The 72,089-nt window shown below is 42.0% G+C and overlaps 1 protein-coding gene across 1 annotated transcript; it reads left to right on the top strand.

The window, feature by feature from the left end:
- The first annotated feature begins 67,224 nt into the window (after positions 1 to 67,224).
- On the top strand, positions 67,225 to 68,619 carry LOC128596899 (nicotinamide/nicotinic acid mononucleotide adenylyltransferase 1-like). Its single transcript, XM_053606735.1, has one exon. The coding sequence runs from the start codon at positions 67,443 to 67,445 to the stop codon at positions 68,283 to 68,285; it is 843 nt and encodes a 280-aa protein (XP_053462710.1). The 5' UTR covers positions 67,225 to 67,442; the 3' UTR covers positions 68,286 to 68,619.
- The last annotated feature ends 3,470 nt before the right edge of the window (positions 68,620 to 72,089 follow it).

Genomic DNA, 72,089 nt, shown 5'->3' with positions numbered 1-72,089 from the left:
GCTTTTTTATTGTTTCTTTGATCTCAGTGCTTGAAATTGGTCTGTTCAGGAGGTCTATTTCTTCCTGGCTAAGTCTAGGTAGAGGGTGTGATTCCAAATATTGATCCATTTCCTTCACATTGTCAAATTTCTGGGCATAGAGTTTCTGGTAGTATTCAGAGATGATCTCTTGTATCTCTGTGGGATCAGTTGTTATTTCCCCTTTATCGTTTCTGATTGAGGTTATTAGAGATTTTACTTTTCTATTTCTCGTTAGTCTGGCCAATGGTTTATCTATTTTATTTATTTTTTCATAAAACCAACTCCTTGTTTCATTAATTTTCTGAATGATCCTTTTGTTTTCAATTTCATTGATCTCTGATTTGATTTTGGATATTTCTTTTCTTCTACTGGGTTTAGGCTTAGATTGTTCTTCTTTTTCCAATTCCATAAGATCTCTTGTGAGATTGTTGATGTGCTCTCTTTCTGTTTTTTGAATGTAGGCATCTAAAGCGATGAATTTTCCTCTCAAAACTGCTTTTGCAGTATCCCACAGGTTTTGGTAGCTTGTGTCTTCATTGTTGTTATGCTCAAGGAAGTTAATGATTTCCTGTTTTATTTCTTCCTTCACCCATCTGTTATTCAACAGAAGATTGTTTAATTTCCATGCCTTTGGGTGGGGTTGAGCATTTTTGTTAGAGTTGAGTTCCATCTTTAGTGCCTTATGGTCTGAAAAGATACAAGGTAAAATTTCAATTCTTTTGATTCTGTTGATATTTGTTTTGTGTCCCAGGATATGATCAATTTTGGAGAATGTTCCATGGGGTGATGAGAAGAATGTATATTCTTTATCTTTGGGGTGGAGTGTTCTATATACGTCTATCAAGCATAGTTGGTCTAGGGTCTCATTTAAATCTCTTACATCTTTGTTTAATTTCTGTTTAGAGGATCTGTCCAGCTCTGTAAGAGGTGTGTTAAAGTCCCCTGTTATGATGGTATTATCAGATATCATATTGCTCAGACTGAGTAAGGTCTGCTTCAAGAATCTGGGAGCATTTAAATTGGGTGCATAAATATTTAGAATGGAAATGTCTTCTTGTTGTAGTTTTCCCTTGACCAATATAAAGTGACCATCTTTGTCTTTTTTGACTTTAGTTGCTTTAAATCCACATGTATCTGAAAATAAGATTGCAACTCCTCTTTTCTTCTGAATTCCATTTGCCTGAAAAATTGTCTTCCAACCCTTGACTCGGAGCTTTAATTTGTCTTTTGAAGCCAGGTGTGTTTCTTGCAGACAGCAAATGGATGGCTTGTGTTTTTTAATCCAGTCAGCCAATCTATGTCTCTTCAGTGGGGAATTCAAGCCATTAACATTTATTGAGATAATGGATAAGTGTGGTAGTATTCTATTCGTCTTATTTGGTGAGAGTCCATTGCTTAGTTTTATCTTTTGCATCAGTGTGGAGGTTAGGTTCTGTCCTTTGATTTCTGAGTTCTTACTTTGCTGCTGATCCATTGTGGTGGTCAGTGTGCAGAACAGGTTGAAGTATTTCCTGTAGAGCTGGTCTTGTTGTGGCGAATTTCCTCAATGTTTGTATATCCGTAAATGATTTGATTTCTCCGTCAATTTTGAAGCTTAGCTTAGCAGGGTACAGAATTCTGGGCTGAAAATTGTTCTGTTTAAGTAGATTAAAGGTAGATGACCATCGTCTTCTTGCTTGGAAAGTTTCATTAGAGAAGTCTGTGGTAACTCTGATGGATTTGCCCCTGTAGGTCAACTGGTGCTTACTCCTGGCAGCTTGCAGAATCTTTTCTTTTGTCTTGACTTTGGACAGGTTCATCACAATGTGTCTTGGAGAAGCTCGGTTAGAGTTGAGGCGACCCGGGGTCCGATATCCCTCTGAAAGCAGTGTGTCAGAATTTTTGGTGATGTTTGGGAAATTTTCTTTTATAATATTCTCTAGTATGGCTTCCATTCCTCTGGGGCATTCTTCTTCCCCTTCTGGAATTCCTATAACTCGAATGTTGGAACGCTTCATAAAGTCCCATAATTCTGACAGTGAACGTTCTGCTTTCTCTCTCTTCTTTTCTGCCTCTTTTACTGTCTGAGTTATCTCAAGAACTTTGTCTTCTACCTCTGAAATTCTTTCTTCTGCATGGTCTAACCTGTTGCTGATACTTTCCATTGCATCTTTAAGTTCCCTAATTGACTGTTTCAGTTCCTTCAGGTCTGCTATATCCTTTTTATATTCTTCATATCGTTCATCTCTTATTTGATTCTGTTTTTGGATTTCCTTTTGGTTATTTTCCACTTTATTAGCAATTTCCTTCATTGTTTCCATCATTTCTTTCATTGTTTTCAACATGTGTATTCTAAATTCCCTTTCTGTCATTCCTAACATTTCTATACTGGTGGAATCATCTGCAGTAGCTACCTCATGGTCCCTTGGTGGGGTTGTTCTAGACTGGTTCTTCATGTTGCCTGGAGTTTTCTGCTGATTCTTCCTCATGAGTGATTTCTTTTATCTGTTTGCTTGCCCTAATTTTCCTTTCACTTCCTCTTGCTCTTTAAGTTCTTGTGCCTGTGGACTAAAGGTTACAGGACCAGAAGGGTGAGAAGGTTGAAGAGCAAAAAAAAAGGGGATGAAAGAAAGGAGGACCGAGTGATAAGAAAAAAAGAAAGATAGAGAAAGGAGAGGGGGTGGGTATAAGGAATATTGACAAAAAGAAGAGAGGCACAGAAAGAGGGAGACAGGGCAATATAGGTGTACAGTAGGGTACTTTGACACAACCTTAAAAAACCCCCACCTTCTGGGGGTGCCCAGTTGCGTGGTTCCCTTGAGGTCAGCAGCTCTTTGCTAACCTGATCAGACACAGTACCCCACCTCCACCAAGTAGAGAGGAAAGACAAAAATGCTATAAATCAAACCAAAAGAAGCAAACAGAAAACTTTACAGGGATAAAATTGGGTGAAAAACCAAATTATATCGGTAGAAACACTAGCAAAAATGAAGTTGAAGTTATTAAAAAAAGCAGCAATGGGAAATTATAATTAAACTAGGAAAATTGAGAAAGAAAAAGGGATCTGTGTGGAAAAGATTGAAATTAAAAAAAACAAAAGAATATCAGCAACGTCAAAATAAACAAACAAAAAAAACAACCAAGCAAAAAAAAGAAAGAAAAAAATACACAACCAAAAACAAAGCAGTTTGTATATGTTATTGAATATTGTCTGGGCAACACGTGGTCTTCTGGGGTATGAGATGTTAGTCACAGTTCAGATACGACTGGAGGCTGCTGATTACTCAAACCCCAGCAGGAAGACACCCTGAATCTCTCTTCAGCCTACTTAAAAGGCACTTCGAACTTGTAAACTTGTTGAGCAGAAGCTTTCCCAGCTTTCTTGCTGGAATTGCTGCTGAAGTGGCTATCCACTTACTCAGTGTGCCAAAACCGGTGTCACTCTGCCCCTGAGGGTTAGGGCTGCAAGGCGTCTCAGACCCCACCCTTAGGCTACTTGGTTGCTGGGTTACCAGCTCCCACCCGTTTCTAGCTCTGCGACCCTGAGGGCGGAGCTTGCCGGGGCAGATCGCTGGCAATGGATCCGTGTGACCCACCGCCAAACACTATTAGCTCCGTCTGGCTCAGCGGCTCAGACTGGGGCCCTAGACACCGGCCAAAGTTCTCGCACTCCCGCTCAGGCCTTCCCCAAGGCAGTTCAACTCAGTGCCAAGTCCAAGGACATCAAAACAGTTCACAGGTAAGGCCTTTCTGGTTTGCAGTCTCGCTGCTACTGAACTTACAGTTGTGGGCGGGTTTAGACGGATTGAACACACGCGACCACTTGCCGGTTTTCCACGGATTTAGTCCTCCTCTTGGGGTCCAGAAGTCTCTCGCTGACTCCCTGTATCCTCATAGGAGTGATGATAGGCAGTTCTCACCAGCCAGAGACGCCTGGAGTCCTATCTCCCCAGACTCACGGTGCCCAGATGCAAGGAAGCTGTTACTCGGCTGCCATCTTGCTCCGCCTTTGGGGTCTCTAGTATTTTACAGCTGAAAATAATGTCAGCTGGAAATAGAATCTCTTTATCATATTGAGAAACAACTAGTCTTCTCAAATTTCAAAATGTCAATTTGGAATGCATTTGAATTTTATTGAATGCCTTTTTTGCACCTATGGAAATGATCGTATGCTTTTGTCATATACACTCATGAACCAATGCTGTGTCAATCAAGGACAGACCACATGCATGACAATAGTCTCATATGATTATAATACTGTAGTTTTACTGTACTTTTTCTATGTTTAGACATGTTTAGATACACAAATACTTATTATTGTGTTACAGTTGCCTACGGTATTTGGTATAGTAACATGCTGTACTTCTTTGTCACCTAGGAGCAATTGGCTGTACCATACAGCCCAGGCGTGTAGTAGGCTAGACCACCTAGGTGGGGAGCAGGCTAGACCACTCAGGTATGTCTAAGTGCATTCTGTGGTATTTGCACAACCATGAAATCACTTGATGACGCATTCTCAGAAGGCGTTTCTTCCCGTTGAGCAATGCATGACTATGTAAGACTATAAGTTGTGATAAGACATACTCACAGCTTTCTTAGTGTTGGACTAGCCCTATACTTATGGACTAAACTTTGTTGTTTTTTTTTTTTTTTGAGATTATTTTTTAATGTACGAGTCCCATTCATAATATTATAATTTGTCCTCCTGTCTCTGCTCTTTCAGTCTAAACAGCAGCAGAATTATTTTTCTAAAACATGAATCAGATCATGTCACTCCTCTGCTTAAATACCTGCAACGATTTGCCATTGTGATGGGAATAAAAGAAAACTTCTGCTCCTGACCTGCAAGACCTGCTATTGTCTGATTCCCACCTGGCTCTCTTTCCATGATCTCCTTTGTTCTCTTGATGCAGCAGCCAGCCTTACTCTGTCGCAGAACAGTGTTCTTCTTTCAGATCTTTTCTAGGCTACCTTGTTTTTGTTCATGACCCAGCCCAAATGCCACCTTCTTACCTTCTTAGAGAGGTTCTTCCTGAGCTTTCTAGATAGGCAGCTGTGCAATCCCTCTATGTAACACTATCCTATTTTATTTCCTTAGAACTTTCAAGTACCTGAACTCATCTGATTACATTTCTTCAGGTGCTGGGTGTCCGTCTCCTCCCACTAGAATGTGTGTGCCTTGAGGGCATGGGTTTTTGGTCCATGCTGCTCACTGCTCCTAAGAACTGCTGCCTCGTGAATTATGGGCGCTTCATAAATGTATTCACAGGTGAGATTGGTCTAGTCCATCCTTAACTTTTTATTTTGGTCCTCTGCCTAGTTTTCCAGTAACTTCAAAGCTTTAATGGGATATCTTGTCATCCTTTTCTGTGCCTGAAATCAGCTTCCTGGTGCAGAACCCTCAGAGTGGAATGGGGCCTTATGGATTATTCAGTCCTCTGACTTACTCAGTGCAAGAAGCCTCCTGTCCCATCCTGCAAGATGACCATCCAGCCTTTGAAGAATTTTCTAGAAGCTAGTATGTGTGTGGACTCAGTCTACTTCTGGTGTTAGCCCTAAGATGTTATTTTTACTTTTCTGGAGTGGAGGGGTGGGAATGAATGCAATAGGAGGCCTGATGACCTTTTGAGCCCAGGAGTGGGAAGACAAGAGGTGAGGAGACATGGGGTCTCCCATCAAGTATGGGAGGCAGGTGTCTGACTTGAGTGGTCTCTTATCCACCATAAATGTCTCTGAGCCATGGAGCAGAGCCCTGGTCGTTGGTACCTGATCTTCCCCAGACCTGAATGGCCCTGACAAATTCCCTATTGTGTGCTCTTAGTTTAGTCTGGAGATTCTTGCTCTAATATGCAGATATATATGTCTATTTTGCCTTATTCTTTTCTTTCTTTCTTACATTTATTACTTCTTTCTTCTTTTCTCTCAAAAGTATTTTGAAATTTATCCACAGCCCTTTAGGGTCCTGGAGGGCCATAGAAGGAAGTGAATAGCAACCATGGAAATCATTGAGGTGACTCCCCACCTCTGCGAAGGACTTTCCCAGTTAGCGTTGTAATTCTCCTTGATGTCCCTGTTTCTGCTTTTCCTCTGGGTTGTGACACCCTCGGTGGGAATGGTGGCCTATTAGTCTTTGGATGCTCAAGCCCATTTTAGAGTCTGTCATAGAACAGAGACTGGATTCGTAGTGGCTAGAGGGATCCACATTGTTGACATCATGGGTGTGTGTGGCACCTCATAAAAAAACACGGGCTCCTGAGTCTGTTGAACTGTGATTTGAACATTGAAGCCATTACCCACTGTTGTGGGATCTTGGGTGTGTTGCTATAATATTTTCTGGCTTTAGTTTCTTTTTTTGTTTTTCATGGAAAATGAATGTCATAAAACCTGTATACCTCACAGCCTTGGAGGAAGGATTAACAAAAGTAGCCTGTAAAGGGCCTGCACTTAGTAGGTGCCCTGTGACTGGCAGCCATTAATATTAATCTTTCATATTCTCCCCAATCTCCAGGCAGGGCTCAGTTTATTTATCCTGGCTAATTATCATCAGCAAGGAGGCCTTCCAACCTCCTTGTCAGGTGTAATTACCCAAGTGACGTCATCCACTGGGGAGCGGGGCTGCCATCTGCTCTGAGGCCTCCTGGGCTGGGGGTCCCCTCCTGCTGCTGGAGCCCAGGAGCAGATGTGGGAGGCTGAGCAGGCAAGACTTCTAAGGCAGCTGTTAGCAGATGCATTTCTGGAATCTCTGCTAATGGTTCAAATTAGAACACTAGAGCCGCTGTGTATTTCCTTGGGTGTGCCAGGGCTTTATATTTGTGTGCAGCAAGCCCCATCTTTTGATTCTTCTTCCCCTTTTTGCCAACTTATTTTTTTTAACAGCTAGAATTTTCTGGCAATGTGGTGATACAGAAAAGAGGATTCTTTGTGAACTTGCATAGAATGAAGACACTTGGGGCAGGTGATAGGGAGGATCGTTTGGGGTTGGCCCCAGCAAAATGGTCTTTGGATTGAACATCCTCTGTCTCCTGGAGATGCATGGTGTAGGAAGAGGAAGTCAGGGATTGGGAGCCAGCATTCTTGTTCACATGTCTGGGACTGTGGGCAAGTCACTTCCTATTCCTGGGGCTCAGTGTTGTCATGTATGTGATAAGGAATTGACCTACATGATTTCCAAGGTCTTTCTGTTTTAAAGACCCATGATTCTTTATCTATTTCTGGGTTTCTCCCACATGATCCCAACAATGGGATAGTTCCTGTGATCCTATGCCCCCGTCAACCCCTAGGCTGGCCCCTGGTCATGGAATCTTCCATGAAATGTTATCGCATAAGTTTACTTTCATTTTCTCTAGGGAACTTTCTGGGATAGAGGTAGTATTTTCAAACATAAAAGATAGAATTTCCAACGCTGGAGCTTTGTACAGCATACAGAGAGTGGGAGGAGACTCTGTATGTGTGAGAGTGAGCCAGAGCTGGAGGGGCGTGGTGAGAAGCGAGAAGCCTGGCCAGCCATCCCCTAGAACTCCCCGTGCCCACTGCGCTCAGGCTTATGTGTGTCCACGTGTGGCCTAAGGGAAGCTGTGTTGTGACAACAGAGGCTGTCACTTATTGAGTGCCTGTTGCATACCACGCATTGCCCAGGCTAGTTTCTAGTCCTCCTAGGAGCCCTGCCAGGTGGGAAGTACAGTACTTATCACTTACAGCTTTGCATCTTCTCACACAACCTGGGGCCTCCTGTTGTGCCACAATCTACAATGCTGTGAGTCCCCGTGCAGGAGGAATTTACTTGGCTGGTGACAGAGGCTGGCTGACTGCTCAGAGTCTTCAGAAGTCATAACTCTTGAAATGTTAACAGCTTAGTTCTTGGGTGAAAAATGGCCTCTGGAAAAAAACTAACAACTGGCATTGAGGGTGGAGGTGAGAAGAAAATAATGAGGGTTAAGAACTTGGGCCAGAAAATAGAAGTTGAGGATAAAAATTGGAGAGTTGAATTTAGCAGTAGCTCAGATTCCTAATGTGTCTCAGAGAGTGTACCATATTTTTGATACAGAAATAAAACAAAATGATTCATGAAAATTGCTTTGGGGAATGTTCCAGCCCGTGCAAATGATAGTCTTGGACTACAATGTGCAAAGCATTCAGGGTGGGTTATATGGAGTGTGGGTCACAAAGAATAATGGGACCCAAAGCCTTGTTCTCAAGGAGTTCACAGTTCATAGCAGAGACGGAGATGACTAAATGGTCAAGTATTCTAGAAATTTCTGCAAGATGTAATGCCTATGAATGGGGTGCTTAAAGGGTTATTGGAATTTACAGAAGGATGCATTTCTAATGCAGGTCTTTTAAGACGGCCTCTTGGAGGAGAGAGTTACTAAACTGGATTTTATAAGGTTGGAAGGATTTAGATGACAGGAGGGCATTTTGGGCAAAGGGACTAGCATGAGAAAGGGCCTGCTTGACATTTATTTATTTATTTTTCTTTCAGTGCTACGGAAGGGCATGGAACGCTCGACTTGTCAGATGGTGGAGGTGGATTCAATTGGAAACATGGTAAATAGACCATTTTGGCAGGAGTGTAGGATTCATGTAAGTACAGGGTGCTCCGTACTTACTAGACATAGGGAAAATGAGAAATTGTAGCAAAAAAATGTATCTTTAGTTACCAAATACTCCCTACAAAATTTTACAAAGAGGTGGCCAACTCATAGAGAACATTTTGTAAATATTTTGTAAAATTTAGTAATGAATATTTTGTAAATGAAGTTATATTTAGCTACAATTTCCCATCTTCCCCATGTATGGCAACTTTATGAGTGACTTTTGGGACAGTCTATATTATGAAAGGAAAGCCTGGAAGAGTAGGGCCTCCCCTGACCTATGGGAAGGCCTTGAGTGCCAGCCTAAAATGTTTGGATGGGCTGCCTTATGCTGCAAGAACAAACAAGTCTAAAATCTTACAGGCTGAAATCAACAAAGCTCAATTTTTACTCATGCCACAAGCCATCCCACGTCAGCAGGAACCTGCTCCCTGTCTGCTCTGGGCTCATGCTGACGGAGTTTCTGCCTTCTGAAACCTACTTTGCTCCCTATCTGCTCTGGGCCCCCTGTCTGCTCCGGGCTCATGCTGACGGAGATCCTGCCTTCTGAAACCTACTTTGCTCCCTATCTGCTCTGGGCCCCCTGTCTGCTCTCGGCTCATGCTGACGGAGTTTCTGCCTTCTGAAACCTACTTTGCTCCCTATCTGCTCTGGGCTCCCTGTCTGCTCTGGGCTCATGCTGACGGAGTTTCTGCCTTCTGAAACCTACTTTGCTCCCTATCTGCTCTGGGCCCCCTGTCTGCTCTCGGCTCATGCTGACGGAGTTTCTGCCTTCTGAAACCTACTTTGCTCCCTATCTGCTCTGGGCCCCCTGTCTGCTCTGGGCTCATGCTGACGGAGTTTCTGCCTTCTGAAACCTACTTTGCTCCCTATCTGCTCTGGGCCCCCTGTCTGCTCTCGGCTCATGCTGATGGAGTTTCTGCCTTCTGAAACCTACTTTGCTCCCTATCTGCTCTGGGCTCCCTGTCTGCTCTGGGCTCATGCTGACGGAGTTTCTGCCTTCTGAAACCTACTTTGCTCCCTATCTGCTCTGGGCTCCCTGTCTGCTCCGGGCTCATGCTGACGGAGTTTCTGCCTTCTGAAACCTACTTTGCTCCCTATCTGCTCTGGGCCCCCTGTCTGCTCTCGGCTCATGCTGACGGAGTTTCTGCCTTCTGAAACCTACTTTGCTCCCTATCTGCTGTGGGCTCCCTGTCTGCTCTGGGCTCATGCTGACGGAGTTTCTGCCTTCTGAAACCTACTTTGCTCCCTATCTGCTCTGGGCCCCCTGTCTGCTCCGGGCTCATGCTGACGGAGTTCCTGCCTTCTGAAACCTACTTTGCTGTGATTAGAAGCAGGAGACTTGGAAATCTGCACATCAGTACTTCAAGGCTTCCCCTCAAGAGTGACTCGTCACTTCCACTCACATTTTATTGGCCAAGGTTAGTCGTATGGTGATAGGAAGGGGAGGAAAAGACGGGACTGCAGTGTTGGTGAAGAGAACTATTGATGGCTGTGGTTAGGGTGGACATGGGTAGGCTTGTAAGCTTTTGTGCAGGATGGTGACACGACCCTCTGAGCTTCCTGCTTCTCTTGTGAATTATGCTCATACCTGGTGGAAGTGGCCTGCTCCAGGCTGGCCTCCCTGGAAGTGAGTCTTATTCTTCTTTGTTCTTCATTGGTCCGCAGATTGGAGGCTGAAGCAGAATTCATTTTACAGACGAATGAATTTATTTTCTGAAGGATCGCTTGGAGAGGGGCCAGATTGGAGACTGGGGAAGTGGATTATAATGTTTTTCCCAGTTAACTTCAAAGAAAGAAAGATCATTCTCCTCAGAGTAGTTTTGTCCCTCGTATTGGAAAACATTTTGTCATACATAGCATCCACGACCATCCGTGTTAACAACTAGAAATAAAGCAGAATACTTGTTTTCTGGAAGCAGAAGAGAGCTGTTTGCATCTCTTGTCATGCTGTCCCCTACGGGGCCTAAGCCCAGTGTCTCTGTTGAATGAACCATCTGGGGACGGCTCCGGTCCAGTCTGGTGTGTCTGGGGTTCTTGCCTCTTTCCTGTTCCTGGTCTAATGGGCACATGACTCTGGTAGTTTCTGGCTCTAGAGGACTGATGTGGTCAGCTTTGGCAGTGACCACTCCTAAATAGATCAAAGTGTCTTTCAAAAGTGGCATTGCTACTGGCAGCCCCTGATTGATTGGATGGTGACTGGGTTGGGGCCTCTGATGCAATTATCTGCTTTTCATGCCTCCCCACCCAGGGCAGGCAGAAGCTGCCATACAGGGCTAGAGAGACGCAGGGGTAGAAATCTTCGCTGTGCATGTGGAGGGTAATTTGGTTTCTGTCATGTCAAAAGCCTCACGTGGGCTGCCCGTGTGCCAGTCTGTCCCCTGGCAGCTCAAATAGCACCTAGGGGTTCTGTTTGGCCATAGAGAAGCTTTGTTGCAGGCAAATGTGGGGGCAATGTAACCTGGTCCAGGCGGGGGGAGGGGGGAGGAGATGAATAAGAGGGGAGATGGCAGGGAAGAGACAGAGGGCAAGTAAGCTTGGGGGGACCTGGCTCACTCCAGAAGGGGTGTGTTAACAACTGCTGGACCTGGGATCCCTAGACCAAGTCTGCTAGAAAAAAAACAAAAACCCAAACACGTTAAACTTGTATAGAGGAAAAGATAATATTGTTTTGTGGACTCAGGAATGGTAGAAGCCACAGACTCCAGGAGCAGGGGACTCCCAGCTCCAGTGTTACCTCTGCCTCTTATTAGCTGTACTGTTTTAAAGAGTCGTTTCACACCCCTGGCATTTGTTTTCTTCATCTGTAAGAAAAGAGGGTTGGAATGGATGAGCTCTAAAGTGCTTTTGGGGCTGGTAGTCTATGAATCTGGAAAATATAGGGCCTATTTTTAAATTTGCATAAGTTATATATGTACATACAAACTTATGTATATACACATGCACATATATACGTACATTTCTAGAATCAGTTTATTGGTTAGAAGTTAACCAACAAATTTGGGTTAAGACTCAATTTTGGTGGCATGTAAAGTAGGAATAAAAATAGTACCTGTTTCATAGAGTTGCTGGGAAATTTAAATTAGGTAACACATAGAAAGTGCTTACTAGTACACATTCTATACAGCATGCTCAATTGTGGTAGCTGTTATGGTTATTGCTGTTCCCGTTTTGTCACTGTCCACCTGTGTATACCAACTTGACCTTGTGATTAGTAGGATGCGCTGAATTATTACTGACTATCAACAGTGTGCCCAGTATCCTGGTGGCTCTGCGGAAGGCAATATACAAGTTGCCTTATTCTTGTTGAGCAGATGAGATGAAGAATCCAAAACATTTTATAGCACTAAGAGGCAGTATTTACTCCCTGAGCAGGATCGGGAACATAGACATTCAGAGAAGTGTTGGGGAATTTGCAGAAGGCTTCTCAGAAGGAGTGAGGCTTGAAGGATCAGCAGATGTTAGTAGAGAGGGTGGAGTAGACTTCTGGGCAAAGGGAATGGCAATGAGGTGAGCAGGGTCAACACAGCAGGTGAAATGAAGCCCTTCCCACCTAGATAGGTTGATATGCATCATCTATCACCAGGAATGAAAGAAGATACTATGAAAGAAGATACTGTTCTTCCTTCATTCCTGGTGATAGATGATGCATGTCACTGAAGCTGGCTAATGACTAGCTTGCTCCTAACCTTGCCAGCACTGGGGGCTGTGCATGTGAACATACATGTGTCTGTGTTTTTGTATGTTGCTGTTTCACAACTTGTCAAACATAAAGATGACTCCCTTCCCTGAGCCAAGTCTCTTAAAAATTCTTTAAATGGCAATAAGATAGACTTTTCAAGAAGCCAATAAATTGTTAGAAGGTTCTCACTGCTCCTGTGTTCCTTTTCCAACCCAGCATTGAGCAATAGGCAGATAGATATCTGTGCTTCCTGTTAAAGGTGGAATTTTCTCAAGTGTCTGAACAGTGTGGGGCTTTTGAAGGCAGACTCAGACAGCTTTGCTCACAGTGCACAGTCAGGCTTTGTGGACGTAGTCAGTACAGCTGGTGGTGATGGGGACTGGGAGGGTTGGAAGGAGGGCAAAGAACCCTCTTAATATCTTCTCTGGGGCAGATGTCAAGGACCTATCAGGACATTGTTATAATTCTCCTGCCTCAATTGGGATGCTGATAGAAGCATAAAGATCAAGCCAGCTTGATTTCTAAATACAGAGGCTCAGAAGAAATTCTGTCTTTGTTACATTTTCTTCCTTGTCAGAAGTTTCTCTGCAGGGAATGGGGCACTTAAGGCTGGTTTAATTTACTTAAGGATAGTAGACAGGGATGACCATCTTCAGTCCCATCTGCTTTTTATGAGAAAGGGACAAAATATTTTTTGGTAATGTCTGAGGTTCTGAGGATTTTCTTCAAGGTTCTGCCACTTTTGAGTGCCAGCCAGTCAGAGTAGGAGGCAAGCGTGTACAGTGCCAGGTGTCAGGCTGTGCCAGGGCTGTGTGCTAGGTGTTGAGTGTGGGAGCATCTCAGGAGGGTCTTGACTGTGGCCTTGGAGCCTGAGTGGAGCATGTAGCGAGGCTGGGGATGGGCTGGGGGTGGAGGTGTCTCTGGCAGGTGATTGACTCAACAATGGTTTCAGTAGTACAACCCGTACTGTGCAGTTTTAAAGTTCTCTTAATAATTATCAGACATTAAATACACTAATATGTTTGTTTATTCAATTTGCAGTGAATATTTTTTCTGGACATAGTATGTGCTTGGCCCGTAATATGTGCTTAGGCGTTGGATCTAAGTGTGAACAAGGCTGGCCTGGTTCCTGTCTCTAATGGACACTACATTTTATTTTATTTTATTTTTATTTTTTGAGACAGCATCTCACTCTGTCACCCTGGCTAGAGTGATGTGGCATCATAGCTCACAGCAACCTCAAACTCCTCGGCTCAAGCAATCCTTTTGCCTCAGCCTCCCGAGGAGCTGGGACTATAGGTGTGAGCCACTGCACCTGGCTAGTTTTTCTATTTTTAGTAGAAATGGTGTCTCTGTCTTGTTTAGGCTGGTCTTGAACTCCTGAGCTCATGTATTCCACCTTCCTTGGGCTCCCAGAGTGCTAGGATTACAGGTGTGAGCCACTGCACCTCAAGATGACGTTTTTTTTTTTTTTTGTAGAGACAGAGTCTCACTGTACCGCCCTCGGGTAGAGTGCCGTGGCATCACACGGCTCACAGCAACCTCTAACTCTTGGGCTCACGCGATTCTCTTGCCTCAGCCTCCCGAGCAGCTGGGACTACAGGCGCCCGCCACAATGCCCGGCTATTTTTTTGTTGCAGTTTGGCCGGGGCTGGGCCTGAACCCGCCACCCTCGGCACATGGGGCCAGCGCCCCACTCACCGAGCCACAGGCGCCGCCCTCAAGATGATGTTTTAATGGCAAGGGCAGATAACAAATGAGTAAATGGAAAAATAAAATACTTAAGGAGTGTTATAATTGCCACAAAGTGAATAAGTAGAGTGCAGTGACATGGAGGAAGGAGAATACTACTTCCTGCCTTTCCCTCACAAGTACTTATAGCTCCTTTTCCCCTCACCCTTACGTGATCGATGCACTTTGTACAACCATGAGAAATTAGAAATGGTCAGATGCGAACTCTTCATGTTCCTGACATTAAATCTGAAAACACAAATACATTTCTTCCCCTTGTTAAAAATGGAGGATGCATTCCTTTTTCCATGAAAAGCCAATCTTTCCTTTATCCTCTGGGTCTCAGTCCTTTCATTCTGTCAAAGATTGCACCTCTTGGATGGCGTGTTTTCTCTCTGGCATTGTCATCCCTGTACTGCACAGGGACACTCTGATATCTCCGAATCCAAGAACCCTCTGTTGGTTTCACTTCTCTATTCAGGTGCTGTTACATTTCCGTGCCCCATTTCGTACCCAACCTTCATGATCACATCTCACACACCTTCCCCACTTCCTTCTCTTCCACTCAGTTCAGTCCTCACCACTTCTCTAAATTAGCTTCTGCCAAGGTTGTATTTGCTTCTGACCCCATTAAACTTGACCATGCAGGGCACCAAAGTCATTTTTGCATCCCTCCCCCCACCCCCTCACCTTGGATGTGGTGCTACCACTTTCCCCTCCTTCTCTGTCCTTACTTATTCGCTGCACATCTATTTGATGGCTCTGCCTGGCCTTTAAAAGCCCGTGTGTCTTAGGTCTTGCCCGAGACCTAATTCCATGAATTTAAAAATATGTCTTTATGCTGATGACCCCAAATAGATCTCCTCAGCTCAGAACTGTATTTAAAAGTGTAGAATTGCAGGGATGCAAGGCTGGTTTAACATACGCAAGTCTATAAACGTTATCCACCATATTAACAGAGGCAAAAATAAAGATCACATGATCCTCTCAGTAGATGCAGAAAAAGCATTTGATAAAATCCAGCATCCTTTTCTAATTAGAACACTGAAGAGTATAGGCATAGGTGGCACATTTCTAAAACTGATCGAAGCTATCTGTGACAAACCCACAGCCAATATTTTCTGAATGGAGTCAAACTCAAAGCTTTTCCTCTTAGAACTGGAACCAGACAAGGTTGTCCTCTGTCACCTTTACTATTCAACATAGTGCTGGAAGTTCTAGCCAATACAATTAGGCAAGACAAGGAAATCAAGGGAATCCAAATGGGAGCAGAGGAGGTCAAACTCTCCCTCTTTGCTGACGACATGATCTTATACTTAGAGAACCCCAAAGACTCAACCACAAGACTCCTAGAAGTCATCAAAAAATACAGTAATGTTTCAGGATATAAAATCAATGTCCACAAGTCAGTAGCCTTTGTGTACACCAATAACAGTCGAGATGAGAAGCTAATTAAGGACAAACTCCCTTCACCATAGTTTCAAAGAAAATGAAATACCTAGGAGTATACCTAACGAAGGAGGTGAAGGACCTCTATAAAGAAAACTATGAAATCCTCAGAAAGGAAATAGCAGAGGATATTAACAAATGGAAGAACATACCATGCTCATGGATGGGAAGAATCAACATTGTTAAAATGTCTATACTTCCCAAAGCAATCTACCTATTCAATGCCATTCCTATCAAAATACCAACATCGAACTTTCAAGATTTGGAAAAAATGATTCTGCGTTTTGTATGGAACCGGAAAAAACCCCGTATAGCGAAGGCAGTTCTCTGTAACAAAAATAAAGCTGGGGGCATCAGCATACCAGATTTTAGTCTGTACTACAAAGCCATAGTGCTCAAGACAGCCTGGTACTGGCACAAAAACAGAGACATAGACACTTGGAATCGAATTGAAAACCAAGAAATGAAACTAACATTTTACAACCACCTAATCTTTGATAAACGAAACAAGAACATACCTTGGGGGAAAGACTCCCTATTCAATAAATGGTGTTGGGAGAACTGGATGTCTACATGTAAAAGACTGAAACTGAACTGGACCCACACCTTTCCCCACTCACAAAAATTGATTCAAGATGGATAAAGGTCTTAAATTTAAGGCATGAAACAATAAAAATCCTCCAAGAAAGCATAGGAAAAACACTGGAAGATATTGGCCTGGGGAAAGACTTCATGAAGAAGACTGCCGTGGCAATTGCAACAACAACAAAAATAAACAAATGGGACTTCATTAAACTGAAAAGCTTCTGTACAGCTAAGGAGACAATAACCAAAGCAAAGAGACAACCTACACAATGGGAAAGGATATTTGCATATTTTCAATCAGACAAAAGCTTGATAACCAGGATCTATAGAGAACTCAAATTAATCCACATGAAAAAAGCCAACAATCCCTTATATCAATGGGCAAGAGACATGAATAGAACTTTCTCTAAAGACGACAGACGAATGGCTAACAAACACATGAAAAAATGTTCATCATCTCTATATATTAGAGAAATGCAAATCAAAACAACCCTGAGATATCATCTAACCCCGGTGAGAATGGCCCACATCACAAAATCTCAAAACTGCAGATGCTGGCGTGGATGTGGAGAGAAGGGAACACTTTTACACTGCTGGTGGGACTGCAAACTAGTACAACCTTTCTGGAAGGAAGTCTGGAGAATCCTCAAAGCACTCAAGCTAGACCTGCCATTTGATCCTGCAATCCCATTACTGGGCATCTACCCAGAAGGAAAGAAATCCTTTTATCATAAGGACACTTGTACTAGACTGTTTATTGCAGCTCAATTACAATCACCAAAATGTGGAAACAGCCTAAATGCCCACCAACCCAGGAATGGATTAACAAGCTGTGGTATATGTATACCATGGAATACTATTCAGCCATTAAAAAAAAATGGAGACTTTACATCCTTTGTATTAACCTGGATGGACGTGGCAGACATTATTCTTAGTAAAGCATCACAAGAATGGAGAAGCATGAATCCTATGTACTCAATTTTGATATGAGGACAATTAATGACAATTATGGTTATGGGGAGGGAAACAGAGGGAAGGAGGGAGGTGGGTGGGGCCTTGGTGTGTGTTACACTTTATGGGGGCAAGACATGATTGCAAGAGGGACTTTACCTAACAATTACAATCAGTGTAACCTGGCTTATTGTACCCTCAATGAATCCCCAACAATAAAAAAAAAAAAAGAAAAAAAAAAGTGTAGAATTGCTTGTTACTTACCTTCTTGACAGACTCATAGGCTTCTCAGACTTAACATGTCCAATGGGACACTTGGCTTCTCTATCACCTACCTATGGATACAGGCGTTTCCATCTTCTTTAGGACTATAATCTCCACAGTTATGTAATCCCAAACCTTGAAGTTATCCTAGGTTCTTATTATTTTTCTATACAAAGTATGTCTCAAAACTGCCTGCCTCTTTCCATTTGCACTGAGACCTATCAGTCTGGAGGACCATCATTTCTCCACTTAACTCTTACAATAGCCTCTTAATGCAGCTCCAAATTTCCAGTGTTGTTACTGTTCAACCATTAAAACGTATCTTAACACCTATTCCCAAATATTCTAAATATCACTCTATTTCCAATTTATGTATTACTTATGTACTATGGTTATTTTTTTAACTTTTAACATTTTAATCCCAGAAATAAGATACTATCCAGGTGTCCTCTGGATAGGACTGTTTAAACTTTTTAAACAGGGGACCAGTTCACTGTCCCTCAGACTGTTGGAGGGCCGGACTATAGTTTAAAAAAAAAAAAAACTATGAAAAAATTCCTATGCACATTGAACATACCTTATTTTGAAGTAAAAAAAACAAAATGGGAACAAATACAATCACACCACTTATGTGGCCCGTGGGCTACAGTTTGAGGACCCCTTATTTAGGCAGTATCTATATAAATTTATTTACGTGTTTTTAATTTTCTTTGCTTGCTCTCTTTCTTTTTTGTATTTCAGATTATCATTCTGTATCTTGCCTCCTTTTTTGAAAAGTATATCCTTTAGAGTAGTTTCTTGGTACTGAGCTCCTTCAATATTTACCTGTTAATGTTATACTGTTTTAAAATATCATTTTGGTAGGTACATAATTTAAAAAATTCAATATATTTCATCAGTACAAGTGCAGTTTTGTTACATGGATATATTGTATGGCAGTGAGGTATGGACTGGGTACACAATTTATTGTGGGTTACTTTCTCTCAACAAATTTAAGTTGTAACTCCATTGTTTTCCAGTTTCTGTTTTTGCTGTGAAAAAGTCAGCTGTCATTCTAATAGCCAATCTTTTGTAAGTAATTTGTCATTATTATCAGGCAGCTTTAAAATCTTGTGTTTGTCTTTTGTGTTACATAGCTTACTACTATACGAGGCATGGGTTGATTTTTATTTATCATATCTAGGATTTCTTTCTTTCGTTTTTTTTTTTTTTTTTAAGTGATGGGGTTACACTTTATTGCCCAAGCTAGAGTGCACTGGTGTGCAGGCTTGAACTCCTGAGCTCAAGCAATGCTCTTACGTTGGCCTTCTGAGTAACTAAGACTACGTGATGCAACACTCTACATGGCTAGTTTAAAAAAAGTTTTCTTGTAGAAATGGAGTCGTGCTGTGTAGCTCAGGCTGGTCTCAAACTCCTGGCCTGAAGTAATCTTCCTATCCTAGTCTCCCAAAGTGCTGGGATTATAGGCATGAACTACTGTACCTGGGCAGTCTGGGATGCTTTAATTTCTGGACTCAGGAATCCATACTTTTTATTAGCTCTATAAAATTTGTGGAATCAATATTTCTTAGTTACTGCTTCTCCATTCTTTTTGTTTTCTCCTCCTGGGATTCTAATTTTATATAGGTTGGACTATCTCATTCTATTTGCAATTGCTCTTTTTTGTATTTTCTTCTTTTTCATTTTGCTTTGCTACAGTCTGACAAATCTTTGGATATAACTTTCACCTCAGTAATTCTCTCCTAAATTGAATCTGAAACATCTGTTTAATCAGTCCATCAAGTTTTTCATTTTTATATTTTTCGTTAATTGTTCAATTACCCCCCAAATTGTTTCTTCTCTAATAGCTTTTGATTGAATGCTTATCTTTGCAATTGCATCTTTTATTTCTTTAAACACTTTATACACAGGTGTTAAAAAATCTATTTTTAAAAATAAATCATAGTTGTATACATTAATGCAATCATGGGGTATAATGTGCTGGTTTTATATACAATTTGAAATATTTTTATCAAACTGGTTAACATAGCCTTCATGGTATTTTCTTAGTTATTGTGTTAAGACATTTATTTTCTACACTTAGTAAATTTCACATGTACCCTTGTAAGATGCACTGTAGGTGTGGTACCACCAATTGCCCTCCCTCCAACCATCCTCCCCACTCTCCTCCCTCCCTTAGACTATAATAAAAAATATTCTTTATGTAACTGTCTCACTCATATCCTTAGGGTCCAAATCTATTGTTTTATGTTTCAGCTGATTTTCACTAATAGTGACTTCTCTTATATTTACTACTTTTTATTGTGGTAAAAATTTCTGTTACATAGAGTAAAATTTACTATTTAAACCATTTTTAAGTGTATAATTCAGTGGCATTAAATATATTCACTTTGTTGTGCAAACATTACTACTATCCACTTTCAGAACTTTTTCTTCATCCCAAGCTGGAACTCTGTACTCATTAAAAAACAACTCCCCATTTCTCCCCACTCCCAGCCTCTAGTAATCACCATTCCATTTCTGCAGTTATAAATTTGACTTTTTTTAATTTTAATTTTTTTTTATTAATATTGAATCATAGCTGTGTACATTAATGCGATCATGGGGCACCACACACTGGTTTTATAAATAGTTTGACACGTTTTCATCATGCTGGTTAACATTGCCTTCCTGGCATTTTCTTAGTTATTGTATTAAGACAATTATATTCTACATTTACTAACTTTCACATGTACCCTTGTAAGATGCACTGCAGGTGTAATCCCACCAATCACCCTCCCTCAGCCCATCCTCCCCCCTCCCTCCCCTCCCTCTCCACCTTCCCCATATTATTAGGTTATAACTGAGTTATAGCTTTCATATGAAAGGCATAAATTAGTTTCATAGTAGGGCTGAGTACATTGGATACTTTTTCTTCCATTCTTGAGATACTTTACTAAGAAGAATATGTTCCAGCTCCATCCATGTAAACATGAAAGAGGTAAAGTCTCCATCTTTCTTTAAGGCTGTATAATATTCCATGGTGTACATATATCACAATTTATTAATCCATTCGTGGATCGATGGGCACTTGGGCTTTTTCCATGACTTAGCAATTATGAATTGGGCTGCAATAAACATTGTGGTGCAAATATCTTTGTTATTGGTCTTCTGGGTATATACCTAGTAGAGGAATTATAGGATTGAATGGCACATCTATTTTTAGATCTCTACGTGTTCTCCAAACATCTTTCGAAAAGGAATGTATTAATTTGCATTCCCACCAGCAGTGTAGAATTGTTCCCTTCTCTCCACATCCATGCCAACCTCTCTGGTCTTGGGATTTTGTGATATGGGCTAATCTTATTGGAGTTAGATGGAATCTCAAGGTAGTTTTGATTTGCATTTCTCTGATGATTAAAGATGATGAGCATTTTTTCATATGTCTGTAGGCCGTGCGCCTGTCTTCTTCAGAGAAGTTTCTCTTCAAATCCCTTGCCCAGCCTGTAATGGGATCACTTGTTGTTTTCTTGCTTATACATTTGAGTTCTCTGTGGATTCTGGTTATTAAACCTTGTCAGAGACATAACCTGCAAATATCCTCTCCCACTCTGAGGGCTGTCTGCTTGCTTTACTGGCTGTGTTCTTGGCTGTGCAGAAGCTTTTTAGTTTAATCAGTTCCCAGTAGTGTATTTTCGAAGCTGCTTCAATTGCCCAGGGGGTCCTCCTCAAAAAATACTCGCCCAGACTGATTTCTTCAAGGGTTTTCCCTGCACTCTCTTCTAGTATTTTTATAGTTTCATGTCTTAAGTTTAAATCTTTTATCCAGTGAGAGTCTATCTTAGTAAATGGAGAAAGGTGTGGGTCCAGTTTCAGTCTTCTACAGGTTGCCAGCCAGTTTACCCAGCACCATTTGTTAAATAGGGAATCTTTTCCCCACTGGATGTTTTTAATTGGCTTGTCAAAGATAATGGTAAGTAGCTGGGTTCATCTCTTGGTTCTCTATTCTGTTCCAGACATCTACTTCTCTGTTTTTGTGACAGTACCATGCTGTTTTGATCACTATTGATTTATAGTATAGTCTGAGTTCTGGTAGCATAATTCCTCCTGCTTTGTTTTTATTTCTGAGTAATGTCTTGGCTATTTGGGTTTTTTTCTGATTCCATATAAAACTAAGTATTATTTTCTCAAGATCTTTAAAGTATGACAGTGGAGCTTTAATAGGGATTACTTTAAAATTGTATATTGCTTTGGGTAGTATGGACATTTTAACAATGTTGATTCTTCCCAGCCATGAGCATGGTATGTTTTTCCATTTGTTAATGTTCTCAGCTATTTCTTTTCTTAGAGTGTCATAGTTCTCTTTATAGAGATCTTTTACGTCCTTTGTTAGATAAACTCCCAAATACTTCATCTTCTTTGGCACTACTGTGAATGGAATAGAGTCCTTAACTGTTTTTCCAACTTGACTGTTGTTGGTATATATAAAGGCTACTGACTTATGAGTGTTGATTTTGTAACCTGAGATGCTGCTGTATTCCTTGATCACTTCTAAGAGTTTTGTAGTAGAATCCCTGGTGTTTTCCAGATATACAGTCATATCATCTGCGAAGAGTGAAACTTTGATCTCTTCTGACCCTATATGGATACCCTTGATTGCCTTTTCTTCCCTAATAGTGATGGCTGAAACTTCCATTACAATGTTAAAGAGCAGTGGAGACAATGGGCAGCCTTGTCTGGTTCCTGATCCAAGTGTAAATGATTCCAATTTAACTCCATTCAATACTATGTTGGCTGTGGGTTTGCTGTAGATGGCCTCTATCAGTTTAAGAAATGTCTCTTCCATACCAATTTACTTAAGTGTTCTGATCATGAAGGGATGCTGGATATTATCAAAAGCTTTTTCTGCATCAATTGAGAGAATCATATGGTCTTTGTTTTTTAATTTGTTTATGTGCTGAATTATACTTATAGATTTATGTATATTGAACCAGCCTTGAGACCCTGGGATAAAACCGACTTGGTCATGATGTGTGATTTGTTTGATGTGTTGCTGGATTCTGTTTGATAGGATCTTGTTGAATATTTTTGCATCTATATTCATTAGTGATATTGATCTATAATTTTCTTTTCTTGTTGGGTCTTTTCCTGGTTTGTGGATCAGGGTGATGTTTGCTTCATAGAACGTGTTGGGTAGACTTCCTTCTTTTTCTACATTTTGGAACAGGTTGAGTAACATAGATACTAGTTCCTCTTTCAAGGTTTGGTAGAATTCTGACGTGAAGTCATCTGGTCCCGGGCTTTTCCTTTTAGGGAGATTTTGTATGGTTGATGCTATTTCAGAACTTGATATTGGCCTGTACAATGTTTCCACTTGATTCTGGCTAAGTCTTGGAAGGTGATGTGCTTCCAAGTATTGGTCAATTTCCTTCAGATTTTCATATTTCTGAGAATAAAGTTTCTTGTAATATTCATTAAGGATTTTTTGAATTTCTGAGAAGTCTGTTGTTCTTTTGTCTTTGTCGTTTCTGATTGATGAGATTAGAGATTTTACTCTTTTTTTTCCTGGTTAGGTTAGCCAAAGGTTTATCTATTTTATTGACCTTTTCAAAAAACCAACATTTTGATTTATTGATCTGTTGTATAATTCTTTTGTTTTCAATTTCGTTTAATTCTGCTCTAATTTTGGTTATTTCTTTTCTTCTACTTGGTTTGAGGTTGAAATGTTCTTCCTTTTCCAGTTGCTTGAGATGTCCCATTAAGTTGTTGACCTCCCCTCTTTCTGTTCTCTTGAGGAAGGCTTGCAGTGCTCTAATTTCCCTCTTAGGATTGCCTTTGCAGTATCCCCGAGGTTCTGATAGTTCATGTCTTCATTGTTGTTTTGTTCCAAAAATTTGGCAATTTCCTTCTTGATCTTATCTCTGACCCAGCTATCATTCAGAATAAGGTTATTTAACTTCCATGTTTTTGTATGAGTATGCAGGTTCTGTTGCTACTTAGTTCAACTTTTATTCCATCGTGGTCCGAGAGGATGCAAGGAATAATTTCTGTTCCTTTAAATTTACTGAGGTTAGACTTGTGACCTAAGATGTGATCAATTTTGGAGTATGTTCCGTGGGCTGATGAGAAGTATGTGTATTCAGTTTTGTTGGGATGAAATGTTCTGTAGATGTCTGCTGAATCCAAATGTTGGATGGTTAGGTTTACATCTAAAATTTCTTTTCTCAACTTCTTATTGGAGGATCTATCCAACACTGCCAGAGGAGTGTTGAAATCTCCGACTATCATGGAGCTGGAGGAAATTAAGTTGCTCATGTCTGTTAGAGTTTCTCTTATAAATTGAGGTGTATTCTGGTTGGGTGCATAAATATTCATAATTAAAATCTCATTATTTTGAGTATTATCCTTAACAAATATGAAGCAGATAGCCATATCCTTCCTTACTTTTGTTGGTTTAAAGCCTATTGTGTCTTCAAGTAGAATTGCAATGCCTGCTTTTTTCTGGCTACCATTTGCCTGAAATATGGACAACCATCCTTTCACCCTGAGTCTATATTTATCTTTTAAGGTAAGATGTGACTCTTGTATGTGGCAAATATCTGGCCTGAGTTTTTGTATCCAGTCAGCTAACCTGTGCCTCTTTAGAGGACAGTTTAAGCCATTCACATTAATGGAGAATATTGATAAGTCTGGTAAAATTTTGGGTATTGAGTTTTTTGAAAGTCCAGTGGACATTTTTAATCCTTTCGCCACTGTGGAAGTTGGAGTTTGATCAAAAGTTTCTGAGTGAGTTTATTTTTGTGGTAGAGGATTGGGCTGGTCATTATGGAGGATAGGTCTGAGAATATCCTGAAGAGCTAGTTTGGTTATGGCAAATTTCTCCAACATATGAATGTCATTAAAGTAGTTAATTTCTCCATCATAAATGAAACTCAGTCTAGCTGGATATAGGATTTGGGGTTGAAACTTATTTTGTTTTAGGAGATTAAAAGTCGATGACCATCCTCTTCTGGGTTGAAAAGTTTCAGCAGAGTGGTCTGCAGTCATTCTAATATTCTTCCCTTTGTAGGTAATGAATTTCTTATATCTGGCTGCTTTCAGAATTTTCTCTTTCATATTAACACTAGTGAAGTTAATTATGATATGCCTGGGGGATGTCTTATTCGGACTGAGTCATGCTGGGGTTCTGAAAATGTCTGCTATCTGAATTTAAGAATCTCTTGGCATGTCTGGAAAATTCTCTTTCATAATTTCATGGGGAAGGGCCTCTGTGCCTTGTGAGGCCACTTCATCACTTTCAGGAATTTCAATGAGATGGATATTAGCTTTCTTTAAATTATCCCAGAGTTCTTTGAGAGAATGATCCATTTCTGCTGTCCATTTCTCTTCCTCTTTGAGAGTTTGGGAGCATTCAAAAGCTTTCTTTCAGTGTCAGAAATCCTTTCTTCTGCTTGCTCCACTCTGTTACTGAGGGATTCTACTGTATTTTTCAGATCTTTGAGGGCTGCAAATTCTTGCTTCAATTCATCAAAATCTTTGGTAGTTTTGTTTTTATTTATTTATTTATTTATTTATTTATTTATTTATTTATTTTTGCCAGGGCTAGGTTTGAACCCGCCACCTCTGGCATATGGGACCGGCGCCCTACTCCTTGAGCCATAGGCGCCACCCAAGGTGGTTTTGTTTTTAAATTCATAAAATTCTTGAGACAACTTTTGAATTTCTCCTCGAATTTCTAATTCTGACTTTTCAATTGCTCCTCGAATTTCTACTTCTAAATTTTCCTCCATTCTATTAATCTTGTTTGCAATCCAATTCTGAATTTGATTTCTGACATCTCGGCCAGCTATTTATGAATGGGATCTTCAGTTACATCTGCCATATCTTTCCTTGGGGGAAGGGGGTTGATCTATTCTGGTTATTTGTTCTACCAGAGTTTTTTTTGTTGATTCTACCCCATGATTATTTTACACCGTTTGATTTTTTTCCCTGGAACTTTGTTGATGACCCGTACAATACTATGGCCTGAGAAACTGGGGACCTATTTGGTGTGGTGGGGGTAAGTGGTTCTGTCTTGTTTTCAGCTGGTCTCTGTTCAACCCTAGTGAAACAGTTACTCTGGGTTGAAGTCTCAGCTGTGGAGAAATAACAGCAATTAAGTCACCCCACTCCCCACAAGCAACAATTGGAAAAGGAAAATCAAACCTTCCTACAACCACACACCCAGGGCACCATTTAAATAGTCCTCAGGCGATTGGCTCAGTTCAAAAGGTCCAAATCAATTGTCTCAGTCATCACCTGTCTCAGGTGGGATAGTTTCAAAGGTCTCTGGGAACTGGATCACAGGGGTCTGGTGACAACTCAAATATGACTTGCTCTGGTGCTCTGTGAAGTCTGGAGGACCCACCCAGCAAATAGAGTAGTCTGGGAAGGTTGATGCCTTCTTCCCCACCGTGCACCTTTGTCACACCCAGTAACTGATAGCACCTCAGGGCTGTGACTCAGTGCCTCCTATGAGCAGATACTACATGGCTTTGCACCTGCTTGAATCACAAGGACATCTGTATCTGCTCAGCCAGGCCACGCTTCTCTGCCTCCATCCAGCAGGGGATGGTGAGGCCTGACACACTCAGGTGCTTGATGGAGGCTGGGGGGTGTTCACTCAGTTCCAGCCCCACTCCTGATTGATGTTACTGACAGAACAGAACAACTTTGTGGGAATTTGTTTGTATCCCTGCTAAATTCCTCTGCAGAAGAAAAGCTGTTCTGAGTTCCCAGAACCTGTGCCTCAGGCCCTGTCTTTGCTCCTGTAGGTTTGTATTCGTAGTACAGTCAACTCTAGCCTCTTGCCTTCCTTTGTCTATAGGCTGATGACCCCTGAGGGCCGGGTGAGTCTTAGGCTCAGTAGAGCAGTCCTCTGGGTCAGCCCTGCCCTGGGAATTTCCGGCTCTGTGCATGTGTTTTCTAGTCCCTGCACTCCACCCAGGTTGGTACCGCCATAGGCAGACCCTTTACTCACAAGGCCTGTGTTTCAGTCCCAGATCTGTTCCACGGTGGCTGCCTTCTAATAAGATGCCCAGCCTTCTCTGGTTGCCTAGGGAGACAGGGGTTGTGATTTTGCAATATCCAGGGGTGGGTCGTATTATTGCCAAAAATGGCTGCTGCTCTGTGCCTCAGGGCACTGCCACTCCGCTGTGGTTCCCTCTCAGCCGACTGTCGTCTCTTCACTCCCATGCCGCAGAATCAGCACTGACCAGCTGTTGTCCAGGCCCTGTCCACACCCCTCGAGAAATCACCCAGGAATCTGGACTCCTGGAGGACAGGCCTCCAAACCTCAGAGTGAGAGTGGAGGGGAGTGCTGGGAGCTCAGAATTGCCAGTCGAAACACCAAACTCATTCAGACCAAATGAGCAAATAAACAGATAAAAAGGCTACCAGACACACAAGTCCACAGATGCACAAACAATTAGAAACACATAGACATACAGACAACAACAACAACAATAACAAAAACATCTACAATAAAAATAATTACAATCATAAAATAATTGAGAAAAAAATGGGTAAAAAACATACAAACAAAACGAACAAACAAACAAAAAACCCTCTAGAAATCTGATGTTAGCAGTCTCAGAAACCTTAGGAAGGGAAGAAGAGGAAGACAGATGGGAGAAAAAAAAGTGGTGTTCATAAAAAAGTTAAAAAAGAAGAAAGAAAAAATTAAAAATAGAGAAAACAAAAATAAAAAATATAAAAAAATAATAAAAATTGATGATAGTTCCTCTAAGAAAATGATGAGAAAAAAAGGCACCAATCACGAAAATATTATTCTTGTATATATGTAGAAATATACATCTATATATATGACGTAGGGATCAACTTTTATAGGAATATATTTATAATGCAATATACTTCCTGGACGCTAGGTGGCGATGTGAGTGGTTCCTAGGCTTATACCTGATTCACAGTTTATATTGTTACTACAGTAACCACCCTACCTGGCCGATTGCCATTTTGGAGTTTCTGTAAAAGTTTTTTTACCTAATTGTTGCACAACCTCAGCTGCTCTGTTCCAGACAGCACTCCTATCCGACCTCCCAACTCAGTGCAGGAGTCTGTGCTTCACAAATCTTTCCACTCTGCTCCTGCATTCTCCTGCAAACTGGCAACTGCAATTGGCTGTGGGGGAGGGTGCTGGCAGCCGCAGGGTCTCGCTGGTGCCGGCTACCATGGCTGCTGCCAGCTCCCGAGGCTGTTGCGGGTCCTGCGGGTGCTGCTGGGTCTCACTGCCGTCGGGGCTGCAGCACGCAGAAACCTTATATTCAGTTTTTGTGGCTCTGGAGTTTTGAGTCCAGCCACCCACCAGTTCGCCGCACAGCCTGAACTGCCAGCCCACACCAATATTTCCCACCAGGAATGGTCCGGTCTGTTTAATCACTCCTGTTGTTCTGGGGGAAGGTGCCCACCATTTTGGACAATTCAAAATGTCTGTTTCCCGGGTGGGATCTCTTCCTTTCAATTTTCCATTGGGTTGCTTAGTACCTTGTGATTCTGAGTGGCTCCCCTTTCGGGTGCCAAACTCTGCTCAGGGATGAATTTTTGTCAGTTGGGTTTTGCCAGGAATTGCAAACTGCTGTCCTCCACGAGGGAAGGGCCTGCCGGCCAGCACGGCCAAGCAGGAAAAATCTCTACAACAGAATCCAGGGTTTTAAATTACACCTCATACACAGCAATCCACCAATTCGCTGCACGTCTTCAGCTGTTTGTCCACACCAATAATCCACGTGGGGAAAAGGTCCAGACCCCCCTTCCTCTCACCTGATGACTTGGGAGAGGTGGGTTACACGTCTGTCCCGTCCGCCATCATGCTACCGAGAACCTATACATTTGACTATTATAGGTAACTTGTATAAGTGGAATCATACAATATTGGTCCTGTTAGGTCTGGCTTATTCACTTAACATATTTTCAAGGTGCACATATTTTATAGTATGTGTCAGAATTTCATTCCTTCTTAAAGCTAATAATATTAGATCGTATGTATATTCTGCACTTTGTTCATCCATTCACCCAATGATAGATATTTGAGTTGTTTCTATGTTTTGGCTATTGTGAACAATGCTGCTGCAGAGACAGGTATACAAATATCTCTTTGAGTCTCTGCTTTCAATTCTTTTGGGTGCGAGGTCTGACAATTAAGATGTGAGTAAGGCTAAGGAGCCCAGGGGAAGTGACTGTAGGATTCAGAGTTAACCGTGGAGGGGTGACAGCCTCTACTGACTAAGGGGGAGGGAAATGAAGTAGGCTTGGTTTGTGCTGGCTCGGCAGTGAGAATGCCCAGGCCAGCAGCTTCAAAGCTAATTAAGTGAAAAATGATGCGATTGATTTGTTTGCTTCTAGCCAAATGGAACTTGGTCAGCATGGAAAACCAATGAGTTTAAATATTTTTCACCTTAAGCCTGCAAGATGGTTACAGCATCTTCCTCCAAACATGCATTCTGATGTTGAAATGTGATATTATTTAAGTATTTAAAAAGGCATAGCTGCAACTGAGCAAATGAGATCGCATCATTCATAATAGAGGATGGTGGTAGAAGCAGAGGGGGAGATGGGGATGTTGAAAAGGTGATAGGAAACAAAACAGCAGGCTCTGTTTAGATAGATTGTTCTGCTTGTGCCCACAGGGACAGACTGGCAAGGGCAAGACAAGAGGCTGGGGATCTGAGAACCAGGGGCCATAGCAGTTGTTCAGGCAAGAACTGAGAAGGGACGGGATAAAGGGAAGGAAGAAACAATTCTGAGGAGTCGACAGAACCCAGGATTCTATTTCATCCTTGGGAAATCTGCAGCACAAAATTTGATGTCAGCTGTTTCATTATGAGGTTCAGATCATGAACTCAAGCAGTTTATTGAGTTCAAACAGTTGACTGCCAAATCCTGCTTTTCAACAACAGTGTTTTGAATGGCAACAATCTGCTAAGCCCCATGTATGTTTGGTTGTGGGTTTGCAAAGATAAAGAATACATAGACCTACCTCTGAGGGTCCTCAGAGTCACCTGGTCTAGAGGGGACATGTACATGCATGACACCGTGGTGCGGAAGCATCGTGGCCGTGCTGCGAATGTGTAGTATGCTGCAGGGACAGAGAGGACAGTCCAGGTCTAACCCTCCCAGTAGAGTAAGGGAATGATTTCACGGTCTGGAAGGATGAGTAGCAGTTTTCTAAATGACAGATCATGGGCAAGAAGGAGTATTAGATGAAGAAAAATGTATGAGTAAGGCCTGGGGGTGTGGCAGCATATAACATGTTCATAGACACGTGGTGTTATGGTAAAAATTGTGGACTGGATTTAGTTTGCGTTCAAGTTCTGGGTCTTCTGATTCTACGAACTTGGGCAAGTTATTTAACTGCCTGTGCCTCAGTTTCTTCATCTGTTAAATAAGGTAATTAGCAATACTTATAGGGCTAATATGAAGATTCTTGTTAGTGCCTGTAAATTATTTCAAATAGTGCCCAGCACTTGGTAAATTCTCAGTAAATGCTAGCAGCTATCATTTAACCAATGTTTGAGGGTTAAAGGCAGAGGGATGGGGGAGAATGGAAGGTGTAGCTACTTTCTTTTCTGTTTTATTTTTATTGTTAAATCATAGCTGTGTACATTAGTGCAGTCAAGGGGTACAATGTGCTGGTTTCATATACAATCTGAAATAGTCTCAGCAAACTGTTCAACGTAGCTACTTTCTATTACTGCTTTTCCCTTAGAATATTCATGTGTGTCAAACAATAGAGAAGAGAGGGCTCCTGGGACCAGGCAATACTTTGGTAAAAATTAGACATTAATTATCTAGGACTTGGAGGAGAAATTTGAACTCTATAACAAATGGTGAAACCTGGGCTCTAATCTTGGGCATTTTAGTTCATCCTCTGGAGAAAATCAAGTGATTACTCACAAACTGCCACATTTCAACAGCTGGATCCAAATGACATATTCCCCCTGTGGAGTCATTCCTCACTCTCACTGATTTTAAGGTCAACCCTTGTCTTTTTTTTTTTTTTTTTTTTTGTAGAGACAGAGTCTCACTGTACCGCCCTGGGGTAGAGTGCCGTGGCGTCACACGGCTCACAGCAACCTCTTAACTCTTGGGCTTACGCGATTCTCTTGCCTCAGCCTCCAGAGCAGCTGGGACTACAGGCGCCTGCCACAACGCCCGGCTATTTTTTGGTTGCAGTTTGGCCGGGGCTGGGTTTGAACCCGCCACCCTCGGCATATGGGGCTGGCGCCCTACTCACTGAGCCACAGGCGCCGCCCAACCCTTGTCTTATAAATTGGAAGAAGTAGGCTGGGTGCAGTAGTTCATACCTGTAATCCTATCACTTTGGGAGGTGGAGGCAGGAGGATTGCTTGAGGCCAGGAGTTCAAGAACAGCTTAAGCAATATGGTGAGAACCATCTCTTAAAAAATACGAGAAAAATCAGCCGGGCAATAGTGGTATTACTACTTGTGTAGTCTCAGCTGCTCAGGAGGCTGAGGCAGGAGGATTGCTTGAGCCCAGGAGTTTGAGGTGGCAGTGAGTTATGATGAGGCCACTGTATTCTAGGTCAGGCAGCAGAGACCTAAGTCAAAGGAAAAAAAAAGTAAGAAATAATTAAACATGAGCCCCGCCCTCCCCAAATGGCCTCTCCCTGGGCAGAGAGCAGTGTATTGGGTTTCATTTAGGCTTCCTTTCAATCTGCATAAAATAATGAGGTCCTCTTCACCCCCTAAATTATTATTTACCATTGTACTGGGGAAATGCTGGTCTAGTCAAGACCCCAAAGCCTATAGTAATTGAAAAGACTGAAGAGTGCTGTCATTATTTACCCATTGAACTTGTACAGTCGTCTCTCTTTTGGGCATCCTGTTAATCAAGTTTCTTTTTGGGAGGATGAAAGGATAACTATTTTGGAATTCCCTTTTGTCCTTATACTAACAGGCATCAATAACTAGTGAGAGCTTCTTTTTTTCCTCCCGTCACTCCTACTTTCCTATTCTAGACCCAACAGTGTTGGCCAGTTTCACTAGAGTTACATAGGTGCCGAGGGGCATTTACCATATTCTTTCTCTACTGGGTCTCTGGGGACTGGAAACACAGCACTGAATCAAAGAAGCATAAAACGTATTAAACATGTATTCTTCTGTGCTCTCAGCTTGGCACTGTGAGGTCTAAAAGTAGTTATCAATTTACTGAGTGTGTGTATGTATGTGTGTGCACACATGCTGGCCTGTAAGCACTTTATGTACACGTCCTCATTTAACCTCCTCTTGTCTATGGAGGAGGAATTGTTATGCCCAATTTATTGATGAGAAAGCTGAAGCACCAAGATTGTGAAGAATGTATTCAAAGTCATTTAGCTAGGAAGATGCAATATTGGGAATTGACCACAACAAGTCTTTCTGACTCCAAAAATCTTTCTCCCTTAACCTCTCTGATCCTCTGTTTCCTTGATGCTAAAGAAACACAAGATTTGGTCCTTGCCATAGGAGAGACATTGTGCTGGTTTTTATTGACTCTTATAGGGGCAGTATGCAGGGATTAAAATGGGCCAGATCCTCTAGCCTCCAGAGCTGTGTGAAAATAAGTTTCTGTACATGGTATTTTGTTATGGCAGCCTGAACAGACTAATACAGAATTTTTGGTACTAGCAATGGGGTTGAATTAGGCTGTCTAGATCTTTGGGGCAGGACCACCCATCAGAGCCACAGGGGTGGGGCTGCTGCCTAGTAATGTGGGGATGATTCTGTCTCAAAAAAAAAAAAAAATCCAGCTGAGGAGGATTATTCTTAAGCCTCAAGATCTAATGGAAGCTTCCCTGCTAGGTGTTGGATTTGTTTGGGACTGGAAGGGACCAGTTAGGCAAGATAATATACGAAGGCATACATGCTTGCTCTTAAACATGGTTAAAATTCAAATAGAATAGAAATGTGAAGGGAGAGACGTAGGTCTCTTGCTCACACCTTTACCATTAAGAAGCTGTACATCCTTCTAGACGGTCACTGCAGGTGCCATGTTTGCCTTTGGAATGCCGATCTCCCTATATCATTACAGTATCTCCTAGAATGTCAGCTGAGAATATTTCTCGAAGCTTCTGGTGCCAGGCTATTTGTCTCCTCTCTGAATAGCTGCCCATCTCTCCTTAGGAAGATGGTGTTCAAAGGACAGGAGGATCTCCTTACTTTTTTTTTTTTCTGGCATGAGAACGATTATTGGGGCTTCCTTGCAAAAACAGTTGACACTAGATTTTGGAACTCTCAGGATAGCCTAGGCCCTGGGGCTCACCCCTATTCCTCATTGTCTTCCTCTTCCTCAGTCTGGTATGCACAGAACAGGCCTCAGATTTGTATGAGATTCTGGCTGTGTAGATAGGGTCAGAGAATAGGCTGACTAAAAAGCAAATGCAGAAGAATGAAACAAGGACTGACAGGCCTGCTGCTCAGGGCAGGTGATGGAGAAAGACAGATGGACTCGTGGGAGCATTTGCATAGACTGTTATAGCTTTCTCCTGATTTAATTGTCACAAAATGGCCAGAGGTAGGAAGTAAGTAGTTAAACATGCTATGGACAATGAAGCTGATGTCTTTGGAGAGGTGAAGGGACTTTGCAGGCATCGTTCACCTGACTTAGCGCTCATGCCTTGAGCATCTTGGTTGTTTACCGCTTAACCAGCAAGTGAGAATGCTTAGGAGGTGGGGAAGACTGTGTGCAGCAAGAGAAATGTTGCTTCTCTTGCTGAGATGAGGAGAAAATTGCCAGACTAGCAACTGTTAACTGTGACAGACAAGGAGTGTGATATCAAAAGAAGAACAGAGGAAGTTGCTGCATTATTCTAAGGAGGAAGAAATAGGGAAAATAAATGCTTATGGCCTCTGACATGAATCTAGTAATGTACAGGATAGAGAGGGTAAATTTAAAAGTCAATATTTTATTTTATTTATTTTAGAATGCTGTAGCGTCATAGTTCACAGCAACTGCAAACTCTTGGGCTGACATGATTTTCTTGCCTCGCCTCCCGAGTAGCTGGGACTACAAGCACCCAATACAACACCTGGCTATTTTTATAGACAGGGTCTAACTCTAGCTCAGGGCTGGTCTTGAACTCAAACTCAGGCGATCTGCTTGCCTTGGCCTCCCAGAGTGCTAAGATTATAGGCATGAGCCACTGCACCCAGCCAAAAAGTCAATATTTTAATATAAGGTAATCATGTAGAAAGATTTCTGAGAAATCTTTCAGCACAAAGAACCTGGATAAGGAAGCAAAAGTGTGGGATGGAGGCAGGAGGATACCCTGGAGAGTTAAGTAACCACACAGAGGGGTCCAAATGAGCTCAGATATTTAAAGAGCGTGTATGAGGGATGGAAAGATGGCCAGATAACCAGGGAAACATGAGAGGCACAGATGTACTGAAATAGTATTAGAATGGGTAAATCCCACGATGAGCTACAGCTTGTAAAAATTGTAATGAACAGCAACAAAAAAATATTTTTAAGGTCACTTTTGAAATTAGAAGCTGAAATGAGAGCTGAATAATAGGCTCACTACTTGGGGCAGATGGGATAATGCTAACAGATGACAGAGAGGGTGGTGTTATTTTGCCTCTGTATTCTTTATCAGATAGAATGACCTTAAAACTGGAAAGAGTTCCTTGGTGTGTGCCACACTTTTGGGGGGCAAGACACAATTCTAAGAGGAACTTTACCTAACAAATGCAATCAGTGTAACCTGGTTTCTTGTACCCTCAATGAATCCCCAACAATAAAAAAACCCCCCAAACTGGAAAAGAGTGGGAAAACATGACTAAGAGAAATAGAAATCTAAGGTAGGCAAGGTCACAGTGTTAGGGTCTCAAGTGAGTTCAAACTCAAGTGACTTACTCCCAAGGGAGCTGGTGCTCAAAAATGTTGTCCTGAGCTCCGAGGAATGATGGAGGAGCTGGGCTGCAGTGCTGTGAGCTTCCCAATCTTCCCTAAAGGACAAAGGTCAGGTTCCTGAGACTTGACATTGGCCCATCATGATGACATTGTGCCCATCAGAGCACATCATTGAGTAGATGTCAGACGAGCAGAGGAAATGGTGCCCCTTTGGAACAGGCATTAGTTTGTTAAAAGAAGGTCAGACAAGCTGTGTAACCACACTACCTCTTTTTGTGAGGGGGAGCTGCATTGGTAGATAAGATCAATGACATAGGCCAAGAAGTTGATGCTGCCCCTCAGAATGACCCTATGCATGAGAAGAACTGGGAAAATGGTACTTGTGGGATGAAGTGAGTTGAGCACTCATTTTCAAAGTATCTTGGCTTGAGAGCTGCTCAGAGACCCCATGAATAAACCTATCTTCTCAGGGTGCATTCTGAACAAATTGAGATGGAAGACTAAAGAGTATGCATAAAAGAGCCAAAATATCACCTTTTATTACTGACAAAGGCCAAATTGGAGGACACAGCTTAGTGTGAGAACCAATTAACCCCCCTGAACTGTACAGACTTATCCATTCAGCCCTAAGGCAGCCTGGATGAAGGCAGGTTCCCCCTGGAGAGGAGCAGAACTGGTGTTCTCTGTAGGAAACTTCCTCCTAGCAGAGGAAGGAGTAGCTGAGATGAGAATACCCAGTTTATTCCTCCCAAAGCCAGCCATCTGATTAAGCTACTACTTTTCTTCTGGGCAGGAACAATGAGGGATGGGAGATGCCAGGAGTGACACAACTGCACATGGAAGGAAAGAAGTGTTCCCCCCAGTAGAGGTCATCCTTTGGAACTGCACCAACCACACCTTATTGTTACTCCATTTACTTGGTGTCTCCATCATCAACTTCCTCTCTCAGTCACTTCCAGGCACATGAGATTTTCCCTAACTATGAAATGAAAAAAAATTTTAAATTTAGTATATTAAAAAAATTTCAGGATATTGGGGGGTACACATGGGTTGTTTACATACTTAGTTATTTTTCATAAATTGAGTCAAGAAATGGAAAACTTACAAAAAAATATTTATCTTTGAACTGATTTATTTTTATTCTTGGTAAGTTCTGGTTGTTCTTAATTCTTAACTGCCTCAAGAGTATTCATTGCACTCATTAAGTCAATAGTATTCATTGCTTCTGGAAGGAGACAAACACAGCTCAGACAAGTAACTACTTAGTTTTGTTTCAAAATAGTATTTCATTTTGAGATAGAGTCTAAGCCCACATCAATGATGATAATCTGAAAAATGATTTGCAAATACTAACAAGGTATTTTGGCATCCAGAGGAACAAATTCAGCTTATTTTTATTCATTTTGTAAATTGGGTAACTTGAACTAGAATTTTTTTCTTAACTTTGCCTGTCAGGGCTCCTAAACTGGCTGGGTTAGCTAGATTGGTGCATTTGCCAAGACCAAGGTTTCTGTCTTGTCTACACATTGTTCTCTAGTCTCATGCTTATCAGTGGGTGGTGGTGGGGGGAAGCTAACAGAACAAACCCTTTGCTCCAGTGCCATAACCAGTTAATCGTGCACACTTCATGTACCAGTCCCAGTTTGGAATTCAGGCTCTGTTTGTACTACCTTGGGGATCTACTTAACCTTGATGAGTCTTTGTTTCCTCAATTATAAAATGGTGATGAAAGCCTCACTTGTGTAAATGCGCCCCCATGGCTCCTTTAACTGGTACCAGCCTGCCCACATCAGCACCCGTGGCCACCCGTGGCCACCAAATATTCTCATGTGGAGAGTCCCCTGGGCCATTTACCCTTTTGGCTGGATATCTGTCTGTTCCTGGCTCAGTGGGATTTTATGACCTTACCTTAGCCTGTCACCTTGGTTCTGGCCAGACACCCTCATAGGATATCTATAGGCCCAGAGCCCAGCCAGCGGCCTGGGTCACTGTGAGATAGGCTTGCTGAATGCCCTGGCCTCTGCCTTTCTGGGAGAGCAGTCAGATGGTTCACAGGATTGTTACAAAAGGGTAAAGAGATTTTATAAAGTGCCTAGCACTGTGCTTGATGTATGTGGTAATTCATGAATGTTCATTCCTATCCCTTCATAGTATATTCCAAGGGGCTGTCTTAGGGAGGAGAAAAGTGATGGCTCTTCTAATTTAAAATTCAGTGTTTTAAGAGGAATGCAGAGCAGAGGGAGATCTTGCAGGAAAAATGCCAAAGAATCAGGGTGCTTTTCTCTTTATCTTAGCTGAAATTTATCTCATAATAGCTACTTGGCCCACTGACTGCTTAGTCACTTAATCTATAGTCACCTCCATTAGTCACTGCTGTGGCTAATTCATATCACAATTATGATTCCTTTTGTTTATTTTTAAACCCAATCTTACTGCCATTATTAAAACCAAGCTGGAATCCAGCAAGGCAAAGTGAGCAGAACCTGCAGGAGACATGAAATCTTAAGGTCAGAGGGACCCATCGGTGGAGGATTTTGAAAGTAAAGATAGTGCACTATTGGGCAGGAGATCAATTAGAAGTCAAAAGAAGATAGGCTAAGGCTCTGTACTACAGAATTTACCAGGGAAAATCCCTTGGTTTAACATAGAGGTATCTAACGGAACAGCCCCCAGCCAAACTACTTAGGCCAATGTAGTTCTTAGGACAGGCTCACATTGGTGGTTGGGAAAATTGATGCTGAAGGATGTCATAGGGCAGTGTTAATGCTGATGCCTCTCTGGCAGGGCTGGCTTTATGGGAGTGAGAGCTGTGTATTATGTAGGGCCCTATTCTCACAAGGAGCCAGGCACTTGGCTTAATGCTATGCTATTATTATCTTGAAATTTCAACTGATTTTATTTTTGAACCTGTGTTTTTTAAGCAAGTCTGGTAGTACAATAGAACATGCATATGAGCAGAGGAGATGTGATAGGTGCCACATGTGTCAGGGGAAGCCCAGGCCCCTCAGCACAGCAGGCAGTGGGCTGGTGCCTCTCCAGCAGGTTGGCTCAGCCACCCTGCAGCTATGTGTGGAGCTGTCCAGGGTACTTCAGGGCCCAAAATGTTGGCCGGTCGGGACCTGGACCCAGATTGGTGATGATGAGAGTAGCAGCAATAGCAGTGGCAAGGCGGTGGGAAAGAAGAGGAACTCCATGGGGGGCGGGGGCAACAGCGAGGTCTATGGGGGGGACACTGGTTTACCTTGGTCTGTTCCTGTGGCATCTGTACAGATGGTGATTCTCCAGCCTGAGCATAGAACAGGGTCTGCAGGTGCACATGTTCTATCAGCAAATTATTACGAAATAAAAGTATGCACGTGGACATTGCAATAAGGCTTACAAGAGAGTTATTGTAATTCTCCAAAAGGTTGAAAATTTCTGTGTTTGAAAGCTGCTGCAATATTGCAAAGTCTAAGAAATAGAAATGAAATTTAAAGATCATCGTATTCATATGATACTCTGAATGTATCAATTATTAATGAGGAAGACAATTTAAAATTATTTTTTCCTTTTCATTGAAACTACAGCTGTATAATGCACACACAGATGTTTTCAACGATATGCAAATCATGATGCCACTTTTGATTTCTTGTGCATCCTCTAAAACATACAGGAAATTTCAGAGGAAATGTTAAAGTGTCATTATATGAATTATATGAAGAGTTAAATCTTTTTAGAAACATTATTTTGTAAGAATCATCAGCTCTAAATGTACTAAAATTTCTATTTTGAAATAACTTATCAGAAAATTTCCCCAATGTTGTCAACCTTAACAGTTCCAGTAACAGTTGCATCAGCATAAATCCTTCTCAGAATTAAAAATTACCAACAATTAGTTGAGATCTTGCACTTACCAAGAAGGAGAATGTTGCTTTCAATTATATCAATTGAAAATGAAGTTGCTATGGATTTCGATAATTAATGAGTATATTTCCAGAAAAGTTAGCCAGAAAAATCTTATGGTCATTCAAGATATCACATTAATGAAGTATTACTTATTATGCTATGTAAAATTATACCAACATATTTTTGCAATTTGTAAATTTAAGTTATTAAATATGTGTCACTATAGCCTATATATATAGAATGTACACATGTTTTGTTTACATCCTTTGTTTATACATGTAAAGGTGCCCTTCACCCAGACAGCATGTACTTTACCCAACTGGTGTGAATTGACTTAGGAGAATGGTTCCTGGTTCCCTCTAGGTTGCCCATAAAGATCATCTTTTTTTTAGGGCTGAGTAGTACTCCCTAGTATGCATCTACCCCATTTTATTAATCCATTCACGTATTGGTGGCCACCTGGGTTGTTTTCATGTCTTTGCAATTGTGAATTGTGCTGCTATAAACATTTGAGTGCAGGTGTCCTTTTAATAAAATGACCTTTTTTCCCTTTGGGTATATACACATTATTCCTACTATTGCTGGATCAAATGGTAGGTCTACTTTAAGTTCTTTGAGGTATCTCCATGCAATTTTCCATAAACATTGTACTAGTTTGCAATCCCACCAACAGTGGATAAGAATTCCTTTCTCTCAGCATCCACATTAGCATCTGTTATTTTGGGACTTTTTAATATGAGCCATTCTCATTCGAGTTAGATCATATCTCCCTGTGGTTTTGACTTGCTTTTCCCTAATGATTAGAAATGTTGAACATTTTTTCATGAGTTTGTTGCTCATTAGTATATCATTATTAGAAAAGTTTCTGTTCATGTCTTTTGCCCACTTTTTAATGGCGTTATGCGATTGTTTCTTGCTGATTTGTTTGAGTTCTTTGTGAAGTTTGGTTATATGTATTTTATGAGATGTATAGCATTGAATATTTTCTCCCATTCTGTGGGTTGTCTATTTTATCTTTTGATTGTGTACTTGGCTGTGCAGAAGCTTTTTAATTTGATCAGGTGCCATTTATTTATTTTTGTTGTTGCTGGTGATTGCTTTTTGGGTCTTCTTCATGAATTCTTTGTGTAGGCCAGTATTTGTAAGAGTTTTTTGAACACTTCTAGGATTTTTATAGTTTCTTGCTTTAGGTTTAAGTCTTATTCATGAGTTAATTTTTGTGAGTGGTATCACCCTATTGTTAAAAGAATAAGCTTTATGTTTTTGAACCTTTAACTGCATGACCCCCTTAATTTTTGAATAAGGGGGCCTGACACTTTTATTTTGCACTGGCCCCACTAATATAGAGCTAGCCCTGCTCTTAGGGCTATTTCTCAGCTGGTCTTAGGATTCACTGTAGAAAAATCATCTTTCTTCTTGTCTGCTTTGGTAAAAGCTTTGAGTAGATTCTAATAAAAGAAAAAGCTCTGGGGATTTATTTATCTCTAATAAAAGGGAAAGCCCTAGAAAGCAGACAGCCTCCTTTTCTAGGAGTTGAGCACCAGGAGCCACAGAGTCAAGAATCGACTCTTCATTGTTGAATCCTCAGACCTAGCACGGGGCCTGGCACACACTAAGCCAGCATTAGCTGGATGGAGGCATTGTGAATGCCAGCATGAGCACGGAGGAGGCTGAGTTTCAAAAAGTCTGTGTAAAGTGTTTGAACATTTTGTATATAGAGCCAATCAAATGCTGAGGATGACAACCAAGATATGTTGACTTGATTACATACAGGATTTTCAAATTGTTTGTTTCTTTTTTTTTTTTTAGAGACAGAGTCTCACTTTGTCGCCTTTGATAGAGTGCCGTGGCATCACAGCTCGCAGCAACCTCTACCTCTGGGGCTTAGGCGAATCTCTTGCCTCAGCCTCCCAAGTAGCTGGGACCACAGGCACCCACCACAATGCCTGGCTATTTTTTTGTTGCGGTTTGGCCAGGGCCAGGTTTGAACCTACCACCCTAGGTATATGGGGCTGGTACCCTACTCACTGAGCCACAGGTGCTGCCCTTCAAATTTGTTTCTTAAAACGTACATTCTGGTGTGTCAATAGGGTTCTCATAAAATCAGGGTACAATGGAAGAGGAGATTTGGGAAATGCCAGATTCAACCAATATAGACGGGTTTTGCTTTTAAGGACAATGTCATCAGCCTTGTTAACATTCTGATGTGCACTGTGCCCCTCCAAGAAAGGGTGTGTTGTGCAGTTTTTCCCCAGGTTGATGATCATGAGATCTTTATCTGGGGGATGCTATTCCTCAGACATAGCCCAAGGAATATTCATCTGCTACTTTCCTTTCTAGTTTCTTCTAAGCGAAGTCTCTAACAAATGATTAAAAAGTGATGCCCAAATCCTTTAGGACAAACACTCAGACCCATGCTGATGGCAAGACCAGCTTTTGCTTATTGAGCCTGGCAACATGATGCAGGAGAATGAGTGTGGATCTGGGTTCTGGGAACTAGATTCCCCTCCTCTCCTTCTTAGCTGTATGATATTGGGTAAGTCACCTAGGCTCTCTGAGTCAATATTCTCAGCTATGACATGGCAATAATAAAATATGTACTATTATTATTATTATTATTGAAGGGGTTATTAGAAGCTTAAATAAGAAAATGTACATGACATAGCCCAGGACAAGGCCTGGCATGTAATAGCTGTTCTGCATCTCAAATTTTTGCTGTCAACCTATTTTAACTTGTAGGTGATTTGCAAATACTTCTTATGTAGCAGAACCACTAATAGACATACAAATAGTGAATTGCTATTAGGCACAACATTATACAGCAGATCTCTAGAACGTAACTCATTTTGCGTAACTGAAACTTCTATGAGCTTGACTTCTAAATCCAGTTGTCTACTTGACAATCCCCTTTTGATATCTTAAAGAAAGTGATTGTCAACCTTCCTTAATGCCGCGGCCCTTTAATGCAGTTGCTGTGGGTCGTGACCCACAGGTTGAGAACCGCTGTCTTTAGGCATCTCAAAGCAAATGTTTTGATTGCTTGCTCCCAAAGCTGATTCTCCCTCCAATCTTTCCCATTGCATAAAATAGCTCCCTCATCCACCGAGTAGCTCAAGTCCAGTCCAGGAGCTGTCCTTGGTTCCTCTCTTTCCTTTCTCTGCACTCACACCTACCAAATTCTGTCAGTTCTACCTGAAATCCATGCTCTTCTCACCACCTCCACCATTGCCTCCCACTTCAAGCCATCATTATTTCCAACCGGATGCAGCAGGTGATTTCAGTGCCCACTTGTATCCCTCGGGCATTTCTCTGTTTCAACTCCCCCCTGCCAATACTGACCTCTGGGTGTCTGAGGGCTGCCCTCCTCTAATCTGGAAAGGCCACTCTGCCCACCTGCTACAGGCTGGAAGTGCTGGGAATTAAAACTACCTTCCGACAGCAACCTCAGCCATGACTTTTGGGAATTGGTCTATGTCCACCCCAGCTGCCTTGCCTTTCAGGTGGAACTAGTCTGAGGTGTGTTTTGAACCGTTTCTCTAAGTTTGTCTGTAGGATTAAGCTCTGATCATTCCTCATGGTAGCTGGTTCATAATGCACCCTTTGTTGCTTGTCTTTTCTTTCCTATATCACTTCCCCACCCTTCTGTGAAGGTATTCCCTGCATCTTTTTTTTTTTTTTCCCGAGACAGAGTCTTGCTCTGTCACCCAGGCTGGATTGCTGTGGCTGCACCATAGCTCACTGCAACCTCAAACTTCTGGGCTCAAGTGATCCAGCCACTTTAGCCTCCTGAGTAGCTGGGACTAGAGGTGCACACCTCCATGCCCAGCTAATTTTCCTAATTCTTGTACAGACAGGGGTCTCACTCTTGTGCAGGCTGGTCTCGAACTCCTGGCCTCAAATGATCCTCTTATCTTGTCCTCCCAAAGTGCTAGGATTACAGGTGTGAGCCACCAGTTATGGTCTCTGCATTTTTTTTTTTTTGTCCCTGCATTTCTTAAATATACTAATTGCACTTGAATTCTTATTTCAGAGTTTGCTTCTGGGGGAACCTAAATCAAGACTCTGGTTTACTGAAATAGCTTATTAGGCCTCTATAAATCTTTCTTTGCACATTAGCCAGACTGAAATTCTAAAAATGTAAAATGGATCACATCTCCTCTGCTTATAAGCCTCTGCTTGGTTCTTACTCTACTTAAATTAATATCCCAAATCCCTAATATAGCTCAACATGGCACAGACTCTGGCCTCATTTCGTACCATTCTTTCTCTCCTTCACCTTATTGCAGACACACTAAGCTGTGGTATGTATCTTGAACTTCCTAACTCACTCCAATTAAGGCTATCCGTCCTTGTTCCTTTTGCCTGGTACACTCTGACTCTAGAGTCATTTGAAGGACCAAATTATCTTTTTTTTTTTTTTTTGAGACAGAATCTCACTTTGTCACCTTTGGTAGAATACTATGGCCTCATAGCTCACAGCAACCTCCAACTCTTGGGCTTCACCAATCCTCTTGCCTCAGCCTCCCAAATAGCTGAGACTACAGGTGCCCACCACAGTACCCAGCTATTTTTTTAGAGACAAGGTCTCACTCTTGCTCAGGGTGGGCAAGCAAACTCCTGAGCTCAAACAATCCACCTACCTAGGTCTCCCAAAGTGCTAGGATTATAGGCATGAGCCACCTCGCCTGGCCCCAGATTGTCTTTTTTAATTGCAAAATATTTTAAAATTCCAAATTCAAATAGCACCTCCTCAGAGAAGTCACTGTAAAGTAGCTGAAACCTCCCTCTGCTAAAAAGTTTGGAATTACTTTGGTATCTGTATATTTACTGTTTGCCCTCCCCTTTTATAGGACCCCTGCTATCAGAACAGGAACTTTGTGCGTCTTGCCCTCATTTTGTCCCCAGTACCTAAAACAAGTCTCTATCAAACAGGGGCTAGATATATATTTCTTGAATGAATGAGTACATAGTATGACATTTCATTTATCTTTACTTGCGTCAAATGATGGTCTATTAGTAATTATCATTTGTATTATTATAATTACTCTAGTTAAAACTTGTTTAATAATTAAAAATAAAATTACATGATCATTAAGAATGAAGTGATTCATTTGCGCAATAATTATTGTGTCAGAGATGTGCCAGGTACCGTTCCAGGCACTGAGGATATAAAATGATAAAGGCAATCTCTGCTCTCTCATTGGTAAACTTGTGATATAATTAAGAATAGAAAGGTGAAAGAGCAGAGATCATTTTGTGTCTTATAACAACATCAACGATAGTTCTCAAAGGGTGCTTTTCAGCTTTACCAGGCACATTTACTTCCCTGTGGTAGTTTATCCTCACGACAGTGCTGTAGGAACCCCCATTCTTCAGGTGGGGAAATTAAAGCTTAAAGAGGTGAAGAGTTTTGTCAAAATTCATGCAGCTTACAAGAGACAGCAGTGGAAGTGGAATGAGATTTGCAGAGTGCAGAAGCCCATGTTCTTTTCACTGCTTCCTGCTGTGTCTCCCGCCCCCTGCACGGCCTTGGCACAGAACAGATGCCCACCACATGCCTGTTGATGAGAGGAAGGATGGATGCTCACACCGTCAGGAGCATTTTCCACGTGGGAGCCCTTTAAGTGACTTGGCCAAGAGACCTTGTCAGCTGCTACTGCTGCTCCTGAAAGTCCAGAATTACATGTCACTGTGGGAGGCAGTGGGCTTTTTGTAAAGCATATTTACTTTTGGGAATAAATATTTGATGCAGGTGCACACCTGCTAAATAGATGTTATGTTTTAGTATATTGAACCCACTAAAGAAATACATCGGTTAAATAAATAATATGTTTAATCTGCTAATGTGCATTGGTGCCTAGTGTAGTAAGCCTATCTTTAGCTAACTTCTATTAAGAGAATCAACTGGTTTAAGGCCTAGTAATATTCTATGGCAAATGGAGGACAGGGACTAATAGATTTCTTCTAGTTATAAATAATAGATTGACCTTTGTATTAGTTTGTCACCCATTGCATAGACAAAGCCTTGCCACATGTTTGCGAATCAAGTAAAATGAACGTTAAGGCTGGATGAAGTCCCTTCAAGTTGAAGGGAAGGATGGGCAAGTGGATTTGCCTCTTTTGAGGGGTATAGCGCCACAATGGAAAGTCAGTGTGCCATCCTCAAAGGCACTTGGACCGGCGGTTTGCATGCTTCTCTCATGTGTTACTTCTGCAAAACACACCCTAAAGAAAGGAAATCCCAGGACTGATTTTGGTGTCAAAGGGTAATGTCTTGCTTTCAGTAAATGTTAGAATGTACTTTCTAAGAAATACAGAATCCAAGTTCTGTTGAATTCAGAGGCCTGAATCTAGTTCTTTCTACTCACGGGAGTCCAGAGAGGTGAAGGGATTGTCCTCAAGTCGCACAGGCCTTGAATTGGTGTCTGTCCATTTTCTGTCTAGCTCTTCTTTCCCATCCCCCTCTTCTTTGCTCTGCAGCCCTGGTCTCTGCTGTCAGCTGCCTTCATGCAGCATGTGTCTCTGGGGGGAGTCAGGGGAAGCTCCCCCTCTGTGTTTAGGACATTCCATCCCTGCTCAACCAGGTGCTGAGCTCTTCTTGTTTTTCCCCCATAAACCTTAGTTTCTCAAAAGGGACCCTTTTGTCAATACTTGGGGATGTGGTGACTGATTACCTCCAAAAGTTGCAAATGAGAGAAAAAAGAATGGCTTCTGAAAGGTTAATTGGTGGAACCAGCACACTGAGCCACCATGCACACCCTGTTCCCCAGCAGGGAATGAAACCCGGATCCCTCTTCTGCTTTCTCTCCAGCCCTACTGTAAACCTTTCCATTTGCTGTCCCTGTTTGGGACATGGTCCTTCCTTTTCCTGAGATACTCCCACCTCCTCACCCCTGCTTTGCTTTGGATTTCCTGACCTAGGATGCTATCTACATACCTCTCTGCAGGAGGCGCTGTGGTGCTCTGCCCAGATGCCCTGTTTAGGATCAGTGCACTCCTTCCCAGCTGCCGGGAATGTTAACAACTGCTAAGATTCTTTCTGAGATTTGCTCTGGGGTCACAAGGAAGAGCCTCCCCAAGATCCTGTTCCTTCCCAGGGGATGGCCTGCAAGCAATGATTGGCTGATTTGAGGATACAAAGGCTCGGTCTCTCTGCCCAGTTTGGGTCTCTGAACTCCTGATAGTACTGGCAGGGACCTTGGTTGCAGCTTCATTGTGGAAAAGCGTCTCTCTGCTCTGTCCTACCTTCCTCAATTTCTTACTGGTGTGTCTCCTGGAGAACTTCCGAGTCAGTTTTCTGTGTTCAACTCTCCATCTCAGTTTTTTCCCAGAAAACCAAGTTAAGGTGATTGGCACCAGGAGTGGTCCTGGAAAGAAGATTCTGAAATGGAATCTTGGAGATGTCACTTACCAGTCATCCAGCAATGACAGCCTCAACCTGATGGTGTGGGTGCCTGTGTGGTGGTGCCATTGCTAGGATGCCAGTGGAAGGGCACGCGCTGGCTTGTGCAGTATCTTGGGTCCTGGCAAAGTTTGAGGGAAATGGCAACTAAGGACTAAGGAAATGGGTGGTAGTCACTGAATGCCATTGTTTCACTGAGAGGAGATTATGATAGGATCAGAGTGGGATTGATCGTCAATTCTAGGCAGAATGTGAAAACCAGAGGGCCTCCTTGAGAGAATTTGAGGAAACCCTAATCTCTTGTGTGAGGCCAGAAGGAAGGGAGAATCAGGCCCAGGACTACCTTGTAGGAAGAGCTGCTTCAGAGAAAGGTGGATTCTGGTCCTGGCAGGTGTTCTGTGTCAAAGTCAGGGTCCTAACAGGGAAGGAGTGTGACCCTGAGACTTGTGACAGGGATATCTGAATAGATGCAGTTGAGAACCATGAACTTACAGATTTTGCTGAAGCCACTGAGCTGGCAGATATGATTACTGCCCCTTGTTAACAGATCTGAAGATCATGTGGAGGTCTCCACTGGGGTGGGCATTACAAGGTGATGCTTGTTTTCTCAGAGTCTACCTCTGTCTGCCCTCCTAGCAATCAGGTCGATCCCAAGGGCCATATCACAGCACAACTTGGTGGGAGAAGCTGGGCCTACTGAGGAGAAGAGGGACTTTATGCTCAGGGAGCCATACGAGCTGGCTAGCACGTACTCCTCGGAACTGGGAGAGTGTAGTTGGGACAAAGGGGACAGGACATAAAGTTGGACAAAGGAGCATTTATTTAGCCATGGGAGCACACTAAAGGCCTATCTCAACTTTGGAGCTCCCTGTGGACCAACTGAGGCCTCAGATGCAAGTGCGTTGCCCAACCTGTCCTCTTGCTCCCTTGTAGGACCTTCCACACTCTGCAGGCAGCTTTCTAATCAACTCCCTTATGAAACTCCTCCCCAGAGTCTGTTCCACATACTGTCCTGTGTGTGCGTTATGAACTCAATCATCTTCCCGCAAAATCTACCTGTTGAGGCCCTAACACTCAATGTGACCATATTTTTAGACAGGGCTTTACAGAGCAAAATAAGGCTAAATGAGGCCATAAAGGTGAGGCCCTAATCCAACAGAACTTGTGTCCTTGTAAGAAAAGAAATCCCAGAGTGCTTCCTTTCTCCCCATCCACACAGAGAAAAGCCAGAGACCAGCCCTGCTGGGGCCTCGATGCTGGGTTTCTGGGTTTCTAGCCTTCCAAACTGTGAGAAAATAGGTTTCTATTTTTTGTCACCCACTTGGGGATATTTCACTATGGCAGCCCCAGCAGACAAATACAGGCTCCTCCTCTGTTCTGCACTTGGCCTATTGTGACCCTCTCCTGGCCCTGGTGCCCAGCAGCATGCCTTGCACCCTGGCACATAGTAGTTGCTCAGTTAGTAATTGTTGAATGAATGGGGAATGTACGTGGCTTAGAGAGACAGAGTTATGACCTGATGGAAATGATTACTGCATCTGAAGAAAGAAGGGGGCTGGTCAGGCCCAGAGTAACAATAAAAGGCAAATTCTAGAACAGTGCCCATTCAAGTCACATTTAGGAGAGAGATGCCAATTGTGATTATTTTGATCCCATTATCAAGGCCAGGCCTAAAGTGGAAATGTGAGGAAGAGTTGTAACCAATAAACATTTAGCATTCCCAATCATTTGGATACGACCTCACTATGGAGGCAACTGCCCCGGAGGCGGCCTTAGCCTGCTGCCACTGCGTGTTTGATCTGTCCAACACTCTCCTTTATCCTGCTTCCAGGCTCACCAGACAACACCAGCTGTGCTGTAGTTTCTTACACAGCCAATTGACAGGTGATGGAGACTGAGGTATTCAAGTCTACAGAACAGTTATAAGTTCCTCTTATAAGTGAATTAATTTACATTCTGATTTTGGACATCAGTATTGTTTAATGTGAGCCTGAGCCCCAGAGATGGATCTGTTCTTCCTGTGCTGACAAGCCAAGCTTCTGACCCTATGACACCCAGTGCCAGACGCTGGACTGCAGTGAACTCATTCACGTAACAATGCTTTCCCCCCTTCCTCCCCATGCTGACTACAGGGATCCTGTCAGTGTTTTCGGGGGAACATCCTGAAGTCACTGTGTACTGAGAACCTATTCTCTATTTTGGGATTTCTGAGAACAGCAGGGCCAGGACCAGGTGGTCACTTCCTTTTTACCTCTAGTATTACTTGGTGCTGGGCTTGTAGTCATTGTCCAATGAAGAATAGATGAACTGAATGTCCCTGTGTGACATGGGGACCCTGGAACAGCAAAGCTCCTCCCTCAGGGTGGTGGATGAGGAGCTCTCTGAGGCCATGGGCTGCAGTGAGTCCTCTGTAGGATTTTGCATGGAGTCTGGGACCTCTACTGCTCTCAGGGACCCTCGGAGGGCTCTTCACGTCTATAGGTGAGTCACAAGTTGAGATACAGCAGTCAGAGCCAAATTTATTTCTTGATATTTGGAACAAAGCTATTTATATCCTTTAAAAAAATCCTTTACATTTGTTACGTATATAGGATTTACCCCATTTTACTCTAGGAGAAACTGAAGTTTCAGATTAACATCCATCAGGATTGTCATCAAAAAGTCCTTGGTAGCAAGTAATTATTTTCTACTGAGTACATAGAGAACACTACACTGTCATTCCTGTGCCACCAGATGGATGGCATTATGTCACACAGCAGCAGCAGACTAGACATATTGACCCAATCAATGTATACATGTTATATTTTATGGATTTTAAGATGTACATTTTCCCACATTTATCATATCTAAAATTGGGATACATTTTATTGTTAATATCATGTCATAACTTAAATGGGAAATAATTTTTTTCTCAGTATTACCTAAAATTGTGATATCTTATAATGGATGGCATCTTAGATTAGATTAAATATGAAAGTAAAATATTATATAGTATTCTAGGTTGAGGGGAAGCAAAGAACAGAAATGCTTTTTTTCTAATTTTATCCCTTATATATGAAATATTTTCTCTTATGGGGAGGAAGACCATTGTCTGAAGGAAGGAACACCTCCCAAAATAAAATTACGAGGAAGACCAACCCTGCTCAGGACACAGGGTGCAGGCCCTCTTGCTGCCCCCCAGTGGCCAGGGAATGCCAGCACTGTGCCTGGCCAGTGTTGCTGTGTGAGTGTCACCTTGGGCCTTTCCCTCCCTTCTCTCAATTGGAAGGTGTTACCTCTCTCGTCTCCTAGTCCCTCAGCACGGGGCAATCTCAGCGATAATTTCATGAGAATCCTCCATACCAGTGAATCCTAATGACCTCATGCTTTGTCCTTTTTCTTTCCTTCTCCTGTATCCTGTGCATTTTGATGGCGGCTTACTGGAGTCACGATGTCTTAGTCCAAAGGAGAAACTTTTGTGGTGGAAAGTAGCGGCATTAGAGACAAGGGGTAGAAGTCCTATTTAATGTCTATAACTTCCCTCCAATCACACCACTTGGTAGAATGGGTTAATTTTTATACTCTTTTCAATAGACAGAACACATTGGAGATATAATCTTGTTAAAGCCCTGTGAAGTAGCCAATGCAGATTTTAGTACCATTTTTCAGAAGAAGAAGAAGCAGGTGTCCAGTGAGAGGGAGCAAATTAGTCAGAATACCCAGCAGAGGAAGTAGGACCAGAATCCTGGTATTGTTAGTCTGGAGCCATTGTTCTTTCTAGGAACCATTCCTTCCCTTGCCTATGCTTTGAAGATGTGCTTCAAAGAAGGCCAAGTTATTCAGGCCTGGCAGGCAATGTCAGAGGTGTTGATCTCTACCCCAGGAAGGCTGGGAAGACATTAAAATATTTTAAGCAGAATAATAAGATGAAGAGGTTATTGGGTTTTTTGTTTGCTAAGGAGCACTCTGGGTGCAGGAGAGAGAATGGGTTGTGGGAAGGTAGGTGTGAGAATATTTGGAGGCTATTGCAGTAGTTCAGGCAAGAATTGGTGGAGCTATCCAGGTGGATGGGAGTGAAGTCAGGGGATTCTGGGATGACAGTGGCTGAGCACCTGTCCTTTCTGCCTTTCTGCCCTAGCTGCAATCCCACTACCAGCTGAAGGCTTGAGCTCTGTAAGATCCTGGGAGTGGTCTTCAGCCTTCTGGGCAACATAGGAGCCTGGAGATAGGGGAAATTCCCTGGGCAAAATTAGTTATCACTAATAACTAACTAGGGCACTTGAATTCTGGAGATGTACTGCCCATAGAAAGTCAATGCCAGCTCCATATGGTCCTAAGAACACCCAAAAAGTTGAGGCAGAACTGCAGCATGGCCCAGGTTCCCCCACCCCAAGGGCAGTGATATTTGTTGCTGAGGATGGACAGCAGAGGACTTCCTCTAGAGGTCTCATCAGAGGAGAGTCAACTTGGCACTTAGGCTGACTCCTAGCGTCAGAGGCTGCTTTGCTTTTCAATCCTCCCAACTTCACTGCCATTCTTGACACCTTAGCCTGGGGCTCAAGAAAGAACAGAACCAAGAGCTCATGGAGAAATTCAATGCACCTAGGGGGTCTTAATGTTCACACAGGGCAATGACAAGAACACGCAGAGAGGTGGCTCCTTTGAATGTCACTGCTAGAGAAGATGAACATTAGTCTTTCTTTTAAAATAATATAAATACGTAGGGAGCATTACACAGCATTAAAAATAAAAAGGATCACCTGGAAGCAGAAAGCAAAACAAACAACAGCCAGGGTTTTTATTTATTTATTTACTTTTATTGTTAAATCATAGCTGTGTACATTAGTGCAATCAAGGGGTACAACGTGCTGGTTTCATATACAATCTGAAATATTCTCATCAAACTGTTCAATGTAGCCTTCATGGCATTTTCTTAGTTATTGTATGTAGAGATTTGTATTCTGCATTTAGTAAGTTTCACCTGTACCCATTCTAAGATGCACAGTAGGTGTGGGCCCACCCATTATCCTCCCTCCACCCTAACCACCCTCCTCCCTTCCCCTCCCTTGGCCCTTTCCCCATATTCTTGTGCTATAGTTGGGTTATAGCCTTCATATGAAAGCTATAAATTAGCTTCACAGTAGGGCTGAGTACATTGGATACTTTTTCTTCCATTCTTGAGATACTTTGCTAAGAAGAATATGTTCCAGCTCCATCCATGTAAACATGAAAGAGGTAAAGTCTCCATCTTTCTTTATGGCTGCATAATATTCCATGGTGTACATGTACCACAATTTGCTAGTCCATTCGTGGGTCAATGGGCACTTGGGCTTCTTCCATGATTTAGCAATTATGAATTGGGCTGCAATAAACATTCTGGTACAGATGTCTTTGTTATATTGTGATTTTTAGTCTTCTGGGTATATACCTAGTAGAGGAATTATAGGATCGAATGGCATGTCTATTTTTAGATCTCTAAGTATTCTCCAAACATCCTTCCAAAAGGAATATATTAGTGTGCATTCCCACCAGAAGTGTAGAAGTGTGCCCTTTTCTCCACATCCACGCCAACATCTCTGGTTTTGGGATTTTGTTATGTGGGCTACTCTTACTGGGGTTAGGTGATATCTCAAAGTAGTTTTGATTTGTATTTCTCTGATGATTAAGGGTGATGAGCTTTTTTTCATGTGTTTGTAGATTGTGCATCTGTCTTCTTTAGAGAAGTTTCTCTTCAAGTCCTTTGCCCACCCTGAGATGGGATCACTTGTTCTTTTCTTGCTAATATGTTTGAGTTCTCTGTGGATTCTGGTTATTAAACCTTTATCGGAGGTATAACCTGTAAATATTTTCTCCCATTCTGAGGACTGTCTGCTTGCTTTACTTACTATGTTCTTGGCTGTGCAGAAGCTTTTTAGTTTGATTAGGTCCCTATAATGTATTTTTATACTGCTTCAATTGCCTGGGGAGTCCTCCTTATAAAATATTCACCCAGGCCCATTCCTTCAAGAGTTTTCCCTGAACTTCCTTCTAGTATTTTTATAGTTTCATGTCTTGAGTTTAAATCTTTTATCCAGTGAGAGTCTATCTTAGTTATTGGTGAAAGGTGTGGGTCCAGTTTCAGTCATTTACAGATTGCCAGGCAGTTCACCCAGCACCATTTGGTAAATAGGGAATCTTTTCCCTACTGAATGTTTTTAATTGGTTTGTCAAAGATCAAATAATGATAAGTAGCTGGATTCATCTCTTGGTTCTCTATTCTGTTCCAGACATCTACTTGTCTGTTTTTGTGCCCATACCATGCTGTTTTGATCACTATCGTTTTACAGTACAGTCTCAGGTCTAGTAGCATGATTCCTCCTGCTGTGTTTTTATTGCTGAGTAATGTTTTGGCTATTTGAGTTTTTTTCTGATTCCATATAAAACAAAGTATTATTTTTTCAAGATCTTTAAAATATGACAATGCAGCTTTAATAGGAATTGCATTAACATTATATATTGCTTTGGGTAGTATAGACATTTTAACAATGTTGATTCTTCCCAGCCATGAGCATGGTATGTTTTTCCATTTGTTAACATCTTCAGCTATTTCTTTTCTTAAAGTTTCATAGGTCTCTTTATAGAGATCTTTCACGTCCTTTGTTAGGTATACTCCCAAATATTTCATCTTCTTTGGCACTACTGTGAAAGGCATAGAGTCCTTGACTGTTTGTTCGGCTTGGTTATTGTTGGTCTATATAAAGGCTACAGATTTATTTGTACCTTGATTTTGTTGATTTTGTACCCTGAGACATTGCTGTATTCCTTGATCACTTCTAAAAGTTTTTGTACCCTGAGACATTGCTGTATTCCTTGAGCACTTCTAAAAGTTTTGTAGTAGAATCCCTAGTGTTTTCCAGATATACGATCATATCATCTGCGAAGAGTGAAAGTTTGATCTCTTCTGACCCTATGTGGATACCCTTGATCACCTTTCCTTCCCTAATTGCAATGGCTAAAACTTCCATTACAATGTTAAAGAGGAATGGAGACAATGGGCAACCTTGCCTGATTCCTGATCTAAGTGGAAATGATTTCAATTTAACTCCATTCGATACGATATTGGCTGTGGGTTTGCTGTAGATGGCCTCTATCAGTTTAAGAAATGTCCCTTCTATACCAATTTTCTTAAGTGTTCTGATCATGAAGGGATGCTGGATATTATCAAAAGCTTTTTCTGCATCAATTGAGAGAATCATATGGTCTTTGTTTTTTAGTTTGTTTATGTGCTGAATTACGTTTATAGATTTAGGTATATTGAACCAGCCTTAAGAGCCTGGGTTAAATCCCACTTGGTCATGGTGTGTAATTTTTTTGATGCGTTGTTGGATTCTGATTGTTAGGATCTTATTGAATATTTTAGCTCAATATTCATTAGTGATATTGGTCTATAATTTTCTTTTCTTGTTGGGTCTTTCCCTGGTTTAGGGATCAAGGTGATGTTTGCTTTGTAGAATGAGTTGGGTATTATTCCTTCTTTTTCTATATTTTGGAAGAGGTTTATTAATATAGGTACTAGTTCTTCTTTAAAGGTTTGGTAGAATTCTTACGTAAAGCCATCTGTTCCCAGGGTTTTTTTTTTTTAGGGAGATTTTGTATAGTTGATGCTATTTCAGAACTTGATATAGACCTGTTCAACATTTCCACTTCGTTCTGGCTAAGTCTTGGTAGGTGGCGTACTTCCAAGTATTGGTTGATTTCTTTCAGATTTTCATATTTCTGAGAGTAAAGTTTCTTGTAATATTTGTTAAGGATTTTTTTTGAATTTCTGAGGGATCTGTTGTTATTTCATCTTTACCATTTCTGATTGTTGAAATTAGAGATTTTACTCTTTCTTTCCTGGTTAGGTTGGCCAAAGGTTTATCTATTTTATTGATCTTTTCAACAAACCAGCTTTTGGATTTATTGATCCGTTGTATAATTCTTTTGTTTTCAATTTCATTTACTTCTGCTCTGATTTTGGTTATTTCTTTTCTTCTGCTGGGTTTGGGGTTGGAGTGTTCTTCCTTCTCCAGTTGCTTGAGATGTCCCATTACATTATTAACTTTCTCTCTTTCTGTTTTCTTGAGGAAGACTTGCAGTGCTATAAATTTCCCTCTCGGGACTGGCTTTGCAGTATCCCAGAGGTTCTGATAGTTCATGTCTTCATTGTTGTTTTGTTCCAAAAATTTGGCAATTTCCTTCTTGATCTCATCTCTGACCCAGCTATCATTCAGCATAAAATTATTTAGCTTCCATGTTTTTGTATGGGAATGCAGATTCCTGTTGTCATTGAGTTCAACTTTTATTCCATGATGGTCTGAGAAGATGCAAGGAATAATTTCTATTTTTTAAAGTTTGCTGAGGTTAGATTTGTGGCCTAGAATGTGGTTGATTTTGGAGTATGTTTTGTGGGCTGATGAGAAGAATGTGTATTCAGTTTTGTTGGGATGAATGTTCTGTAGATGTCTGTTAAATCCATATGTTGAATGGTTAAGTTTAAATCTAAAATTTCTTTGCTTAGCTTCTTTTTGGAGGATCTATCCAGCACTGCTAAAGGGGTATTAAAATCTCCAACTACTATTTGGAGGAAATAAGGAGGAACTGGAGGAAATCAAGTTGCTCATGTCTGTTAAGAGTTTCTCTTATAAATTGAGGTGCATTCTTGTTGGGTGCATAAATATTAGTAATTGAAATCTCATCTTATTGAGTATTACCTTTAACAAATATGAAGTATCCATCCTTATCCTTTCTTATTTCGGTTGGTTTAAAGCCTATTGCATCTATGAATAGGATTGCAATGCCTGCTTTTTTCTGCTTTCCATTTGCCTGAAGTATAGATGACCATCCCTTCACCTTGAGTCTATATTTGTCTTTTAATGTAAGATGCGATTCTTGTATGCAGCAGATATCTGGCTTGAGTTGTTATATCCAGTCAGCCAACCTCTGCCTCTTTAGAGGACAATTTAAACCATTCACATTAATTGAGAATATTGATAAGCCTTTCGAGGGTCCCGTGGACATTTTTAATCCTTTTGCGACTGTGGAAGTTGGAATTTGCTCAAAATTTTCTGGGTGAGTTTACTTTTATGATGGAGGATTTTCCTGGTCTTTATGGAGGATAGGTCTGAGAATTTTCTGGAGAGCTGGTTTAGTTATGGCAAATTTCTTCAACATGTGAATGTCCTTGAAGTATTTAATTTCTCCGTCATAAATGAAGCTCAGTTTAGCTGGGTACAGGATCCTGGGTTGAAAGTTATTTTGTTTTAGGAGATTAAAAGTCGATGACCATCCTCTTCTAGCTTGAAAGGTTTCAGCAGAGAGATTTGCAATTATTCTAATATTCTTGCCCTTGTAGGTGATGGTTTTCTTTCGTCTGGCTACTTTCAGAATTTTCTCTTTCATATTAACTTCAGTGACATTGATTATGATGTGTCTGGGGTATGTCTTATTTGGGTTGAGTCGTGCTGAAGTTCTGAAACTGTCTGCTATCTGAATTTCAGAATCTCTTGGCATGTCTGAAAAGTTCTCCTTCATAATCTCATGGAGAAGAGACTCTGTGCCTTGTGAAGCCACTTTATCGCTTTCGGGGATCCCTATAAGACGAATATTGGTTTTCTTTGAATTATCCCAGAGCTCTCTGAGAGAGTGATCTGTTTTGCCCTCCATTTCTCTTCTTCTTTGAGAGTTTGGGAGCATTTAAAAGTTTTGTCTTCAGTGTCAGAAATCCTTTCTTCTGCTTGCTCCATTCTGTTACTAAGGGATTCTACTGTGTTTCTCATATCTTTGAGGGCTGAAACTTCTTGTCTCAATGTGTCAAAATCTTTGGTCATTTGGTCTTTGAATTCATTGAATTCTTTTTTTTTTTTTTTTTTTGTAGAGATAGAGTCTCACTTTATGGCCCTTGGTAGAGTGCTGTGGCCTCACACAGCTCACAGCAACCTCCAACCCCTGGGCTTAAGCGATTCTCTTGCCTCAGCCTCCCGAGCAGCTGGGACTACAGGCGCCCATCACAACGCCTGGCTATTTTTGGTTGCAGTTTGGCCGGGGCCGGGTTTGAATCTGCCACCCTTGATATATGGGGCCGGCGCCTTACCGACTGAGCCACAGGCGCCGCCCTGAATTCATTGAATTCTTGAGATATCTTTTAGGTTACTGCTTGGAATTCTGATTTGATCTTATTTGCTATCCAGATTCTGAATTCGATTTCTGACAGCTCAGCTATTTTTTTGTGCATGGGATCTTGTGCTGTCTCTGCTCCATTGATCCTTGGGGGAGTTGATCTACTCTGATTATTTATATTGCCAGAGTTTTTCTGTTGATTTCACCTCATGATTGTTTTTCACCATTGCCTCTGGCCGTCCTCAGAGTTGGGGAGGTGTCTCTCCAAGATTAGACCCCAGCAGGATCACTCTGTTGTTGCTAGATCTTTGTAGGGAGTGACCCTGTGTAGTTTCTCTGCTGTTCCAGCCAGGGAGTTCTGGTTGTGGAAGCAGCTCTGGAGTGTGACACACCTGGATCCAGCAACATGGCGGGAGGTTGTGCACACGGTTCTGTGAGTGCCTGGCACCCACTGACTTTGGCACAGAGGGTCCAAGGCTCCAACAGTCTCTGGCCAGGAGAAGGGCTCTGTGCCGAGGTAGGGAGGGCTCCAGAGGGCATGCGGCTACCAGAGTCCCTGTCCAGATGAGTGGGCTGGTGTGGAGGCAGAGAGGGTACAGGAAGGAGGACGCAGGGTTGCGCGGCTCCCGCAGTTCCTGGTCAGGGCATGCAGAGGCCCGGCGGGCGCGGGTCACGGGTTGGTGTTCGCAGCACAGCTCTTATGGAGGTCTGCACGGTGCCAAGTCCAGGAGTTTGAGGTTGCTATGAGCTGTGACGCCATGGCACTCTACCCCGGGCAACAGCCCAAGGCTCCAGTGTGCCAATACCGGTCTCACTCTGCCCCTGAGGGTTAAGACTGTAAGGCAGCTCAGTCCCCGCCTTTAGGCTGCTCAGTCACTAGGTTACTAGCTCCTGTTCGATCCTTGCTCTGCAACCCTGAAGGTGGAGCTTGCCGGGGCAGTTCTCTCATAATGGCTCTCTGCGGCCCAGGGCCAAACACTATTAGCTCCGTCCGGCTCAGAGGCTCAGTCTGAGGCCCTAGACAATGCCCAATGTTCTCCGCACTCCTGCTCAAGCTTTCCCCAATGCAGTTCAACTGAGTGCCAAGTCCAAAAGCACTGAAACAGTTCACAGGTAAGGCCTTTCCAGTTTGCAGTCTCACTGCTGCTTGTACTTACAGCTGCCAGTGGGATTAAGTCGATTGAACACACGCAACCACTTGCCAGTTTTCCACTGTTTTTGTCCTCCTCTTGGGGTCCAGAAGTCCCTTGCTGACTCCCTGTATCCTCAAAGGGATGATTATAGGCAGATCCCACCAGCTAGAGGTAACTGAAGTCTTATCTCCCCAGACTCACCGTGCCCTGTTGTAGGGAAGCTGTTACTTGGCCGCCATCTTGCTCCACCTCTGCCTAAAACTCATTTTCTGAGAACTACTATGGAATCCTCACTGGATGTGGTCTTTAACATTCATTTTCTCATTTAATTTCTTTCAGTAATCTTACACACAAGGAAAGTGAAGCTCAGAGAGGTCAAGAAACTTCCCCAAAATCACACAGTAGGAAAGTAGCAGGTTGGATAAGTCTGTGCAACTCCAAACCCCTTCCTTTATCACTGTGCCATGGAGCATCTGTACCAGAGCAGTATGGCAGGTGGCAGATTCAGATTCTGACCGACAAGACTTTATTTTTATTTTCACTGGGTTTTTTTGTTATCTCAGGATGTTAAAAGATTTAGACTTTCTTATCTCAGAGTTAAGTACACACTGCCAACCTGACCTTTCAATCTGGGCTGTTCTCTGCTTCCTCCAGGTTGCCAACCAGCCCAGACAAAGGGAGAGAAATGAGCTATCATTCTTTCTGGGAGTCAAATTGTTGCTTCCCTATAAATACCTAAAACAAACAAACAAAAAAATCAATTTTCTGTAAATTAAACCTTTCATCAGTTCTTAGCTGGATTCTAAATCATTGATAAGAAGGAGAACTCTCCAGTGCATTGATCAGCATTTTAAGAGTTTATCCCCTCAAATAAAATAAAAATGGTAACAATTGAGACAATACTCAGCAGCTGTCGCCCTGAGAAAGAGCCATTCTTGATTTCAACTTGGAAAATGCCTGATAATCTCATGACGAAGATAACTGATATTTCTTCTGTTAATAACTATACTTGTCATCAAAAAAAATCAATGCAGTGCGGTTTCTTGTATGTAAAGCACACTGTGTTCAAGTGCTAGAGATCTGACAAAGGAGGTGGTTAAGCCCCAGATTTCTCAGGATTATCCACATTTAAAATGTTCACTAATGGCCCAACATGGTAACTCTTCCCTGTAACCCAGCACTCTAAGAGGCTGAGGCAGGTGGATTGCTTGAGTTTGGGAGTTCAAGACCAGCTTGAGGAAGAGCAAGACCCTGTCTCTAGTAAAAGGAGAAAACCTAGCCAGGCATTGTGGTGGATACCTGTAGTCCCAGCTACTTGGGAGGCTGAGGCAAGAGGATTGGTCAAGCCCAGGGGTTTGAGGTTGCTATGAACTATGACACCAGGACACTTTAGCCTGGGACAACAGAGTGAGACTCTGTCTCAAAAAAATCAATGAATCAATAAAATGTTCACTTATATGATGCTCATTGACTCACTAGAATTTGTTGGAAATTTTATCCTGACTTTTGTTTGGAGACTCTAGTTATTACAGACTTTTCCCTCACAGGTGTCCTTAAGACCTTCGTAAATATCTTAGGGTGACTGCACATGTATAATACACACTGGGCAGTTCTATTCAGGTCAACAGGCATGCAGGGAATGGGGGTTAGCTGTGTGTGTCTGAGGCGCTGAAGTCAGAGAGGAAAACCCATGTTGCTGCTTAGTTTGCAGGGCTGTCAACAAAGGAATTAGCTGGAAATATAAGTGGAACAGTCAACTTTTCCCTTGCTCCCCAGGACTAAACACTGGCATTGAGGAAGGCATTTCCTCTCTCAACACAGGGAAATGAACAGTTAGTGGAAACTCAGGATTATCTTGAAGGTAATTAAATGGACTACGTGGAAGATCAATATAGGAAGTTGGACGTCTGACTAAGAGGTATCCTCTAAGAGTAATACAGATAAAAAATTGAGGAGAGAAAATTGTCAAAGAAATAATAGAAGCAAATTCTTTGAGCCAAAGAGTGAAGTTTCCATGTTGAAAGATCCCACGTTCTTCCCAGTACAATAAGCGCATAATGACTCAGACCTTGAGAGATTCTTGTGGAACTCAAAGCTCAAGGATGAAACTCCTCAGCACTGTCAAAGAGAAAACAAAACAAACAAACAAAAAACCCAGCCTGTCCACAAGGAAACAAGAAACAGTGGCCTTAAATATTGGTAATCCATGCAGATATGTCTTTGAAATTCTGAGGGAAAAAGAATTTTAAACTAAAGTTCTACAGGTTAAAATAGACATAGACAAACGAACAGTCGAGTGTGCGGGTAGAATTATTTTTGGGTATGTAAGGACTAGAAAATTTTCTCTCTCATTTTATCTGTTTTCCTTTTTCTCAGGAAGTTGCTTGAGAATCTACCACAGCTATGTGAAAGGCTAAGAAAGAGAAATAGATGGGGTCCCAGAGATGGTGGATGCTGCCCAGGAGAGCAGCCATGTCTGCTCAGCAGCGTGGGAGTCTAGCTCAGGAGGTTGGAGCAGCACAGGCCTGTTGAGGAGAAAAGTTGCAGTTGTACACAATATGACTGACAATATATTGATCATTAGCTTCATTTCTAATAGCTTAATGGTTTAGCTGAATCCCAGAAGTTCGTTTTGATATGTAGCATTTCTTTTCTAATGAAACTATATTCTAATTTACATAGTGATTTCTTCACTAGATATTTAAATGGAGTATTTCTTAATTTCTAAACATGGGGATTCTAATAATCTTTTTGTTATTGCTTTCTGGCTTAATTGCATTACGGATAAGGATACTCAGTTTGATTTCTATTCTTTGAAATTTGTTCAGATTTGCTTTACAGGGAAGTATCTGGTTAATTTTTTTTTTAAAACAGTGTTCTGAGTGTGCTTGAAAAGAATGTGCAATTTACAGTTGCTGGGTACGGTGTTCTAAATATGTCAATTAGGAGCCGTTTGTTTTTATACATGTTATTTGAATTTTCTATATCCTGACTTGATTTTTGCCTGCTTGTTTTATCAATTTCTGAGAAAGGTATATTTAAATCTCCCACTGTCTTTATAGATTTGTTTATTCTCTTAGTAGTTCAGTCAGATTTTGCTTCGTTTATCTTGAGACTAAATTATTAAGTACATAAAAATTTTAAAGTGTTATGTCTTTCTGGTAAATTAAGCCTTTTATCGTAATGAAGTATACTCTTAATCTCTAGTAATGTTTTTTGCCTTCAGCTCACAAGATTTTTTTCCCAGGTGGCTTTTGTATGCCATATTTTTTTCTGTTATTTTACCATCAACTTCTCCGCTTCCTTGTTGTACACGTATCTCCTATAAAGAGCATGTGGTTGTGTTTTGTTTTTACATCCAAGTGGATGATCTTTTCTTTTAATTGAGGCATTGAGTCAACTTAGATTTAATATAATCATTGATTCACTTGGTTTACATTTCTCATCCTACTCTGTACCTTTTCCCCTTCTCTTCTTTTAGATTGACCTTTGAAATTCATTTCTCTCCTCTAAGGCTTTGAAGTTACACATTTGTATCATTCTTTTGTTGATTACCTGAGAGATGACAACTTTGACTCATCACGATTCACCATTAATTGGTATTTTCACTGTCTCTCCAGAAAATGCAACCATCTCAGGTACTTAAACTGTATTTATCCTTTTCTGATTATGTGCCATTGTTTCGTCATTTCAGTTTATGTGCATTTTAAATGCCATAAGACCTACTCGTCATTGGTTCACATAGCCAATATTACACGCATATTTCCCCTTTTCATTCTTCTTCATTTCTTGTACATCTTTGTCATTTCATCTGCAGTAATTTTTCTTCTACTTCGAACACTGACTTTAAGGTTTTCTTTAACATGGTTCGCTTGTGACAAACTCTCTCGGTTTTGATGGTCTGAAAATGCCTTTATTCAGACTTTATTCTTGTTTTTGGCCTCCTGGGAGAATATTTGTTTGCTTCTTGGAGGCCCCTGGGGTCCAGAGCAGTCAGGAGAAGAGTGGAAGTTAAGCTGGTCACTGTGAGGGCTGGTACACCCCTGGCTCATTCTCACAGCACTTTGGGGTTCCACACAAAACACAAGGAGTTTGTTAGGCTCTCCCCATCAAATATTGTCTCCCTAGAGGCTTTCAAAAACTCAGAAATTAGCAAATATCCCCCAAGGGAAAGATGTTTGTCTTACTTCTCTGTAGTTCCAACCTTTTCCTAGATATCAGCTTGGTGATTCTTCCCTATCCTTTTAGCTCTTCAATATTTTCAGATGACTTTTGCTCTCCGTTTCCAGATGACTTTTTCTTTCCTTTGCTGCTCATCTCTCTCCCTCCCTCCCTGCCCCCTTCCCCTCTGTCTTTCCTTCCTTCGTCTCTGCCCTTACATGCTCTGTGCCAGGCCACAGTTTGAAGAAGTTAGATACAAAGATACAAGGGCTCACAGTTTAGGGGGACAGACATTTAATAGTCATGTATGTCGTCATAGAAGTTAAATCTGTTGGGATATCTCCAGTGTACACCAGTCATTGTAATCCAGTGTTGTAATAGGGTAAAAATAAAATGAGTAGGGGCAGAGAGGAAGGGATGGCCTTCCATCTAAGAACCTGAGGGTAAGTTTGGTGTGAAAAGTCTTAATGCATAACAGAGAATTTCTAAGTTATCTGGAAAAATTTCTCACATGTAGAAAATCTGATTTCTCAAGAGTGTTCTATAATTGAAACATACCTAAAACACACAAACGTTTTGGTAGCGATCATTTCCCAGTTTAATGAACATTGATTGAATTCCAAATTTCTGTCAGGAACTGTGCTAGACTCAATTGCTGCCCTGAGGAACCTGTGGTCTTGTGAGACAAAACTATAAAAATAGCTCTTGCTCTCTCTAATTATTGACAAGGCATAGATTTTGTTATATGGAATTATTCTTCATAGAGAAAGTTTGGTCCCTGGAACAAAGATGTCCAGGCACTAAAAACCATTTACAGCGGAAAGCAGATAGTTTTACAATGGTTATTCAGAAAAACAGCCAAGTCCTACAGCTCACATGATGGGACTTGTTTCCTTTTCTTTCAGAGCAGTCTTGTGCATCTGTCCATCCTTCTTATGACCAACAGGAAGGAAAAAGATTAAATCTTTTATTTTAAAACTGATTTCATTTAGATGATTTGATGAGGGATCTTTCGAAATATAGAATCTGAGTCATAGGCTGACAAATATATACTTAGCTGTGGACAAACACATGGTGTCTTTCCCCTAGGCTGAGGGACTGATTCTGTTGGCCAGACTTCAAGGTCACCGTCAGACCTAGATCAAGAGGTGGAAGAACCAGTTTCCAATTTCAGCCCTGACATTTACCGGCTCTATGACGTTTCAACACACCTGCATGACACCTTAGTCCCCCACCTGACACATCGGCTAACAGGTAGTAGATGTTTGATAAATGTTGAATTGATATTCAACATCTCATTCAACTAATGTTGAACATCTCATTTCTACACCTGAAAAATGTGGATAAGTCTTGCTGTGAGGATAAATTAAGTGAGGTAATGCTGGTAACAGGCTTTGTAAATGGTAGGGCAATACAGAGTGGACAGGATTGACTTATGACTTGAATCCGTATCCTGTTATGTTAACTCTAAGATGATTTCCTTACCCCTAAATTGGGTATGAGATTCATGGTTAAACTGAAGCTGTTTTTTTTTTTTTTTTTTTTTTTTTTAATTTGTTTTTGTTTTTCTTTTTAGAGGTTTCATCTTGATGAGGTTCATGGTATTTTTTGATGACAGGATATTGACGGAAATAGGCTACTCTTTAGAATCAGATGAGAGGAATGGAAAACAAATCATCTTCACCAGCCATGTTAGTGAGGACTAATGAAAAACAACGGCTGCCTTTTATTCAATGATCATATTTTCTCCCTGAACCTCACCTAATTGTATTATTGAATGTTCTGGAGCCCTCCTCACTTATTTAACTATTATGGTCCTTTACTTATGGACTCTGAGATATCATTATGGTCTCCTCCCCCTAATGAAATGAGAGGCTTTAACTGAGTTAGCCCATCAACAGTCCCTGATGAAGCCTGACAGATCTCTTTGTGAACCACAGAGACCTGATAACAGCAAGGCCATGGCCACTTTCTTTCTCCACACTCACTTTCCTGAGCTGCATGAGTGATAAGAAACCACGATATCCTAAGAATCAGAATGAAGTTAGTGCCACCCATGGGTCTGCCTCCTAGAGTCCCATGAAAGATTTAACACTCTTGGAAAATTCTTGTGTGGACTAAAGCACAAGGATCAGTCTTCTGAGTGGATGGGTAGGGGGTATAGAGGGTCTGATCTGGAAGTAGGCAGGGGAGAGGAGTTCCTCTGGGAGGTGCATGCAGGTGGCTGCTATATTGTGCAGTTGGTGAGGATGAAAGCCCCCTTTCTGAAAGGAAGTTCCTGGTTTTGGTCACTTACTGGAGTCCCTGGCTGACGTGGCCCCAATCAGAGTTAGATTCCTAATCTGGCTGCTAAAGCTGATAGATTTCTCAGTCTATGTGGAGAAGGCAAAGTGAGTGGTTGGCACTTAAGAGCACTGTGTGATGGGGGTCACAGATGGATTTTAGGGGCAGAAATAGCAAAACTGGGGTAGCTGGTGTGCCCTGGCGGGGAGGTGCTGTCAAGGTGCCGGAGAGGCAAGAGGGGTTGTTGAGCCTGGCATCTGGCTTTCTTCTAAAATTCACTCCTTTTCCACAGATACCAATGCTTTGCAAGGGTTCATAGAAACCAAAAGAACCTACACTCCAATTGTTGATGATCCTGGTAAAGTGTCCTTCACCTCTGTTGAATCAATATGGTCATTCTTCTTTAACAGAATCATGACTTATTTTTACTGAGCATGTTCTATATTCCAGATATTTTGCTAAAGATTTTATATGCATGATTGTAGTGTTTGTTTTGAAACAGGGTGTTGCTCTGTTGCCCAGGCTAGAGTGCAGTGGTGTCATCATAGCTCACTGCAACCTCAAACTGCTAGGCTCAGGGGATCTTCCTGCCACAGCCTCCAGAGTAGTTGGGACTTTAGGTGTGTGCCACCATACCCAGCTCAAGCTGGTCACAAACTCCTGGGGTCAAGCGACCTTCTTGCCTCAGTCTCCTAAAGTGCTAGGATTACAGACATGAGCCATCATGCCTGGCCTGTGTTTTATATTTATTACAATCCTTTTGAGTTAATTACTACTTACAGATAAGGAAACTGAGGCTCAGAATGGTCGAGTAACTTGCCCACTGTCACATGTCTCATTTCCACTTGATACAAGGAAGAAGGGCCGTTATTCATTTACTCCTCTATGAATTTTCCTGTGTGCAAGATAGAAATTGCTAGCAGCTCACTACCCCGTTTCTTTCAGACTTAGCTTCATTTCTTTCTAATTTGTTCAGCTAGCCTAAAAGCTCCATGACGTATAGTTAGTAATATTGTTTTGGAAGCCTTCAGAGGAACTTAAGTCTGCCAGAAGTCTCAGAAGGTTCCTAAGGCTAACCTAAGACCCTCTTGCTATAATGGAAGCCAAGGCCTCATGACAGGTGAAGAACAGACAAAGCCAGAGGGCAATCACTGAGAACAGCTCATCCCAGAAGGCAGGCAGGTGGTAGGTGGTGGTGAGATGGAGTTACAGGGTCAGAGAATATTGGAGCTAACTGGAAGCATTAAGACCAAAGACTCTAACTCCCTCACTTTTAGGACAGAAAATGAGGAATGAGAATGAACCCTTTCTACAAATCACTGAACTGTTTTCTGAAAGAGGTACAACCAGAGTTGTGGGCTACTTCTTTCCAGGGAGACAGAGTGCTGTGGTAGAAACAGCTGGAGTTCTGAGGGGAGGCAGGCCAGGATTCACACTCTGGTTTTGCACTTCTTCACTGTGGGACTAGGCAGGCTTTACAATCTTACATACAGGAGGCCTTGGTTTTCTCATCTGTAAAATGGGCCTGATGAATGAGTCCCTGGGGCTTAGTAGGAACTCAGTTAATATTATTTCCTTCCCTCCCCAAGACCCAGTCTTTTTATTGATTGTATCAGTCAATGTAACAAATCACACCATACTACAGTGCCTTGACGCAACAATAATAATTTGTTATCTCAGGAATTTGGGGTGGCTCAGTTGGGTGGTTCTGGCTTGGAAGTCTCTAGTGAGGTTGTAGTCTAATGTCAGCTGTGGCTCCACTGAGGCTGGAATGTTTAACTTTAAGTCTCACTCGAGTGACTGGCAAATTGGTGCTGGCTGTTGGCTGATGGGGCACCTCAATTCCTGGCCACAGGGGCCTCTCCACAGGGCTGCTTGAGTGACCTTATAACATGGCATCTGCATTCCCCTAGAGAAAGTGACCTGAGAGACCAAGGTGGAATCTTCACTGCCACTTGTGATCTATCCTTGAAATTCACACGCTTGTGCCATATTCTATTGGCCATACAGAGCCAGCCCTGATTAACAGGAAGCGGGGAACACACAGGCACAAATACCAGGGATGAGGATCACGGAGGGGTGACTGACACACTTTGCCAGGAATGAGGGTCTACCTCAGGTGTCACAGCTGTGCCAGAGTGTCACGTCCTCTCTTAACTTCCTGTGTCTTGACTATTGTGTTGGTATTTTGATGGAAGACAGGGGCTGTACCCCTCCTGTGTCTTCTGGATTCTGAGAACACTGTTTATAATTAGCCAAGCAATAATTCCCACTGCTGAGCTAACTCTAAGGCTCATCTGCTTGCTTCTCTGGAGGTTTTTAAATAGACAGAGATGTGTTAATGACACAGTACATTATCTGTCTGTTACCATTTTGGCAGGCGATGCAGAAAACAGGACTTTTTAAAGGAGGATTTAATCAGTGTTAAAGCAGCTCTCGTGGCACAGGCAGGTAATGGGTGCCAAAGACTGCCCTGGAAGATGGGTGTTGAGGAACACCTGGGGCCTGACATCACACCCTTTGCATGACGATGGGGCATGATCTGGCGGCAGAGATGGGTGGGACTGATCTGGGACGCTGCTGGAGCTCTCAGTGCCCTGGCCCAGCTGGGCTCATTACTACTGACATCTTCCCACTTCCTCTTCACTTGGAAAGTATTGAGTCTGTTCCCAAACTCAGCATCTTTCCTAAAGAGGAAGCCTGTGAAGTGTGATCCTTGCTTATTTGCTGATGACTTTCAAATCTGTATGTCTCCCCACCACATCTATTTCCTGAGCTCCAGACTGCTCACTGCTCATTTTCATTTGGATGTCCCACAAGCGTGTTGAAAACTGAACTCACAATTTTCTTTTTATCCAAGTCCCTGAATTCTCCTGTGTTTTCTACTTCAGTAAATGGCACCGCCATTCTCTCCATTGCCCAAGACAGAAACCTAAATGGTGTGACATAGTGATTCAGAAGGAAGGATACGAGGACGAGAGCTTGAGTGCCTGGCCAGAATCTCAGCTCTGCTGTTTATGAGTTGTGGTTGGGGGATTTGCTCTGCTTTCTATCTCAGTTTCTTCTTTTGTTAAAATGGAGATAATAATAGAAATGATCTTTGAAGAGGACTGGGAGAATTAAATAAGAAAGTCCATACCTGGCACATAACAAGAGCTCAGTAAATGTTCTAAGCACTATCAAGTTCTTTGGATTTTATCCCCTAAATATTTCCTGAATTCATCCACTCCTTACATTTGCCACCCCAGCCGGGGTCACCATCATCACTGAGCTGCACGTGCACTACCTGATGGGGATCTCTGCAGCCAGAGGGATATTCAAGAGACAAACATGTGTGACATCACACCTTTGCTGCGTCGCCTCATCTCCCTGTTCTCAGAATTGGAAACAAATTCCTTCCATGACCAGAGAGCTCTGCAGGCTTTCACCTGGCCTCCCTCCAGCCTCCCCACACACCCTCTCCTCTCACTGAGCTGTTTTGGGTTCCTCTGAATCACTGCCTCTTACCTTCAGGCCTCTTCAAAGCAAAAGTCCAGTCAAGCCCCTTCGACCTTATTTTTGAGAAAGAAAAAGGCAGACCCAGGTGAAATCAGATAAAGATGGTTCATTCTTCCTTTCAAACTACTCCTGGGCCTTCAGTGGACCAAGGATGAGAATTGAGACTTGGCTCTGAACAGCTGTGGATGGAGGATTCCTCAGATCTCATTTTAGGTTTTCTGGGATGCATCTTGTGACATCTCCAGCCCTGCACCTTGACCTGCTCTCAGTCCTTCTCAGACTTTAATCTCGGTTAAACATCAGCCCTTTGGGAAATAGGTTGAGACTGCTGGACTTGGTCAGGCTCCCCTCACCTCTTTCCTCAGTCCATAACGCTTTGTTAAGATGACTCTTCAGCCCACAGATCAGGCTCAGCTCTGCATCCTTGGTGTCTGTGTTGAATTAATATATGAATGAGTTGCTACAACTTTTCAATTCTATGTGCTATGAATATCGAAGGCTGCCTCTTGCTAATATTTCACTTTTACTTCAGTAGTTGGTATATAAATCAAATTCCTAGCTTGCATATATTTGACATTTCCTTGAAAAAAACAAAAAGCCCTCTTCTCCGGGAAGGACTGGACGGGTCAACCTGAGGGCGTGAGTTTCAATTTGGATAAGAAACCACTTGTTTAGGCCATGTAGAAGACTGTTGGCATGCTAGTCGGAATGGCTCCAATAGTTGACCTTGCAAAACTCTTTCAGATTCAGAGAATTTCCTTTGTAAAAACATCAAGGGAGGTGTCACAGTTTTCCATTTAGATCAACAGCTTCAAATTCTTACCATGGAGAATTCAGAGAAGACAGAAGTGGTTCTCCTTGCTTGTGGTTCCTTTAATCCTATCACCGACATGCACCTCAGGTTGTTTGAGCTGGCCAAGGACTACATGAATGGAACAGGAAAATATAGAGTGATCAAAGGCATAATTTCTCCTGTTGGTGATGCATATAATAAGAAAGAGCTCATCCCTGCTCATCACCGAGTTATCATGGCAGAACTTGCCACCAGGAATTCAAAGTGGCTGGAAGTTGATACGTGGGAAAGTCTTCAGAAGGAGTGGACAGAGACTGTTAAGGTGCTAAGACACCATCAAGAGAAACTGGAGGCCAGTAACTGTGACCACTCACAGAACTCACCTGTGCTAGAGAGGCCTGGACGGAAGAGGAAGTGGACTGAACCAAGACAAGATTCTAGCCAAAAGAAATCCTTAGATCCAAAACCAAAAGATGTGCCGAAGGTCAAGTTGCTGTGCAGGGCAGATTTACTGGAGTCCTTTGGTGTTCCCAATTTGTGGAAGAGTGAGGATATCACCCAAATCGTTGCAGACTGCGGACTCATATGCATTACTCGGGCTGGAAGTGACGCTCAGAAGTTCATCTATGAATTTGACGTGCTGTGGAAGCACAGGAGCAACATTCACCTGGTGAACGAGTGGATCACGAACGACATCTCATCCACGAAGATCCGGAGAGCCCTCAGGAGGGGCCGGAGCATCTGCTACTTGGTGCCAGAGCTTGTCCAAGAATACATTGAAAAGCATAATTTGTATAGCTCTGAGAGTGACGACAGGGACGTGGAGGTCATCCTAGCTCCTCTGCAGAGAAATACTGCAAAAGCCAAGGTGTAGAAGCTCTACAGTGGGTATTTTGGACTTCTCCTTTTTGGGGGATTTGAAACAATCTTGGTATTAGCTGTTGGGGAAAAGGACTGTGATCCTGTTTCATAAACTAAAGTTTAAAGTTTGGTAAAAATCAGCAATAAATTTAAATCAGGGTTTTTCTTTTCTTTTTTTCTTTTTTTTTTTTTTTGAGACAGAGTCTTACTATGTTGCCCTCTTGGTGTCACAGCTCACAGCAACCTCCAACTCTTGGGCTTAAGCGATTCTCTTGCCTTAGCCTCCCAAGTAGCTGGGACTATAGGCACCCACCACAATGCCCGGCTATTTTTCTGTTGCAGTTGTTTAGCTGCCCTGGGTCGAGTTCGAACCTGCCACCCTCAGTGTATGTGGCTGGCACTGTAACCACTGTGCTACGGGCACCGAGCCAAATCAGAGTATTTTTTATTTTCTTTTTATTGGAAGTTGCTAAGATGAATGTTTTCAGTATATGTTATTATTTTTTAAAAAAGATTGTTCGGATCTCTTTCTCTTTAAAAGAAGAAATTGGCAATACACTAAAACCAGAAGAATTTTCTTTCTTTTTTTTTTTTTTTGAGACAGAGTCTCACTTTATCGCCCTCTGTAGAGTGCTTGGTGTCACAGCTCACAGCAACCTCTAGCTCTTGGGCTTAGGTGATTCTCTTGCCTCAGCCTCCCAAGTAGCTGGGACTACAGGTACCCGCCACAACACCCAGCTATTTTTTTTGTTGCAGTTTGGCCGGGAGCTGGGTTCGAAACCCCCACCCTCGGTTTATGGGGCTGGCAGCCTACTCACTGAGCCATAGGCACCGCCCAAAAAAAGCAGAAGAATTTTCAATGAAACTAGCTGCAGCAACTTGGACTTCACCTTACAAAAGCAAACAATGTAACCTAATCCTAGGTACCCTAGGATTTTTTTTTTTTTTTTTTTTAATTTGAGACAGAGCCTCAAACTATCACCCTGGGTAGAGTGCTGTGTCATCACAGCTCACAGCAACCTCCAACTCCTGGGCTCAAGCGAGTCTCCTGCCTCTGTCTCCCAAGTAGCTGGGACTACAGGCACCTGCCACAATGCCTGGCTATTTTTTGGTTGCAGCCATCGTTGTTTGGCGGGCCCGGGCTGGATTCGAACCCACCAGCTCAGGTGTATGTACTGGCGCCTTAACCGCTTGAGCCACAGGCGCTGAGCTGGTACCCTCATATTAATCCAAAATTTAAAAAAAAAGAAACTAGCAATAAGTAAGAAAGTCATTGACCCAAAAAAAAAAAAAAAAAAAAAAAAACTTAGCAAAAAACAAAAAGATGAATCTTGACCCTGACACATAAAAGAAGCAAAATGTGAAAAGCAAAAGTCCATTTAAAATTCTAACTTTAGCCAGTGCAGTGACTCACATCTGTACTCCCAGTAATTTAGGAAGCCGAGGCTGAAGGATCACTTGAGCCCAGGAGTTTCAGACCAACTTTAGCAATGTAGTGAGTCTCTATCCAATAAATAAATAAATTAGCTGGGCACGGTGGCCTGTGCCTGTAGTCCTAGATACTTGGGAGGCTGGGGCAGGAGAATCACTTGAGCCCAAACTCATTTGGAGTTGGAGATTGCAGTGAGCTATGATGACAAAACTACGATTTAGCCTGGGCAACAAAGTGAGACCATGTCTCAAAAAAAAAAAAAAAATCCTAACTTTATTTATGAATGGAACTGGCATTACATTTCACGCTTATTGCTGGGTAATCTGCCCTGAGAGGGTAAACAAAGGAAGGAATTCTTAAAATGCCAATCTTGTTTTTATTTTATTTTATTTTATTTTATTTTCACTGTTCTTCACACAATTTTATTAGTCCCAGCAAATAAAGAGAGTTTGGTTAATAAAACTAAATAGCTGCAATAATCCCCACCATCCCTAAAAGACAGTCCTATGCAGTATTACTTTGCAGTATTTCCCATCCACAGAGGTATCTGTTTCAAATCCCTCAAATCTAGCTGACCTGTGACTTGCTTTGACCAATAGAATGTGGCAGAGTGACACTGTGTCTCTGAAGCCTAAATGTCAAGAAGCCTTATAGCTCTCACCTTCTTGGAACAAGGTGCCACCATGTGAAAAAATTTGGTCTAGCTGCTGCAGGAAAAGATTATGTGGAACTCTGAGAGATGTCACGGTTCGCTCAACTAGCTCCAACTCAAGCTTTCAGATCACCGCAGCAGCCACATTAGTGACCTCAGGCCAGGCAACACCAGCGGAAGAACTGCCTTGGTCTAAAGAGAAAAAATAAACTGGTACTTGTTTTAAGCCACAAGAGATAACTGATAGACAAGCTTCATTCATTATCATATTTTTATGTTTTCCATTCTATATAAAATGCCAATCTTGTAAATTGCACCATTGATCAGTCATCTCCATCTACTCAAAAAAAAAGGTCATGAATACGCCCAGGAGAAATGTTCCACCAATAGTTAGTTCTCTGTGGCACATATTAGAATGGCTGATAAAGCTTTGGCAAGAGATACCTACCTAGAGCTTGACGTATTGCAGTAGGGAGTTGGGGCCAAGCCCTCCCATGTTCAGAAATGTGCACAGGTATTTCTGATGCCTGTCAGAGGTCAAGAGCTGCTGCCTTACACATTATACACATTCTTTTAACACAGCCTTGTTATGGATCATGTTCCAGCTCTGGCCTTCTGTCATCTCTTTATCTTTAGGAACAACTTCAGAGATAACATCATGCGACCTTGAAATGGGGGAACCACAGAGAATCAGGGGTCTCATTCAAGGATTTTATAGGTATGAATGCTCTTAGCCTTTGTCAGTAGCTTGATAATCAGAAGATGGAAGGAGACTCTAAGAACACGAGGACCGCCTCCCAGCAGCAATTCCAGCCCAGAATTTTGGGCACTAAGGGAAGAAATCTCATAACCTCAATCTAAAACCCTCAAGTTTCTGAAGAGCCCTGTTATTTCTATTCTAAACCACTGTCAATCTGCCATTCATGAATTTAAGCAGAAAAAGGGTCTGTTTTCTTACTCTTTTTCTTGTCTTTTTGCAGTTTTTGCCCGGGGCTGGGTTTGAACCCGCCACCTCCAGCCTATGGGGCCAGCGCCCTACTCCTTTGAGCCATAGGCGCTGCCCTTTCTTGTCTTTTTGTATGAAAACTCTCAAATAATAATTAGTCTTCTGTAGTCCCAGCTACTTGGGAAGCTGAGGCCAGAGAATCGCTTAAGCCCAGGAGTTGGAGGTTGCTGTGAGCTGTGTGATGCCACGGCACTCTACAGAGGGCCATAAAGTGAGACTCTGTCTCTACCCTAAAAAAAAAATAAATAAATCATTAGTCTTGACTTCATGTTAAAAACACAAGCTTGTTATATGATTTGCTACTGATTAAAAATTTAAGGAGGTTTTGCCAATTGGTAAAACAAAAAGACCAGAAATAACTTTTTATAGAACAGCTTTATGGTTTATGAAAATCAAATAGGACTAAATACAAATAGGACTAAAGCTGAATTTAGTCCTATTTGTATTTAGGATTTTTGAATTTATAACACAAATAGGACTAAAGCTGAATTTCTAATGTAAATAGAATAATTTGCCTTTTTGCAATTTATTCCATACTTATACACTCCAGATGAAAGGTTTATAATTCTGCAGAAGAAAAAAAGAATAGTTAGAATTGTGCAATCACCTAGATATGAATATACAGTTTGAAAAATGACAATATTAAAGTTAGCAAATATATGTGCTATAGCTATAGCTTTCAACTTATTCTTTCTAAAGCCATCCCATGCCCACTCTCAAAGACAGG

The sequence above is a fragment of the Nycticebus coucang genome, chromosome 10 (genome assembly GCF_027406575.1).
Source record: "Nycticebus coucang isolate mNycCou1 chromosome 10, mNycCou1.pri, whole genome shotgun sequence".
In the NCBI taxonomy this organism is placed as follows: Eukaryota; Metazoa; Chordata; class Mammalia; order Primates; family Lorisidae; genus Nycticebus; species Nycticebus coucang.
This window is presented reverse-complemented; position numbering and strand designations above follow the sequence as displayed.

Bases quoted from the DNA above. Each gene is read 5' to 3' on its own strand.
- LOC128596899 (XM_053606735.1), top strand. From the start codon at position 67,443: ATGGAGAATTCAGAGAAGACAGAAGTGGTTCTCCTTGCTTGTGGTTCC.